The sequence below is a fragment of the Thermobia domestica genome, chromosome 17 (genome assembly GCF_964235325.1).
Source record: "Thermobia domestica chromosome 17, izTheDome1.hap1.1, whole genome shotgun sequence".
In the NCBI taxonomy this organism is placed as follows: Eukaryota; Metazoa; Arthropoda; class Insecta; order Zygentoma; family Lepismatidae; genus Thermobia; species Thermobia domestica.
Genome location: NC_137470.1, coordinates 105,890,469 through 105,962,557, shown reverse-complemented (window position 1 = coordinate 105,962,557; position 72,089 = coordinate 105,890,469).

The following is a 72,089-nucleotide window of genomic DNA, read 5'->3' as shown; positions in this document are numbered from 1 at the left end:
TCTTTCTGCGTTACACAGTATAAATTATTTATTTTCGTCTTTCGCTCATTTTAATAGATATTTCTTAGAAGGATATTTTCCCTCCTCTAGGAAAACAGTCCGTGTCTCCCCCATCTATAAATCCGGACCGAAAGATCACGTGTCACCCTAGAGGCCTATCTCGCTACTCTCAAACATATCCATCGTCTGCGAGGAATTATCAAAATCAGACTTTTCAAATAAACGTCTCCCTATATTAACACAGCCCAACATGATTTCGTGTCAAATAGCTCTTGCCTCACTAATCTCAGTAGCCTGCTTAATCACGTTGTAAATAGTTTTTCTAACAATGCGCAACTTGACGCCAAATATTTCAATTTATCTAATACCTTCGATTCCATTAACCATTCTTATCTAATTTACAAAATCTGCAATAGATTCGGTGTTATGGACCAGTCTCATTTTTGTTGAATACCTACTTACAAGGTCTTACGCAGAGAGTTATCTTGGTGGGAACGATTTCTAACCCTCTACCAGTATCTTCCGGAGTAACACAGGGAAGTGTACTTGGACCGCTCCTATTCATATTGTACATGGATGACCTGAGTAGTTGCTTCAACTCAAATTCCAGCAGAATCCTATTATTTGCAGATGACTGCAAATTTTCAGAGAATTGAACAGTATAGAAGATTCTGAGCTACTTCAAAACGACATATATAATTTTCCCTCCTGGTGTACCACTTGGCTCCTAAAAGTTAATCCCAATAAGAGTAAAATCATGACAATATCCCTAAAGAAAAATATTATAACACTTCATACAACATAAATGGTTAGCCGAATACGAGAGTCAATAGTCATAAGTATCTCGGAGTTACTTTTGACACAAAATTAACTTTCACAGAACATATAAATATTATCACTAAGCACTGGATACGTCTTCTTGGACTTCTGTACAGATTAACAGAAATACGGAACTCCCTTCTTTTACAGCTTTCTAGAAGACAATAATTTCTCCTAAATTGGAATATTGTTCACCTATCTGGACAATGGCAGCTCCTAGAAACCTATTCCGGCTAAACTCGGTGCTAAACTTCTTCCTTGTAGTAGTACGCTTTCGAGTACCTTACACACGTATGATGACAAAACATGAAATGTTACAAACACTAAATATTCAACTACCTAACACTCGTCATAAAATCAATGACCTCAAATATCTCTATAAACTCACACATGGTCAACTCAGGTCCGAAACGTTAGTCTCAGAACTGTATTTCCGAATTCCCTTCAAACACGTAACACATACCTTTTTCATGTAGTACGACTTAGACTTTTAATAGTTCAATGTTCTCTGTTCAACTGGCTTCCTAAAATATACAACGAAATGTCACATACACCCATAGATTTCTTATTATTATTATTATTATTATTATTATTATTATTATTATTATTATTATTATTATTATTATTATTATTGTGTTATGTTTCATCTATTAGATTTGTTAGATATTCCAGTGTAAACTGGCGTTCAGCTGTATCTGGAATTGTATTCGTAAATAAATAAAGAATAAATAAAAAAGACTATTTACATCATCCGATTGTGGAAGGCAATCCCAGTCCCCTTTAAAGAGTTCTGTGCACATCGTTTGGAAATCTGTTTTTCTAAGATTGAAACCGGATTCCTTAACTTTGCTCTTATGTTTCTGCAGGTATTTAAATGGGAAAGAGATGAGTGCAGCTGGGTGATATCTGTTGTCATTAGTAGATTTGAGAGTACTAAGTCTAGGGTTCAACCACTACTATTTGAATGTCATTATGGGACATTAGGTCATACAGTAATATGAAGTTATTTAAGTCTTTACATTATTCAGAGGGTTGACATTCTTCGGAGCACTGACACTTTCACCTTGAACTGCCTAAGCCTTACTTGGTAACGGGGGTTCAGATGCTGTAAGCTAGAATGTGGAGTCTCTTGTTCTGTTTTGATGTTGTCTGTTTCCATTTTCAACAGCACTTAAAGTGAATTTTTCCCCATCAATACACATTAACGAAACTACAAATGAGTATAACTACCGTGTTGCTTGCCTCGTTCATGATCGCTTGTAGTTTTTTGCGTTCACGTATCACTTTGTTAGAACAACCCTGTTCGATGTGAATGTTACTACCACAAAGTTTGCATCTGCTTTTAAGAACATCTTTCGTTCTGTCTCTTAAAAACGTACACACGATAGGTTTATTTTTGTTCGCAGTTATCCTCCCTACTCTATGAGCTCGCATTATTTCATCGTCCCTAAATTGAATTTACAATGTCCTGAATTACTCTACCCACTTTTTCTTCAGTTTCTGCCTACGTCTCTCTTTCACCCTTTTCAACGGAATACAACGCGATATTTAGCCTTCTATTCCTATTTTCGAGGTCGTCCAACAATTCTTCCAGAAAGTTAGTGTATTTTTATAGTTCATTTACGTTATTTCTGATGGTTTCGAATTTCTTGTCAATCAAATCAAGTCTATCTATAATTCATGTCAGGTTTCTGTCAATCCACACACTTCATTGACAACAGCTTCATTCAAACTTTTCAATCTGATTTTATTGCCTTGATTTCAGCAATATCCAATTTGTTTTAAACCAGTGGGGCACGGATAACTTTCAAAACCTCCTGTATCAAGCATTATAAGAATCACTAGTTCATATGAATAATATCGTTTATAGGTTTCATTTCGCGTAACAACTACTTCTACAGAAAATTCGCTTCTTGGTTTACTACAATTGAATAGACCCTCCAAACACTGAGCGAGACACCCATCTTTCGCCTTACGCTCTGCTGCACGTCTTTCGGCCACGAATACTAAGGACAGTGGGACAGTAATGAAATGTGTTAGATTCGTAGACTGCCGAAGTTGACACAACAAGATAGGGCACCAACTGTGCTACGATTAATAATAAAGTTTATCAGAGTTTAACAGTTGACAAGCACGGGTATGTAATTGCACTCATTCACAGTAGAGGAAATCCCATACTTGTACCTATGATAAGCACATGGCTACATTTGTAACGCCTGGAAAGGGTACATACCTACCGTCATTGGTCTGGAGAGCATTGATGCTACTTTTAGTTATCCAATGAATCACGATGCTGGCTTCATTACGATAATAGCTAGTCGGAAACCATAAACTTTCAGTGAAACTACTGGTTGAGATATGCACAATAGGATGTCAACATGTCGGTGGTGGCTTTAATGTGATTTAGGGAGTCTTCAGATGTTCACCCATGACCGGTTAGTGCGTGAAGAGGAAGCTATAATCGCTCCTAACTATCGACATGTCGTTGATGATGGCGTAAATCAATGTCTGTTAGCCATATGTGTAGCTGAGAATAGCATGTTTTACCAGCAAAATGCTTCTTCTCACAACGTAAAGTGTGCTGCAATGGTTCGAGGATCACAGCAGATAATTTTAATTGTTTCAATAGCCGCCAAACTTAACTGAACCTGACCGATTTGAACACCTTTAGGATGCAGTGAATTATCAGATACTAACTCATTGTTCCCTTCTATGGAATTTACAAGTAGACAGGGTGCAGACTTGTGAGCAATGACTAGCGTGAGCAGATAGGGTGCAGCGTGCCTCTAGTCAGTTTCTATCTATATATACTAATAAGAAGGTCCAGAAGTATGAAAACACTCTAAAAAGTGGTAAATGTTGCAGAATATAACCAAAAAATCAAAGTAGAAAGAGAAAATGCTCGAAGGCAAATGATTTAGGATCTCAAAAGGACGTCTGAAATCTAGAAATCTACACAATTGTCTTAAATATGAACCATAGCTATAATATGTTATTCTAATAGCACGTGACTGTTCATTTTCTCTACTGCTTACCATTACAAGGTTGTATCGTTGGAAGTGTCTTACTAACACATACAGGGCGTATTGTGATTATTGGTGATTTCTGAAGATCAACACATCATGGTGATTGCCAACATTTTTTCAGCTGTCATTCGAAAAGAACTCCCACTAGCAATGCTACTGTGTTCAACAAAGTACTGAAGAAATTCCAAGATACCAAATGAGCCTGATCAACGTAAAAATGTTAGAACCCATGCGGAGTCAGACAAGAGACAACTAACCTCAAAGCTGACGTTCCAATCAACATAACCAGACGAGGCATCAATTGTAGCACTATTGGAATGATTCAGTAAAAGTCCCAAGAGAAGCACTCGTTGTATGACTTGTGATACTGATACTAATCGCACCCTAATCTTGCACTTTATGTCAGTGAATAAGTGCCCCCTTATAAGCTGCAACCTTAAAATACCTTAAAGAAGATGATCCAAATCGTTCTATGGAATTTGTCAAATGGGACAAAACTACATATTCGTCTCTGACGTGTTCATTACTATTTAAGCAAACTTTTACATCTTGACCGAGGTTAACAAATACAACTTGCGTTACTGGCCAAATAGTAATGAGCAGTGATTTCAAGCATCCCCATATATTCTCGGAAAAATAATGATGTGGTATGGGTCATTCTTCATGGATGGATCCCATGCGGTGATGAATTATCGACGCGTGTTAGAAGACGACTTAGTAGTCGTGTGACATCATTTTCGAGTAGGTTTCCCTCACAAATAACATCCCTTACAATTTCTAATTTATTTGTAGTCACGAGAGAACTTTAAAAATATGTGACTAGTAACATGTTTTCGTAAGACTAAATAGTTCTCATACCATTGCATCCAAGGTCTTGCAACCCATGTGTAAATACTACTTAAAAAATAAAACGCAATCAGACAACGTTAAATCAACCATGGATACCTCTCCCCAAACCGGAAACTTGCCATCTATTCACAGTTGGCACAAAGGAAAGGCTAATTATTGTTTTCTATAACAAATTACTCTTTATTACTTAGGAGGCAGAACACAAGTATAATTCTTTGATACAATACATTATTAAATATTGTGTGTACCTCAAATGCCGTCATTTACAGGAGAAGAACAAGCTACAGCCACTCAGGAAGCAGAGAGGAAAGTAGACAAATAAGATAAATTACAGGTTATATATATATATATATATATATATATATATATATATATATATATATATATATATATATATATATATATATATGCAGTAAATAGCTTCAAAATATGCAGCGGTTGTACAAACCTTGAAATAAGGCATTACCGTGATTTGCTCTAGAAATTGTGTTGATATCACTATTCCAATTACTTCTGCAAAGTAGCTTTTGGCATAAGGGGTTTTCGTGATATACAACAGATACATCACAACCGCCATAGAGATGACTATCTCGATGGCCATGATCATTTTAAGTTGCAATTCTCCTAAAATTATTCTATAACAAGTCGTATTAACCTACGACAAAATAGCAAAATTGAATAATATTAAATTGTGTCCTAAGCGACGTCAAATTTGCAATGACATAATATAAAGGTAACCTGGAAAGTTTTATCGCTTTTTCACTCACCACCTCCGAACATCGATATGTCATCCAAGACGTACCTGGAAGATCAAAAATAGTCCCCAACAACATCGACGACCTTCTGTCAACGTTCTGGAAGGCAATGGATCCCATCGCGGTACAACTTTGTGGGCCGTGAAGCGAAGAAAGTATCAAGTGCATTTTGCAATTCTACTTTGGATTTGAACTGGCGTCCTCGAAGATGATTGTCGAAGGAATGGGAGATTTGATAATAGGACGGTGCAATGTCCGGGGAATATAGCGGAAGCAATAACAATTCCCATCTAAGACGCAGAGTTGTGTCCCGGATCGTCCTACCCACGTGGGGCTTAGCGTTGTAATGTAACAGAAGGACCACTTTGGGATTCAGAATTGCTGTCTCCAGAGTTTTGAGCTTTTTCTGAAGACGACACAACTGCTGACAGTACACAGTTGCATTGATACTTTTATCAGCTGGTAGCTGTTCCCGAAGCAGGATGCTACGTGTAGTTCACCAAACACACAGAAGGACCTTCTTCTGGTGCAATATTTTTTGCAGCTGTTTTGGAATCGTCTAGCCAATGATGACGGCGCCCTGAACGACGCCCTACAGGACCCACTTTCCATCACATGTCAACACCTTGTCCATAAATGGCCCTTTCCTTAGACGAGACAGCAAAGAAACACAGGAATCTGCCCGAGTTGCCTTCTGACCCGGGGTCAAACCATGTGGGAACCATCGACCCAAATTGTAGTGCTTCCCAAGTTGATGGAGGCACTGCCGAACGACTTCTCCACTCACACTCAATTGTAGTCCCAGTTACTGACTTACCTGGCCACTATTCGCCTCACTTACTTCCTAAAGATCTTCATTCTGTACATGTGTTTTTTCTTTCCGGCACGTGATGCATCTTCAAGTAATTCGTCACTATCCTTAAACTTGTTAAACCACCGCTGCACTGCCGCGTAGTCACGACACTCTCACCAAAGCCCTGACATATCTTCTACCAAGCGGCAGTGGGGTTTGACCCCAGTTTGAACTCGTACAGCATACACGCCCTTATGACGCTCTGTTGAGGTCCCATGTTCACTCTGCCCTTACGCAAGTTCACGTTGTAATTGAACTGCCATAACCAGGCAGTGTGTTGGAAATACCCACACAAACAACTGTCCTTAGTCTTACCAACACAAACAACTTCCTATCGCACTCAACTCACGGTGTGAGGGCCAATGGAACACAGACCTCCACAAAAACCGACAGAACTTTCTTGGTTACCTTTATATTATCCAATATGAGGATAATATACCTTGTAAATTTGAGTTGGTTAGGGAGTAAAAACATTTGTTGGATAGAGTTATCTTAGGTGGATAGGGTCCGTGGATAAACATATGTTGGATAGGATCCGTGTTTGTTAACAAACTAGTACCATCACAGCGGCATCTTTAAAGTTTGTCATCTTGGATTCAGATTCATAATTTTTAACAGGAAGGGAACAATGTGAAATCTTTTTTGGGGTAGATTTCCCCAACAGATAGACCTCTGGTGTTATTCACATCTCATCTTTAACCACTTAAGAGTTATTGCTTTCAAATATATATTTATTGACTTACAATCCTCTTTGCAAATGTCCACGCACCTTTGCTACATATTGTAATTTCTAAGTGTATTTAAAACTTTGAAGTATCTTGGAGTACCATTTTATAATACACGGAACTACGGTAAGATACGTTTTTATACTGATTCTGAGAACAAAGTTAATTATTACTCTGTGCATGAAATACAATCCAGTGCCTTTATTGTCAATGTTTCACATATTTACCACACACCACAGTCATTGTTTTATAATTTTGACTCTTACGTTGTTGTAATTTTATATCTTAATTAGCCTTCGGCACAGTCTACGGCCTCGTACCTCTTAAAGAGACAATCTACGCAATTTCAAGTTTCTTTTGTTATTTCAACTTTCTAAAAATAAGATTTTGTATACAAAGAAAATGCTCATTTAAATAAGATGGGAATTTCTTCATAACCCTTTTAACCCCTTAAAAACTTTAAAATATTTACTTTTGGCAATTTTCCTGTCGGTTAGTACCGGAAGGCTACAATCACGCCAAATTTCATTGTTGTGATCCTGCCTTAAATGTATGGGTATAGAAGGGGTATAGAAGGGGTATAGGTAACATGTTTGGGTATAGAAGGTGTTTCATATAAATAGCATTGTAAAGATTTTTCATTTCCCTAAGAAAATCACACTAAAGTTAAAAATTTTTAATTTTTGCTGATGCACTTAGGTAACGCTAAGAAACGAACAAGCATGCCGAATTTCAAGTTTTTATTTCAATTCCAAGTAACTAAAATATGAGATTATAGGTCCACAAAAGACCATTTAAATAACACGAGGAATTTCTTCATGGCCCCTTTCGAATCCCTAAAAATAAATAAATAAATTTTTGGCAAATTCCCTGTCGATTTTTAACGGAAACCTACAATCTTGTTAAATTTAATCATTGTAGACCTACATGATGTGCCCAATAATTTTGGAGCTCATGTAAATAACACGGTAAAGGATTTTCAGTTCCCCGTAAAATCAATCTAAAGTTGGAATCTTTTATTTTTAGTAACTTTGTTAAATAATCCTATAGAAAACATACAATCATATCGTATTTCAAGTTTTTATTCCAAACCAAGTACCTAAAACATGAGATTTTAGGTCCACGAAAATTCAATTTGAACAACATGGGGAATTTTTTCATCGCTCATTTAGATCACCTAAAAATTAAAAGTATTCACTTTTGCCAATTAAGTTCTGTATTAGTCCCGGAAACCTACAGTCGTTTCAAATTTGAACCTTCCATGTCATCCGGAAGTACCGCTTTATTTTATGCCATTCAGTTCATGTAGTTCTATATGTATTAGGTTATAATTTTATATTGTAATATCTGATAACTAAACATTTGTTATAATTTACAGTTTAACTAAAATTTATAATATTATTTTTTATATAATAAGTTTATATGTTTATTCATTTCTTATTTCCCTTTTTAATATAACACAATGCTTAACATTTCATTCAATTTAAAACACTTCCTGTCAAGATCTATAACAAATAAACATTCACAGGATGTTGCGAAATGAAAGGAAAACGCTCAGTGTTGAGGATTTGTTGATGAAACAGAGAACACCGAAGTAATGAAGTGTCGAGGACTGAAGAACTAAAGTGTCCAGGACCTAAATTTTACAGCTACCATTCCTGTAATTTCTTGGTAAAAAAGGGAAAAATACTAGGAAAGCACGGGTGGGAATTCTAATCGCGTTCTGGTAGGCCCGGGATCGAACCTAGTGGCGATTATACCGTGTGATATTTCTCCGAGGGCTTTTATGGTCATACTACGCGAATACCATGAAGGTACCTTGAAATCGTGGTCTGACGAGGTCCTTCGACGTATTTTCCGTACAAAATTGGGGCTTAAGCGAAAGATCGCATAGAGCAAGCAACAAAGTCGAAGTTAGAGGTAAGTTCTGTACAACTAATATGAAGCCCTAGCAAATCCTGGAGCATGTAATGTAGAACGCTTTGTTGGTTTTTCGAACACCACACCCATCAAACTGTGTTGGCGCTATTATGAATCCAGTAGTTAACGTATACATTATCTTTCTCAATACGGAATGTGTGTCGCTTCAGACATACTATGAATGTTATATCATACATAGAGGAGAAGAAACAATGAAGCACTCAAAACATGAAGCAAAGTCCCAGAGTGAGTAACCTGTCCAGAGAGATAAAGTGGTCCTTGTACTGGACAAGGTACCTTGAATTGAACTCAACTGCATTACAAGCTCGTGAAGCGACGTGAACTGCATTTTCACAGTGGTTTAGAGTGCTTGTATTATGTTGATGGTTTGATGATTTTATTGGGAAGTGTCGATTGGTCAATAGTACCGCTGTTGCCTTATGCAAATTTACAAACATTCCAAATGCTAATGGTTTTAGGGCAATGTCGGGAAAATTTTAGGGCTGTAGTGTATTGTGAATTTTATGGAAATACAATTTTCATAATACCATCTGTCTCCGCATCAGGAACAAAGTGATGCTGACTATAATTTGCAGTTTATGTTCTGCAACTTTGTATTTAACCAATTGCGAAAACATCCGAAATTTATAGTTGTTATTTTATAGACTGATGAAGCTACATTCTCCACTGATGCCTACGTGATTATCTACCATCACATTACTGGACATCAGAGAATATTTACTGTATACCAGAAGTCAATTGACAACGACGATAAAGTATTAATGTGTGCTATGGCATTATAGGAACTCAGTTTGTGTGGATTGGTTTTTTGATGGTCGTCTAACAGAGGCAATATTTCGTGATTTCTCGGGACACCATCTGCAACTGCTATTGGAAAACTTACCTCTCCATGTACGTCGGATGATGTGGTTTCAATTCGATGGTTCTCCAACTTATAATACTGCCGTCCATACGCAAGAGTTAAATGTATTTCCAACAACACTGGCTTGAGAGTGATTTCAATCCATCGTTTATTCCGATATATTCCGACTTTATTTGTATAATTTATTCTTTTTGGGGAGGAATTAAAGATGTTGTTTATACTAATATACCAACTACAATTCACAACATGAAACAAGGTACCGGCGGCACAGTGCGAGGGTTCTCTGGTTCGATCCCCGGCCAAGTAAGTTTATGGTGGGCAATATCGTGTTCGTAGGTTTTCTCGGGTAATTCCGCTTCCTCTCACTTTATCATTCCACCAGCTCTCCAATCATCTCCAGTTCTTCATTCTTTCTCCCTGAGCACAAAGGACATAATCGTGGGACGTTAAAATCAGATACGATAAATACGAAACAACGCATTAAAACCGCATTTCGGAACATCAACGGAGCCGAGCATGAAATTATTGCTCACAATTTGTACAGCGAATAAATCACTGTATTTCTCTTCGTGATCATCACTTTCAGCATTTGTAAAACCTAAGGTACATCGACTACATTGCGCAGATGGTACGATAATTCTTTGGCTATTAATTCATCTTCATGAAATTGCCTATAACAAATAAGCAGGTTCGTGCCTATATATGTTTTGCTCAATACTTTGGCAACAGTAGATTCGTTACTTTTATCGTTTCTTTTTTTTCGACCAATTGTTTCCTATTTCAGTTTTATAGCATTGTCAATTCCATCTCATCACTTTGGTTTTGCCCACCAACTATGCTTCTATAGCAGCCATACAGTCGGGCCCGCGGTGGCTCAGTGGTAGAGCGTTCACCTCTGGTGCTTGGGGTCCCGTGTTAAAACCCTGCCCTCACCTAGTGAACTTTGTGGTGGAAAATACGGTGTGCGTGGGTTTTCTTAGGGTTCTCTCGTTTCCTCCCACTTTCTTCATTCCTCCATTTCATTCATCTCTCTTCATCACCGTCTCCTTTAGCCTAGCCGGTATAACCGTGGAACGTAAAGCTCAAAAATTTCATTTCATTTCATTTTTTGCAGCCCTACAGTATCAACTATCAAGAACTATTGCCTATGAAAGTGCTTCAATATAGTTCTGTATGTATACTGAAATGAATTGTTGGATATAGTTATTTTGAACTAGGTTTTTATCTTCGTTGGCGCTTTGCTTCCTATATTTGACTATTGTGATGTATTATATAACGACCTATCCACTACTCTTTTGGCTAAATTGAAACATATGTACAACACATGCATTCGATTTATCTTTAATCTACGTCACTACGGACATATTACACCGGCATTGAATGGATTTGGCTGGCCAACGCTCCACCTTCGGAGGAAAAAGATTTTTGTAAAGGTGTTCAGCATTGTTGAAAAAAAATGCCCCATCATATTTATGAATAACTTCAAAAAATACGGTAGTTGCCCGTCACGGCCACCTCATTAAAACAGGTAATTCTTTGCTACTTCCTAAACATCGCACAGAGACATACGCCAAATTATTCGTGCCTACTTGTATTCGTCTCTGGAACAGTTTACTTCCCAGTGTGAGAAACTTAAGATCAAAATCATAATTTGCCTCAGAAACGAAAAACTTGCTAAAGCAGAACCTGCCTATTTAACATACCCATTCTCTGAATCTATATATATATATATATATATATATATATATATATATATATATTGCAATGGTCATATTTGTATAGAGTTGTATTCTATTAGTTATTCTTATATTGTGTTCTCAGTAAACATCTGAGAGAGAGAGTTTTCTATTTGTGTACATGCGTGTGTAATGTGAATAAATGTATCTTGTTTTTGTTTGTATCACATAGTTTTATTTTATTTTATTTTTTTTGTTAGTAGGTAGGTGTGAGAGAGAGCGTTATATTAACATAGCTCAGCTTCTATTGACATTGGGATTAAAGGGGTGCCATTGCGGATTTTTAGCATTACGTTTTCATTGAAAAGAGTATCGAAAAGGAGGTTAAACTGATTTCCAAAGAAAAACATATTCTCCCTGTGCGAGGAACGACCACTTTGTTTAGTTTCAAATAAATGATAAAAAGGAAACATAGATGCAGGTATCATGATTGGGACTATTCCCTCTTGTAATTTAATAGTGACATACTATTTTTTGCTGCATTAACGAAAGTTTACTTGCGTATCATATCAGCAGCTGCTCACATGCATTCCCCTTTAGGTTTATCTCAATAAACGGTAGATTATGTATCATCGTTTTGTTCGAGTGAAAGTGGCCGGGAAAGAAAAAAAAATAAAAGCAGAACACCTGAGATCACGGGAAAGTAATCTACATGCAAAAATTAATTTTATTAGTGTTATTGTTGTTACTACCAAATCATCTGTCGAAAGATCACTGGTTATTCTTTTACTTATAGCCATGAAGTAAATATGTAACTTAATCTTGCATCTTTAGCCTAATTTAGGATATAGTTAAATGATAACAAAAATTGTGATGGATTCCGGTAAAAAAAAAATAAATAAATATGAGCCATTGTCCACATATTTATAATAGAAGATATTTTCCTTGTTACCTGCATTCCTACCACCACAGCCTGGCGAGTTCTTAGGTTGCGGATCGAGGAGAAGGCAGTTATTGTACTTTCCACAAAGCTTGTCATCTCCTGATTTAAAGTAGATGTAAGTTACAAATTTTATTTGTGTTAAATTTAAATAAATATAAATTGATCTTACTTGAATACTACAGTGACACCATAGCACTGAAACAGATTGCATCAAGCTTAATTTGTTTATTTTTTTTTTTATAGGTGCAAGTTCTGGTCACGTGGGGATCATATGCTAATGCGTCTTTTGTCCATTATAGCAAACGACCGATTGCCATGTGTAATGTTTTGTGTAGATGTAAAATAGTATTTCCTCGACATTTGTACTCATTTATGTATCCGCTTTCACAATGTCTCTGTGACCATCTGCAGATAATGGGATAACAGATTTATACAACACATTCGTTCTATACAAAAAAAAAAAGATTGTTTCTAATAGATAATTGCAAACACATCACTTGCAGTTTTGTGAATATATTGTAAGACATCAATCAAATTAAAACTGAACATTAAATTTGCATTCTTCTTAAAACAAGTCAATTACACTAAATGAACAGCAACACAATTCATGCAGACGCAAATTACAAAATTAAAGAAATGGTTAGTCCTGCTTCAAGTCATTTGAGACGCATATTTTGAATAAAATTCTCAAGTTGGTGATACTGTGTCAAATAATTTCAGGGCACATCACTATTTTTTAAAATACTATTCAAAAGACAGAAGCGTCCAAGTTCGGAGCGCAAAGGTAAAAGAGATTAAAACAAAACTTAAAAATCGAAAAAAAAATCTGGAGATCGATTACGAAAATTCTTTCAATTCTCATGAAAAAAAAATGCCTTTTTCTCAAGATCGATTACCAAAACGCTTTCAATTATGTGGAAAGAGATGATATGCTAGAGCAAGTGAAAAAAGTACTGCCTGAACCATATTCATTCTTTTGTTAATGGAATGCTCAACCATCAATCTTATGTTTGGTGAATGAACGATTCTATCACAAGTTGACAGTCAACAAGGACGTTCAGCTGGTTCAATTCCTTTTAGTTTGACCATCCACTAAGACTAAATAGTTCGCACTTTATCGTCTGAACTAAGTATCTTCTACTTAGATGACGGTAGCTTAGGTGATTCTCCACGATTAGTTTACCAAGAAATGAAAATTTTAATAGAATAGTTATATATATATATATATATATATATATATATATATATATATATATATATATAAACTTGGTATTGAAGTTAACTGGTCTAAATGCGAACTTTTTTTCTTTTTTTTTTTTTTACATGATGATTTCAGTTGGAGTAGTAGTCCGAAGAGGGAAGTGATATACTTCCGAAACTGTAACATTTCTAGTTAACCCTTTCGGCCCTGGCGGTAACATATGTGTTCATCATATTCTAAGATTAATATAATTAATCTGGAGAATTCAAAATTGCTGGGTTTTCATGTCAGTATTCTTTGAACTTCTATAAATCTTTTTTTTTTTTTTTTTTTTTTTTTGCTATTTCTCTGGCGCTTTCATCATTTGTCAGATAGCTACGCGCATTTCTTGTAGAGTAGTTACTGGGGCTATCACAATGGGCGAAGCTCAGCCACGTACGCTGTTTTATTCTTGGCGAAGTAAACTATTTGCAACAAATCCTCTTTCTGCTTTAGTGGTGTGTTTTGAGTTTCTAAACTGTGTAAATCACAATGATGTGTTCGATTAATGCCATTTTGTATTTTATATCCGTATTTCAACCCTATTTCACGCAAATTTCACGTCCGTATAATTCTCAAAATATGACACTTGCATACAAAATGACGGTTTTATTTCATTTGTTAAGTCAAAAAGAATAAGACGAAATAAAAATAAAATCGGTGAGTACACAAAAAATCAGGGCTGAAAGGGTTAATTGATAATAAAGATTATAGACTGCCTTGTAAGAAAGTTGTATTTAGTTTGTGTTTAAGATGGACACAAGGCCTTTTTATCATAATATCCATGTCACTCGAGTGGCATTTTTACTGAAGAAACGAAATCCAAGTGAAATATTAGAATGACACCTGTGTGGCTTGAAAACGAGTAATAATTACTGAAAACGCGAACAACCGATTCAGAAAACGATATACTGTAGCTAATATGCTACAGGGGCAGCTCGATTCACAGGGACTTCATAAATTACTGGGAAACATTCACTCCAGTGTCCAAACTAAATACAACTTTCCTACAAGGCTGTCTATAATCTTTATTATAAATTAACTAGAAATGTTACAGTTTCGGAAATATATCACTTCCTTGTTCAAACTACTACTCCAACTGAAATCATAAATAACATTATGAGCTATCTTCAAAATCGAAAATACCTAAAGCGGCAACTGTGAAACCGTTTGTTGTCAATGGGGATGGTAAAAGTATAAGTGCATTTGTAGAAGATTTGATAGCATACACCGCAAGAATATCTCTATTTCGTTTCATCTCGGTATAGCTCACAGATACACCAACTTTGTTATAGATATTATGAGTTACTTACTTTTGCATTTTTCACAGCGTGAATGCCCGATCATAACTTGCAGGGGAATTTTCTTTTTCCCACTATGCAGCCGAGTATTTGGAAAATATACTTAATATTGTGGAACAGAAAAATCGTTATCACGTTCCCCATATACTTTGTCACATACTTCAACACACACGAGAGAAAATCTCAATGCTACAATGGCCTCATAGTGTCAAAACGATCAGTGATTTCTGGTCGTTTCTGTTCAGACCTTCTCTAATGATCACAATATCTACAACATAGAAAGGTTTCAGTTATATTCACGAAATCCAAAATACCATTACTTCCTGTTGTTTTCAGAAAAGTGGCCCTATGATGTTCAAACGGTCAGTGATTAGTTGTTGTGCCTGTTGAGAATTTCTCACAGGATGACAATATCTAGAGCATATCACGATTTCAAAGAATTCCACCGAAATACAATTCCCATAAGGATTGTGTGGAGTCCTTTTGAATGGATAACTTTAAGGACGCAGGATGATGAAAATATATGCTAAAAGTTAATTTTTAACGAAGCTTTCTATATAGTAAGCCTCGAAAAGCAGGGTTTAGAATGATAAATGATATGGAAAAAACTTAATAGTGGGTAAAGTATGTGTCAAGTTTTTAATCCTTTTTTTTAAAAAAAAACAGTTAAATTCCACAATTATAAGTTTGTATTTTCTACTTTTTTTGTCTCTGTAAACACATTCAAACTTAAAAGAAATACCAGACCCTCATTTCTCAATAATGCAAAAAAATTCAATACTTCAACTCCACGTTACTCCTACTTTTTTTTAACTTAGTTTGGATTTCTAATACCCAATAGTATATGTTTTGTTTCTTTTTCAATTGCATACAATGAGTAGAACTTCGAAGATGCACAGTAAATATGATTTTTGAGCATGATAGACACACTATGTGATCAAAAGTATCCGGACACCTGGCTGAAAATGACTTACAAGTTCGTGGCGGCCTCCATCGGTACTGCTGGAATTCAATGCTATTGGTCTACCCTTAACCTTGATGACAGCTTCCACTCCTGCAGGCATACTTTCAGTCAGGTGCTGGAAGGTTTCTTGGGGAATGCAGCCCATTCTTCACGGAGTGCTGAACTGAGGAGAGGTATCGATGTAAATCGGTGAGACCTGGCATGAAGTCGGCGTTCCAAGACATCCCAAAGGTGTTCTATAGGATTCAAGTCAGGACTCTGTGCAGGCCAGTCCATTAGATGGATGTTATGGTCGCGTAACCACTCCGCCACAGGCCGTGGAGTATGAACAGGTGCTCGATCATGTTGAAAGATGCAATCACCATCCCCGGATTGCTCTTCAACAGTGAGAAGCAAGAAGGTGCTTAAAACATTAATGTAGGCCTGCGCTGTGAGAGTGCCACGCAAAACAACAAGGGGTGCAAGCCCCCTCCAAGGGAGACACGACCACACCATAACAGAACCACCTCCGAATTTTACTGTCGGCAATACACACGCCGACAGATGATGTTCACCGGACATTCGCCATACCCACAATCGGATCGCTACATTGTGTACCGTGATTCGCCACTCCACATAACGTTTTCCACTGTTTAATCGTCCAATGTTTACGCTCCTTACACCAAGCGAGGCGTCGTTTGGCATTTACCTGCGTGATGTGTGGCTTATGAGCAGCCGCTCGACCATGAAATCCAAGTTTTCTTACGTCACGCCTAACTGTCGTAGTATTTGGAGTGGATCCTGATGCAGTTTGGAATTCCTGTGTGATGGTCTGGATAGATGACTGCCTATTACACGTTACGACCCTCTTCAACTGTCGGCGGTTTCTGTCAGTGAACAGACGAGGTCGGCCTGTACACTTTTGTACTGTACGTGTCCCTTCACGTTTCCACTTTACTACCACATCAGACACAGTGGACCTAGGAATGTTTAGGAGTGTGGAAATCTCGCGTACAGACTTCTGACACAAGCGACACCCAATTACCTGATCACGTTCGAAGTCAGTGAGTTCCGCGGAGCGCCCCATTCTAATTTCTCACGATGTCTAATGACTACTGAGGTCGCTGATAATGAGTACCTGGCAGTAGATGGCAGCACAATGAACCTAATATGAAAAACGTATGTGTTTGGGGTTGTCCGTATACTTTTGATCACATAGTGTAAATACCTTAGAGAAAAGATTCAACAGTAATTTATGTGAAAAATGCACGTGCTGAGACTATTGCTAATGGTCTCGCAACTGTGAATAAACTTCATTGTTTTCTCCTGCATTTGTCTCCATTTTTATAATAATCCTATCATTGTTTTAGATCTATCTATCTATCTATCTATCTATCTATATATATATATATATATATATATATTTAAAAACCCTGTCCTTTGTCGATTTTTTTTCTGCAGTTGGCCCGACGAACCTCACACAGGCCGATACCATTGGCATCAAGATCGATGAATATAGAAAAGAACAGTGTGCTTTGTTGAGTTGCACAGTATAGGAATATTGCTTGATAGCGAATAACGTTTTTCATATTTTTAGAAATTGTTGGGCACTTCGTTGAAATTCAAATTAAAAACATAAGCAACCCTTACCTGAAGTTGAAGAACTCGAAATTTCTCTACTCATGATATATTGCAATTAATTATCTAATGACTTATATAGCTTCAGTGTAAAAGCTTCAACCAGCAGTTTCTTTGTAATGTACTAATTCTGCTAGTAATATGCCCAAGCGGTACTAATGTTGGAAGAAACAAAAAGAAAGTCCTTCCTATAAGACGGGTTTGAATCAATGCAACGCTAAATTTGTATTTTAGTTTCCGATAAGAACTAAGCTTGCATAATACTTATAATTGACTGTAACAGCTTTGGATTTGCAAAATACTAGTACGGAATGAGGCCTTAGGAGAGTTTGCACTATTCATGTTTGCGTTGGAAAATTAGCAATTCTTGAAAGTCAAAATGAGAAATTCAATTTCATTATTTTATTTTGATGTTAATCGCCAGGGATTAACGTTGAGGTAAATGATAGAGAGGAAACTGAACTGCTAGAAATTAAAAGAGTAGCAAAACAGATCGTACAGCCTGAATTTCTTGTTTTTAGTAGCAGTGGTTCCCCCAAAATTCAGATACCAATTAAAATGTTGAGTTCGGGTCCTAACTTTAGTGATTCCAATTAAAAGCCCTTTTTATCCATCCTTTGAGAATTTAATTTATGCTGTTTTTATTGATTTCGAGTTTCCATAAAGCTCTTGAGTGCTATAGGAACGTTTATTTAACTCTACTGATGAGCTTATGAGTTGAACTTCATGTAGCTAACACATCAGATTGAATTTTCGTACTTGATATGAAATTTTTACTTTCACGTCTAACGTTTATGCTCTTCAGGATAAATGAGTGAAGAAAGTGAATGATTTTCTAATAATTGGTGCAATCATAACGCGGAAGGAAAAAGAAGAACCTCAAAAAGTCAATGGACAGAAAATTCTGCACCACAAACTCTAATGATCAGGAACCTCCAGTATGAAATGCGAGTCCTCTAACTCTGAACAACCATTTATGTTAGTTTTAGATGGATGAGTATACTTTAGGATAACGCATTCACGAATTCAAATAATCAGGTTTATTTTATATATTTTCCGTACATTAATATTTTTACGAGATACGACTGCTGTATTATTGCACTCTAAAACCATTCGAAAATAATTCTGATTGATTCAAAAAATTCAAGTCAAGTTCTCAATCAAATAATGGCCAATCAGTGAGCAATTTTTGAATATCTCATAATAAGTATTCGCTGGACGATAACACTATCCATCAATATCCTCAGCATTACAGAACATAATTATGTGATTTTCTTCTCTCAATTCTCTAAATTAGCCTGTTAGGAAGCAATGCATAATATTGAATTCTAAGGGTATGAAAACATTGTTAGCAAAAAAAAAAAAAAAAAAAAAAGAACTTGCATTATGATTTTGCTTTACAACCAAATGCAATACCGAGATCATAAAGATCAGGACTTGTTACCAGAGAATTATTCACCTTATTGTGTTTCTTTTGTGTTTTTTTAGTAAAATTTAAAATTGCAAGTGTGCTTTCTGGAAGCGAGCAGTCTTGGGAAGTAACGTAACGCAAGTAACGTGTTACTTTTTAAGTAACGTTTCCTAGTAACGCGTTACATTTTTTCCAGAATAACTGTAACGGTAACGCGTTACAAATTTTTAAGTAACGTACCTAGTTTGCGTTACTTTTTCGCGTTACATTTCGGATGAGTAACTACATTATATGTATATTTTTTTTTCGGAAACAAATGTTTCTTTCCTGTAAGTTAATTTCTCAGAATGGAACAATGGAGCATGAACGATGTCAGTGACCGACGATTCCTGCGCTGTTTGCCTTTTCACATTTTGTCTTATGACCTCTAGCAATGAAATTTGCATGTAAAACCTGTTATCACTTTTCATCTTAATATAAGGTAGAACGGGAAATCTCGATGTGCATTTTCCCGTTTCGCCTTACGAACTTTATGTTGGTAGGCTTGAAAATACATTCATAGATACAATTTGACTTTTTATTTATATAACAAAATATAGTCCCACTTGCTGTTTTTGGAAGATGAGGACAGAGTCAGGGAAATCACATGTACTGATTGCAAGTATCTGGAAGATTTTGTCTTAGATTTTGACAGCTGCAAATCAATACATTCAGTGAGTGAACTGCGAATGCAATTGTACTGGTAGTCTATTTTACTTAGATTATTGTTGTTTTTTTTATAAATATGGAAAACGAAAATATTTTATCGTTCGAACATTTGAAATAATACTTTTTCTTAAAAGCTGAAGATGATGGTGAACAGAATTTAAAAGTAAAGTGGTGCCCCGGCGGGAAATATTTATCAACAACTAGGGTGCCATAATTAACGACATTCAGTAAGGGGTTAATATGTATAAACTGTGTTCTGATGAGCAGGCCTACTTTATTGATGTAATGTTGATGGTATGTACTATTAGAGTTCTTTTAGATCAGTTTGCATATCCCTAAGTCCCGTTGATTATAGAGTTTGGAACAACTAGCTTTAAAAAGCATGTGTCGATTTTAGAGTTATTGGCAAGTTTTGTAGAGTTCTTTTAGATCAGTTTGAATATCCCTAAGTCCCGTTGATTATGGAGTTTGGAACAACTAGCTTTAAAAAGCATGTATCGATTTTAGAGTTATTGGCAAGTTTTGTCTCACCCCCAGTTCATGTGTTCTCATTTTGTCAGTTGTAGTGTAATATTTCTCTATATTCTGTATTTTTAATTTTACATGGCAACATTGTTATTATTATATAATTAGTTTAGCAGAATAATAATAAGCAACCGTTTTTTATAACGCATAGGGATGGGCACAAGTCAAGATAAAACTCAACTCGAATTCAAGTCGAGTTTTGAGTCGATTTCAAAGTAATATTCTCGAGTCGAGTTCTGAGCCGATTCACTGTTTTTGGCGTCGAGTTTCGAGTCGAGTAGAGTTTGATAAATGACTCGCTCGTTTTAACTCGTTTTGAAATCATGGCCTGATTACACTGGAAAGCGAAAGCCATGAGAAATGTAAGATAAGCAATAATATGGAATACTTTTAGTGTTGCTCACGAGAGGGGATACTGCTCGCATCTCGTCTAGTCTCGATAGTGAGACTACAAGAGATTGTTTTATAACAAACTTAGCTCGGCTCGGCTTAACTGAGCCGATGGCTCGAGCCGGCTCGCTTGGGGTGAACCATCGGCTTGAGCTGGCTTAGTTGGGATGAGTCATCTGCTCGGTTCGACTCAACTGAGTGAAAGGCTCTAGCCGACTCGGTTGAAAGAGCTGTTGGCTCAGCTCACTTCTCGGTTTGGGTCGATAGTTAATGAACTGTGAGCTGATCTGCTCGAGTCGTTGACAATTCTAAACCCGGACGGAGCAGTTTTGAAGATATTTGGACAGTGCCCTATAACTTTTAACAATGTTTGGCTCGAGCCCGAATACTCAACCTAGACCCTCAACCCAAATTCAGAAGCTCATGAACAATGTCCTTGACTTCTAGACTTAACGACTACCGAGGTTGGCAATCAACTACTTTTTTAGTATTCAGATACAAACCACCTATCTTTCATGTTTATAGACAGTGTTGTTATAATAATAATAATAATAATAATAATAATAATAATAATAATAATAATAATAATAATAATAATAATAATAATAATAATAATAATAATAGCTGTAGTAATAGTAGTACGGAAAACTGAAGTAATAAGATTTTTTTCACATATTCAAAGTTTCGGAACTAAAAGTAACGCCTTAGTAACGCGTTACTTTCGAAGTAAAGTAACAGTTACTTTTTTGAGGCAAGTAACGCGTTAATAATGCGTTACATTTTAAGAGAAAGTAAAGTAACTTCTAACGCGTTACATTTTTACAAGTAACTTACCCAACACTGGGAGCGAGGGCTACAGTCATAAGCCTTGAGGAAGCGCTAAATCTTAATTTAGGATGTATATAAAAGATGTTTCAGGATAAATATCTGAGGTTTTCTCATTATACATATGGCTCGAAACGAGAAGGCACTGTTGGCTTGTCTTTGGCCCTACCCACTATGGTTGCCGACTTTCTTCGTTTGCATCTATCTTCAGTGCTGAGTTACTGGCTATTCTTGACTCCTTAGACAATGCTATGTTCCATAATATTGCCTGTATTCTGAGCCTGTCTGACTGCAAAATTTCTTTTAACAACTTTAGTTGTTTACACTATACATCCTCTAGTTCAACGCATATTGTTAAAATGCCATTCCCTACTTGGTGGCGGCTCAGTTGTCCACTTTTGTTGGGTTCCGAACCAACCATGTAGGCATTCTTAGTAATGAGCAGGCGGATTCTGTGGCAAAAGATGCAGCTCTTCATGGTGTTGTACTCGTGACGCCTCTCTCTTGCACTGATCTTTACCTGGTGTTCACATCTCGTCTCCACCAACAATGGCATGGGATGGGATCTTGCACGTGCCAACAAATTGCACGCCATTAAATTATGCTTAAGCTTCTGGACCTCTAGTTCCCGATAGCAGCGTTGAGAAGAAATACTTTTAACTCGACTGCGTATTGGATACAGTCATTTGAAGCATGCAAATCTTTTACGTCGAGTTGAAGCTCCAGAATGTGTTTTTTGTGGAGACCTTTTGGATCTTCTTGTCAATTGCCCTGCTCTGGCTAAGAGTCAACAACGATACACGCTTCCTAAATAGCTGCACTTGCTTCTTGGCGATGACATACGTTTTATCTTTGGACTGCTGCTTTTTTACGAGACATTGATAATTTGCATGGAATTTAATTTTAGCTCGTGTGTAGATGTTTTCCATGTATTTTAACCAACTTACTTCTAGTTTTATTATTGTTGATATTGTCTTAATTTTGTTTTCGTGTTTAAGTTATGTCATCGCATGGGTGCAAAAAGACCTAGCTGTCAAAGCAACCACAAAATGCTCTACTCTTTTTTTCATTATTGCAATCATTGGAAAACAAACATTATTAGTTTAGTTTTTCAGTACCTAATGTGTAATAGGACATTGCTCAGTTTTTTCTACGTTGACATATGTTACTAAATCATAGAGGGTGTCTCAAAAGTCCCCTGACATAGGGTAACTCTGTTATTATCAGAGTTACGCAAAATGTAAGAGGGGAAACCGTCTCCAAATATGATATTTTCAATCTAAAGTGAAGGATTTTTTTTTTAAGTCGGACGAACCGTTTGGGCTATACAGTGTTTATTCGCCCAATTTTTAATGAAAATGCAACGTCGCCATTTATCTGAACCCACAACATAAGTGAATGAAGTTACTGTCTTATTTGCTAATGTGTCGATGACCAGCCCAAATTTCAAATATGTTCCTATTCACTTTATGTTGTGGGTCCAGGTAAATGGCAACGTTGCATTTTAATTTAACATTGGGCGCATAAAGAGTGTACAACCCAAACAGCTAATCCGATTTAAAAATATTGTTCACTTTAAATTTAATATATCATATTTGGAGACGGTTTCCCCTCTTACATTTTGTTGTAACTCTGGTAATAAGAGAGTTTCCCGGTGTCAGGTAACTTTTGAGACACCCTGTTTATCATACATTTTCCATCATCTCTAAGCATGTGAAACATCGCTAATGCTGCGATTTATAGACAGGAGTGATGCCAAATTTAGGAGAAGTCTGCATCAAATGAGCGCTTGTGTTCCAAAAATAACTTTTTTTTTATTTTCTGTAAAATAGCACCCTCGGTCTTGAGTTTAACGTCCCATGATTATGCATTAAAGCTAAGAGATGCGGTCATGGTGAGTTTGGATGATAATCGTGGAATGATTGAAGAGGAATGAAACGGGAGAATTGCGAGAAAACCTATAATGTGTTGGTTATTATTGAACCCGAGATCCCACGCACTAGAGGAGAACGCTCTAGCACTAAACCACGATAATCTTATACGTCTACATTTTTAGAATGTTTGTATCATTTTTCTCTTCTAAATAGGAGAAAATGGTAAATAACTCTGCGGTTGTTCTTTACAAATGTGCAGATACTGGTGTTTTGCGATTTGTTTTATTCTTTTGGAATTTATAATATGTATAATACCTACATTTAAAATTTCAGTTTTTGAAATATTCAAATGTTCTTGGTTTCTTAAGAAATAGCAAATAGAACTTTTGTTTTATTATAAATTAACAATATTTCTTCAAAATACACTACTAACGTTAAAACATTTTGATCCTACATTTTAGCAGTGTCAGACTACTTATTTGTTCTAAATTATGTAGTAGTTTGTTTATTTTTAGGTTTATTACTGAATTGTATTAAAATTATTATTCTCGTTTCACATGCATTGAACACTTTATAACCGTCACTCCTGAAACAGGGGTCAATGCAAATTATCTTTATTCCAATAATATTTTCAGAATTACATAGCGCGAAGGTTTGATTATTTCTTATCAGTGGTAATACGAAAGTATGTAATTAACTGTGCAGTGCTGAAATTCCTTTGTCAAATAAGATAGATAAATAAGAACATTAAACTAAGGAGTCCCCTTCAGAAATACGTATGGAATGTGTAAAATACAATTTTCATTCAATAATATGACGAGGGAAATAAACTTAGTCATGAGCTGACTCTATGGGAATGGAATTGAAAGAGTATCCCACGGCCATAAAAAAAATCAGAAGACAATATCATTCTGTTTATGTCATATGGATGCTTTCAGAAAATGTGGTGCATGCAGGAATGTCACAGCATTGCTTTGTCATAGTTAACAAATTATAATCGTTCAACTTTAATTCAAAATAAGCTATGTGACGCTTTGATTGTTTTCGTATATGTTGTGTATCCCATGAGTACGATCGAAGCTGATCACACACACACACACACACACGCACACACACACACATGCATATATATACACGCACGAGTATACACTTGTATTCTTTATATTCTATAAAATTTGTAGTTTAAACTGATAGATAAATAAAAACTTAAAACTGAATCTCATTAATTTAAAGTAACTACATGTAGTTAGGATTTTTCCACTGGGTTCAGTACCTGAAACTTTCACTTGTTTATTTGTATAAACATAAAGAATATTTAGTAGTAAGATAGTGAAATCGGCCCTTGATCCAAATTGGGTCGCTATTGACCCAAAAGGTTACCCTTGACCTAAAACTATCTAAAAAAAAAATGAATCCCTATCCCCTCCCCTTATCGAATTATCGTATTATACGTGTTCAAAATTGAATATATTTTATTTTGGTGGGGCTAGTCGAAATTTTTTTGAAAGTTTCACAGATTGTAGATACTGTCTAGATGCACTTTTTTTTTTTTGCAAAACCATCGATTTTTTTTTGCGTGTTGAAAATTTCAGAAAATGTAGAAAAAAAATTTGGGGGGACACGTCGCTGATTTTTTGGTTAAGAAAGTTGTTATACCCTTAGGGACAACATATATTTTTTTCGGGGCTTGAAGGTGAGGGCAATATTGTCAAAAAGAAATAAAACTGAAAGCAAACATGTTTTTCGCACAGTTTTTCCACCATTTTAGGGCCTCAAGATGAGCGCCCCTTCAAACAATCCCTTGCCAGAGTTAGCAATTTTCATTTCTCTTGCGTCCCATCCGCTTCTGTCGTTCTTCGGCTGCTTCGATTGTGTCCATTTCGGAATAGAAACACCAAATATATCTCCGTAACAGTGCTTCTACTTCAACCGATTCTTGCACAACGAAGTTACACACATCTCGCGTCGGTTATTCAGTTTGCTTGTTTCACTGGCTGCACACAGTAGCGCTCTCTACCACGATCTGTGTGTAACTTCATTGTGTAAGAGTCACCTAAAGTGGAAGCACTGTAACGAAGATATATTTGGCGTTTCTGTTTCGAAATGGACACAATTGAAGCAGCAGAACAAGAAGAGAAACGGAAGGGCCGCAAGAAAACTGAAAATTGTGAACTTTGTCAAAGGATTGTTTGAAGGAGTCCTCACCTTGAGGGCCCTAAAATTGTTGGAAAACTGTGTGAAAAACACGTTTGTTTTCAGTTTTATTTATTTTTGATAATGTTGTCATCACTTTCAGGCCCCGAAAAAATATACGTTGTACCTAAGGGTATAACAATTATTTTAACCAAAAAATCAGTGACATGTCTCCCCCCATTTTTTTCCTACAATTTATTTTTAATTTTCAATACGCAAAAAAATAAAGAAAATACACATCGATGGTTTTGAAAAAATCCATATTTACATGTAGATAGTATCTACAATCTGCGAACCTTTCAAAATTTTTCGACCATCTCCACCAAAATTTAAAAATATTAAATTTTGAGCATGTATGATACGATAATTCGGTAAGGAGAGGGGGTAGGGGCCAAAAAATTTGCTGAGGTAGTTTTAAGTCAAGGGTAACCTTTTGGGGCAATTGCCACCCAATTTGGATCAAGGGCCGATTTCACTATCTTAGTAGGAATAACTCTTTCAATTAAACAGTTATTAATGCAAGGTGGATTTAAGCTGCCCCCAAAAAATCTCACTCCCTTTCCCAGTAATAGTTTTATGGTTATGAAACTGGCTCAGTGCTTTAGTACGTATTGGTAAATTGCATATACAAACGTTTTGTCTATGTTGGGTTTAACACTGTATAGCCTTTTAGATTTTACGAGTTTGGTTGACATAACATAGTCTTCCTACAATTTTATAGTTATCTTAGTTTTCTACTGTGTAATTCCTATGTCACTCAAATTGTCCTATATGGCTTAGATAACTCCGATATATCGCGCAGTTTGGATAACGCTTGTTTATAATAGTTCAAAATGTTATAATGCCTGATGTGTATATATACTAGTCTTAGTTTAGCTGGGGACATCATCCCCAGACCCACATATTTACTCGACCTACGGTCTCACATCTCATATTTCAGTCTTTGCTTCCATTCTTGGCACGGAGAGAATATATTTATGTTATTATTATTTGACCCCTTTCTCCTTTTAGAATACACATTTCCATCAAGGCGAAATTACAAAACACCAGGTAGGATGAAGTGCTAACTGTGTTCAAAAATTCATTTCAAATGCTTTCCCTCTTTTCCCTTGATGATAAGACTGGCAACCTCAAAGTCTTTTTTATATATTGAGAAAAATTAAAAATTGCCAGCTTTCTCTCATTATAAGCGTAATTTCTTATAACACTGTGATATATGTCCACTTGTCTTGATTAAGGAGTTTATGTACCAAGTTTCATTTCCTTAACATGTTTCCAATTGTAAAGAATATCGAGATCCGGCTATCTTATTATAACGATTGGAAACTCCAACCATTTTCTTCCCGCCATTGTTCTTCCCACCTACGGTAAACTTCAAAAGACACTGAAACAGAACTTTAACTATTTTAAATTAGAAGTGTAAGATGTAAGACCAAATTTTCATGCGCTTAATCGTAAGAAATCTCGAAATACGACCATATTATAAGAATTGAACCATTCATAACATTTCTCCTGCTTTTCTCTTCCTTCTACAGGAAATGCGTCTTTGATTGGGGAGTACGTACACCACATTTTATAGGTCTAACCTTCAGAGATTCGGAGATATGGGAAATTTATGGTAATAATTGCCAGCCCCATTTTTCCGAATTTTCAGAAACTCGTTCCAAAATGAGTATCTTACGTCACAAATCCAATGCACTGTCGAAAGTTCAATTCTCCATCTTAAGCAGTTTGTCTTGGACGTTGATCAGCCGGTCAGCCACTCGTTCACTAGGGATTTTTTCTTTACATGTAGATAAGATCCTTGCCTTCACCATGCAAATAATTATGCGTGTAGTCTTACGTAGTATTGTTGCGGTATTGAATTTATAAAAATAATAATATATGTAAACTAATTATCATTATCTATTACCGTTTGTTCTATGGCGATCATGTTCGAACAGGAAAATGCAGATTATTTCTAATTCCTTTCTGAATGTAGGAATCTATTTTTTAACGTTAATTAATATTAAAATAATCAAGGTCTTTTATGCTCTGTGAAAGTTAAAACGAGAACCGTAAGTGGCCTCTTTTAGTTGAAACGTTAAGATGCAATCCGAAATGGAATCAATCCATAAGAGTATTGAATAATAAGTTACTTGCGCTGGGAGAATAGGTTAGTGCAAATTATTTAACCCTTTTCCACCTCCTTAAAGTACGCATTTTATAGATAAGAACTTGTTATATGTTATATTTTGCATATATTTGAGCCGTACCTACTTAGGATTATACCCTTTAATGAAAGTGACACGATAAAAATCAGTTTTAGGTAGGTACTATCTAATTAAAGTAAACTTAAATCGGTTACCCGTTTTCCCAACCCACAACACTAGGAATTAACCTCTAATCCTGGTTATTTTTTAAATTTTTATATTCATTTCTTCTCACCTCCAGGACCGATGGAGCAGAGCTGGGACTTAAACAACATCGTATGTGTAATTATTAATCTTGGCAACCCCGAAATCTACGATTTTGACATCACTATCGCTTATTTTAATTGACAAATGTATGTATCAAGTTTCATCTTTCTAGATTGAGAGTATAGTGAATACTCAATTTTTTGCAAAAATATAGAATCCTTCCTTTATAATATGATTTGAATGAAAGCAATGTGAAGGACAAAATCCTAAGCTAGGAAAAGGAAAATTCAGTTGCCAGATATCAAGAAAATCGTTCCAGCGATCTAGAAAGAGCTGAAAGACAAATATGATTATTTGTTTATACAAGGTGTCATAAAAGTAAGGGCGAAAAATTAAACTACAGCTTCCTTGCATTAAAACAAGAAAAAAGTTTATATGGCATATAGTCCGGAAGTGGACAGGGGCGGAGCTAGACAGTTTTGAATGTGGGGGAAAAGGAACTTCACTCTTACCAGCAGAATAACGATAGGCGCTAGTAAGGTGGTTCTTAGATGCATATAATTCATATCGGCTTAGCATGATAAACGCATGTTGTATAACTGCTCCAGAGATTCTCCACACGCCATTTAGGATTCGCCGAATGTATGTACGGCAGGAGTAATGAAACGGTGCACTAAAAATGAAAGCCGTACAGAGAGAAGTTGTTATATATGACACGATTGCATGCACATGTGCCAGTTAAAGCAAATACCACTGAGCATGGTTGCATAATCGCAAGGAATAATGGAAAATGGTATACCAGATAGAAACTTGAAGAGAGAGGGTATAAGTAAGCACAAGTATAGCTAGTCGTATAATGTAATGAAAACACAGCCAGAACACACGACAACGTACTAAATTTGAAACGTAGTATTTTACACAGAGACATACTACTAGGTCATACGTGCTAGCAATGAACGTACCTACGGTACATGTGCAAAGTGCTGTCCTCCCACATCTATGCAACGCACTAATCGTGAGTTTCGCATGCATTCCATCACTGCCGGTGTGTTGCGTAATTGTTCACACGCATCTTCAATGTGGTTTTGTAAGTTGACAACTTGCTTTCCGTAAGTGTAAAGTTCTTTTCCCCGCACATATGAACCTGTCTAGTTCCGCCCGTATCTACTTCCGGACTATATGTCATATAAACTTTTTTTTGTTGTTTTGGTGCCAGGAATCTGTGGTTTCATTTTTATTTTTGGGATACCCTGTATAAGGACTAGCTGGAATGGCCATACTTTGCACAGTAAGAATAGGTTTGTGTAAGTATTTGAAGCATTTCCTCTCCTTAAAATACGCATGAGGAATCAGTTAGGTTTTAATCTACATCGCTAGATTCATAATTCATTTCATGGATTTTATGCTAATATCGAACATTTTCTTATTATCCCCTTCTAGCTCATGCCAATTTTGCTGAACATTCTCTTCAACGATGTCCGAATCGTTACTAGTAACCTCATCAACCTATAAAACTGTGGATTGAAATTGACATCGGTTGATTTTGATTATTATTCCACGTCACCCTTACGCTTCCTTGTCGGACCGAAAATGTACTAGAACCTACTTTAGCCAAGGTCCACTACAACCGAAAACTCTTCGGTTATTAGTTTCCAAAGAATTGTCCTAACTGAGACTTGGCTACTTTAACTTTAATTCGGGAAGCAAAATATATTTGTGTTTATTTTTGTTCATTTTTTAGTCAGATATTTTTCTTGATCTCTCTCTCTCTCTCTCTCTCTGTCTCTCTGCCTCTCCACTCGTAACTCATTTTATAAAGACAACTATCAAGTTAGGAGACTTCTCTATCAGTGGAAGAGTATTGGAGGTGTTGCAGGCGATGTTGTGGTGAAGCCACCGTCGTCAGTTCAAATCCACTCTAGTGTACACTACTATTTTTGAATTTAATTTGTTCTTATACGGTGAATGATAAATTCTATTTAGTGAAATTTCTCCATCCTAAGATGCAATAATCATACATATATTAACCTAGAGAATGGAGATAGATCTTATTGAAATATTATCAGGAACAGTAATCCATTTTCATATTTGATTCTCATTTACTTAGAATATAGCAAGGGATAGTGAATGGTATATCAATGTAGCAGTTAGCTACATTGGCATATTTTAAACAAACTAGAGCAGGTGTATAATCGCCTTACCTATTTCTCAAATCAGCCAACATCACTGCAAAGTTGGTTGTCTAACGCTGAAAGATGTGAAAATCGAAGTGTGAATGCACTTCTCTTAGCGTGTATACATTCGGTTTGACATGGGATAAATGCCTATGGGTTTTATATATGTAATTGTATCACCATATTTCCATTTAATAGGGAGCGTTAAAATGATACGCTTCATGTGTGTTTGCGGCAAAATTTGTTGAATATTGAGCTGCTCTGAAGAATGTACAGGATTGGCGATTCTTGACTAGGAATTAATGTTACCCATAAAGTATTGCTATTATAGTAAGGAGTAGCAAGCCACGCCGTTTTAACATAATCATCCCTCTCATCACCATCACATTTCTTAGCCTAACTGCATAATCGTGGGACATAAAACTTCATAAAAGTTGCTGCTACATATTTCAAATAGTTTAATAGATATCATTCTGCACTGACCGTTAGTAAATTTTATAAACCCATTTTAATGAAATTTGGCCTATACCTTCTTTTATCTTCCAGAAATAACACTGTTGTTTGGGGTTGTAATCCATAAAGAATAATACGAAAAACGGAAGTAAGCCCTTTGTTGTAATTTTGAACATGTACATGTAAGATTTTTTTTTCAACATTAGGCACTCACTAGGTAAGGTCGCCACATGTTACTCTGACTTCATATTGATGCTATGCTCAATCGACTCTTTTTATAAATGAAACAATTACGCAAACGGAGAAATTCTCGATCGGAAGCTTGTTCGAATTACGGGCATTCGAAGTTCAAACTTGAACAGATTTTGCAAAAGGTTTGAAGTAACTATCTTTTGAGACACATGCTTCACTTTTGGTATCTGGGAGTTTTCTTAGCTTCCCAAAACAATGGTGAGGACAAAACTTATGCATTTTGCAAGATAAGGACATTTATTTTGTAGGAGTTGAAGAGTAATGGCGTTCTACAACTTGCAAATTGCCTTCTGTTTGGCACACTGATAAAATTATTTGACACCCCTATTCAACTGTATTGTCATTCAAATGGCACTTTCCTATGTGACCACCTTCAAATTCAACAATGACATTTGTCTCCGAAACGCTTGGCTGCGAAACTGGCGTGAATGAGACTCCGAACTCAGTCGGCCTCAGTGAAATGCAGTATTTCAATATCTCATCGCTACCATTTTTTAAAAATAATTTTCAACGGATTTTAACGGCGATTGTTAGAAATAGTGACAAAACTTCAGGGAGCTTTTTTTTTTTTTTACGATAATCGACCAAATGTAGCCAAAAACAAAAATCGGCTATCGACAGTGTATTCAAACATCGATTTTCTCCAGATTAAAAGCCACCTTTTCCACACATTTCGGCTATATATATATATATATATATATATATATATATATATATATATATATATATATATATATATATATATATATATTAATTTTTTAGGTCTATTTTGTCGCTGAATATCTTCATATATTCCCTGGAGTTTGACCAATATCTTTCCATAATCGAAATTTCAAATCGTTGAAACTATATATATATATATATATATATATATATATATATATATATATATATATATATATATATATATATATATATATATATATATAAAAGCGAAACAAGGTCTTCTACAATACATAAGCATAGCCCGACACGGTTCAGAGTACTGCTCAGGGTAGTTCCGTAGCTTGCCGCTCTGGCGCAGCGCGATTAGTTTGAAGCACCAATTCCGCGCGATTGACTTTAAATGAAATGCCGGTGGTATAAATTGACACTTGTATTCACTGTCAGTGAAAGCCTGTGGTGGATAATTTATTTGGATTAACTCCATTTTAACAATAAACTGATTTTGATTTTCCATATATGATAGTGTCTTGTGCGCCCCAGTGCTGCAATTTTTTGTTGGACAGCTGATCCGGTCAAAACAACACATTAATTATCACAAGATTAATTATGAATACCGTGACGTTCGTCTTTGAATTTCGCACGCCTGGAAAAGCGTTTCGGAGACAAATGTCATTGTTCAGTTTGAAGGTGGCCACGCAGGAAAGTGATATTTGAATGATAATACAGTCGAATAAGAGTAGCAAATACCTTTTATTAGTTTATCAACACTGTGTGACAAACAGGAGGCACTCCTTCGCAATTATTGCCCTTATTGTGCACTCTGCTTATCTTTTTACCTCACCGTTGTTTTGGGTGCCTAAGAACCCTCCCCCCGATACCAAAAATGACACATCTATCTCAAACAGTGGAAACTTCAAAGTAATCGCAAAATCTGTTCAATTTTGAGCTTTGAACGCTTGTAATTCGAACACACTTCTGATGGAGGATTTCTCCTTTTGCGTAATTGTTTCATATGTAAAAACGAGTAGATTGAGCATAGTATCGATATGAACTCAGAGCAACACCTCTCGACCTACCCTAGTCAGTGGTAAATCTCTCACCTCTACTGAGAGTGCTCATTGGTTTGATACAGATTATGTCAAGTGAACTTTGTGGTTAACAAGCTCCGTGTGATTAGGTTTTCTTGGGTCTGTCTCTTTCCTCATACTTTCTTCACCGCACCGTTTTATTCATTATAATCACTACCTTTTTATTTGGTCTCCCAGCATAATCATAGATTACTAAATTAGGAATTGAATTTCATTTCATTTTTACAACATAAACATGATTAGATTATTGCGAAACGTACAGTATGGCTTCATTATAGAAGTTTCGTAAAGTTCGTTCAGTTTTGATACAATATTGTGAAAATCTTCCTTGATTTATTCATGTAACCTTAGTGATTGAGAGTAAAACAAGCCAAAACTACACGGCTAATTTTGCTCCCTATTGCGGAAATGACTCTCTACACATCCAGGACTAAAAATATCAACCACAATGTATTTTGTAAACGCACACACATATATATTTCTATATTTATATCTATTTATCTATCTATCTATCTATCTATCTATATATATATATATATATATATATATATATATATACAGTGGCGTATTTACGATTTTGTTTCGGGAGGGGCTTTGCTAACTTTCGGGGGGGGGCTTTGCCTGAAAATGTCAAAATTCTACAAGATATTTCATATACTTTACTATAGTAAGTAAGATTTCGGGGGGGGGCTTAAGCCCGGAAGCCCCCCCCTAAATACGCCACTGTGTATATATATATATATATATATATATATATATATATATATATATATATATATATCACTTTGGAAATAGCATGTGCCGTATCCAAATATCCATGTTTCAAAATCCTGCCGTACCTCGGCAAAAATTCTTATATAGACTACTTCAAGTCATATGTCCGTAGCCAAACTCCTTCTGTAAAAATTGTTGTGTGAGTATCTTAGGATTCTGGAACATGTATTTTTGGATAGGGTACATATTAGTTTCTAAGGAAGTCTTGATCCGACTTCGATAGGTCCCGTAGTTTTGGGACTATAGACTTTTAACGTTCATTTTTTCACGTGTTCGGCAGCCTATAACTCCGAAAGGAAGCATTTGTGCACCCAGGTTGATCTATAATTTTAGTCTTATCTTGGTGTTAGGATTCATCTCCCAAACGTTGTCGGTGTTGTTTTGAAACACCTTGTATATATACAGCCGTGCTTGTCAAAAGTTCCAGAACGGCTAAATATCTTTGTTAGAATGCGTTTTCCTGAAAATTTGAAAGATACAAAAGTTGGAGGATATCAACAGACCTATCGAAAACTCGTGCCAGTCAAAAAGTGTGCGGCCCCGTGTGGGCTCCACGGGGCCCAACTCTAATTTTTCAAAAAGAGAGACCCCATTTTTATTCCAAATTCGGTATCTATGGAACAAAGTAATCATAATAGGTTATGCTCGAAGCTGAACATATTTCCAAATTCTCTAAGAATAATGAATAATCACGATGGCGGCAGCAAATACTAGATCAGAATTGCATTGAGTTCTACGATATGAAACAGATTTCACACTCTGCACACGTATAAAACTGACAACTATATCCATACGACAACTCTGCGATGTTCCTTCATGTGAATGAACGCTCGTAATACTAACACTTGTGCGGAACTTTACTGACGTGAGAATTCATCTTTAACAGTGTATAGGCGCCCTACAAATCTCAAGTTTGCTTTATTAAATGCTAGTCGCTAGTAATCATACTAGATTCAGGTGCTAGAAAAGTATTATAGTACATACTGTACTTTTATGTAGAGCTTCACACATACAAAGTGAATATGGGGCATTGGCATCTGGGGTTGTCAGAAATGAATTCGACGTCCCAAAATGCTGAAATGTCTAACAACTGCAGAATGAGTTGTTATGCAAGCCTAAGTGGGAGGTAATTCTGAGGGTATCAACAACATTGGTCCTGTAAACTGCACCTCATATCATTTTCTCTGTGTCTACGTGCAGCCTTTTATGTACTGTACAAGATGTCACTACAGAGACAGGGATCCCAAGGTTCGTTAATCCCTTAGTATTTTTCGACTCCAAACCCTCTCTGTTGCAAATGTGTTGCTTGAATTTGAGAAAACGTACTATTTAATTAAGTGTTCAAATTGATGTCCTTCTGCGACCTGACAATGACCCAGACGTGAATAAAACTCATCCATAAATGTAGCTAACATATCTGATGTAATTTAGCTCAAAATATTTATTATTTCCTTCAGTTGCTCAATATTATCAGATTTCAGTTTATACGCTTTGCCTTTTAGATATCACCAGTGCAAAACGTTAAGCAGTGATAGATTAGGAGACCTAGGAGCAATTTTATAGACGTACTGTATCACCATTTTATGATATGACCTTACTCTATCACAATAACGTCTCATCATCAGAATAGTAACTCTTTCGGCTAAATTAATTGTGTCTAACAGAATGCAATTGAAGAAACTATTCAGGGGTGAAGACACCAATAATTGCGTAAATACACACTAGAATACTTTTAAACCTTTATTCTAAATCTCTGTCTATCTTCACTCTATTCTCTTTACCAGTCATGCACTACAATTACACTAATCTTTTTTAATACATCAAGAGCTCCTCCGTGGCTAAGCGGTTAGCATACGCGCCTTTGACGCGGGAGACCCGGGTTCGATTCCCGGCGGGAGCTCATGCGGTTCGGATTCCACGTTAATCAGTAGGTCCGCGTCTCATATAGCCTCGCTGCTGAAAGGGACGCTAAACTGAAATTCATTCATTCATTCATTTAATACATCAATTTTGCAGAACATATTTATGACTTATAACACACATCCACCTTGTTGGTACAGGAGCACCTACTTACAAAATAACACTTCAGTTCCCTGGTGCACATAGGGTCTAAACATTTTCATTTTCTTACCAGTCCAACAGTCCTGTTGATTTTCCTGCAACTTTTGAAACTTTCAAGTTTTCAGAAAAATGCATACTAACCGAGATTAGCCGTTCCGGAACTTTTCACAGTACTCACCCCAATAGTGTTTCCGGCGCTGTAGGGCCTGGTACTCACATCTTACAGCTTTGACCAGTACATATTCTCATTTAGTTTGCTCCATAGATACCGAATTTGAAAAAAAAAATGGGAATTCACATTTGAAAAATCACAGATGGGCCCCGTGGGGCCCACAGAGGGTCGCACACATTTTGAAAGGCATAGGTTTCCGATAGTTCTATTGATATGCTGCAACTTTTGTATCTTTCAAATTTTCAGAAAAAAAAACGCATTCTAACCAAAGATATTTAGCCGTTCCGGAACTTTTAACAAGCTATATATATATATATATACAGAGTGTTTCAGATAAAACGTCCAGTGCTTATAAATCCGAAACGGCTGAGAATAAAAAGATGAAACAAAAACTGAGATAGGAAAATGGCAAAGGGCACATCACATGGTGTTGTTGTGGTGACCCCCAGGGCCCTCCTTCTAGGGGGCCCAGGGGCCAACTTCAAATTTTCAAATAGGAACACGTATTGAATCATCCTCATTCAATAGTACCTGAAAAACGAAACAACTTTTGTAGGGAACAATTTTCGGTTTGGGCCACCGTTTTTAAATGCCCGCAAAAAGTGTGTCCTATATCAGATAAAACGTCCAGTGCTTATAAATCCGAAATGGCTGAGAATAAAAAGATGAAACAAAAACTGAGATAGGAAAGTGTCATAGGGCACATCACATGGTGTTGTTGTGGAGACCCCCAGGGCCCTATTTCAAGGGGGCCCAGGGGTCAACTTCAAATTTTCAAATGGGAACACGTATTGAGTCATACCTCATTCAATAGTACTTAAAAAACGAAACAACTTTTGTAGGAAACAATTTTTGATTTGGGCCACCGTTTTCATAATGGCTGCAAAAAGTGGGTCCTGTAACAGATAAAACGTCCAGTGCTTATAGGCCTAAATCAGAAACGGCTGAGAATAGAGAGATGAAACACAAATGAGATAGACATAATGATAACGCATATCAAGTAGTGTTGTTGTGGTGACCCTCAGGAAACTCCGTGAAGGGGGCCCAGGTGCCAACTTCAAACTGATACAGGACTTCTTGCGGCCATTTTGAAAACGGTGGTCAAATCGAAAATTGTTTCCTACAAAAGTTGTTTCGTATTTCAAGGACTATTGAATGAGGTATGATTCAATACATGCTCCCATTTGAAAATTTGAAGTTGGCCCCTGGGCCCCCTTGAAGGAGAGCCCTGTGGGTCACCACGACAAGACCATGTGATGCGTCCTATGACATTTTCCTATCTCAGTTTTTGTTTCATCTTTTTATTCTCAGCCATTTCGGATTTATAAGCACTGGACGTTTTATCTGATATAGGACACTTTTTGCGGCCATTTAAAAACGGTGGCCAAAATCGAAAATTGTTTCCTACAAAAGTTGTTTCGTTTTTCAAGTACTATTGAATGAGGTATGATTCAATACATGTTCCTATTTGAAAATTTGAAGTTGGCCCCTGGGCCCCCTAGAAGGAGGGCCCTGGGGGTCACCACGACAAGACCATGTGATGCGCCCTATGACATTTTCCTATCTCAGTTTTTGTTTCATCTTTTTATTCTCAGCCGTTTCGGATTTATAAGCACTGGACGTTTTATCTGAAACATCCTGTATATATATATATATATATATATATATATATATATATATATTCATCCTCACGGCATTGTCAAGGCTCTATATTTGTATTTTACATTTATTATTGCAACCGGGTGTTACTGACTTCCGTATACGGTAGCCCGATCATCACCCTTGTTCTTCGCGTGCACAGTCATTCGAAGAACTGAAAACGTACTCTGTACACAAACAGTTTATGGTTGTGAACTCGGAAAGCCTGGTACTTCTGCTTGTCAAGGTCAAAAAGTGGGAGAAAAAAGGATGTGTAGAATGTAAAGAGGGTGCAACAGTGACTGATGCTTGTAAGGGAACATATTCATTTGTAGTTCGTGCACATTCCGCCTGTAGCGCTACTGTGGCACGACGTATATTGTAACTGTATAACTCTTGTACACCGCTAGTAGGTCTATTCGCGTTAGTGACGACCGAAACTATGTTGTCAGCTCTGACTGCGATAAGGCACTGCCGTGCTGCTTTTCCTTCTCTTTTTTTCACCTTTTCCATTTGTGAGACGCCAAACATGTTGTTTTTGCTTGTTGCACGCGCTGAACGTGTTTCGGCGAGCGAAGTATTTAGGAAGTTGACTACATATTCTTGTTTGCGATAGTTTTAAATTGGTTAACTGTTGAAAAATATACGAAAATAAAGCTGTACTTGTTAAGGTATATTAGTCAAGGACGTAGCTACTGACAGTGTTGATTACAGATTTTCTCGAGGAAGAATTTAATTACAGTAGAGGTGAAAAGGAGACGTCCATTTAGACAGCCCCCCTTATCAGACTCAATCGGAAATGGTCTCAATCGTTTGTACACAAATGTGCAGGCGAAATTTTCGTTTGTACACAATTAGGGGCGGCGTCAGAACGAAAACAAAGTGGGGGCTGTCTAAATGGTAGTCCCCCAACAACATGTCCTATTCAAGCACAAATTGTCGCAATCATTTGTACATCGTTTCTACAGAAAGGTGAAGGCGAAATTTTCGTTTGTACACAATTAGGGGCGCCGTCAGAAGGAAAACAAATTGGGGGCTGTCTAAATGGTAGCCCCCCACCAACAAGTCCTATTCAAGCACAAATTGTCGCAATCATTTGTACATCGTTTCTACAGAAATGTGAAGGCGAAAGTTTCGTTTGTACACAATTAGGGGCGCCGTCAGAACGAAACCAAAGTGGGGGCTGTCCAAATGGTAGCCCCCACTCACCATGTCCACTTCAATCACAAATTGTCGCAATCGTTTTGTACATCGTTTGTACAGAAATGTGCAGGCGAAATTTTTGTTTTACACAATTAGGGGCGCCGCCAGAACGAAAAAAAAGTCGGGGATGCCTAAGTGGTAGCCCCTCCCACCATGTCCAGTTGAATCACAAATTGTCGCAATCGTGTGTACTTCGTTTGTACAGAAATGTGCAGGCGAAATTTTCGTTTGTACACAATTAGGGGCGCCGCCAGAACAGAAAAAAATGGGGGCTGTTTAAGTGGTAGCCTCCCACCATGTCCAACTGAATCACAAATTGTCGCAATTGTTTGTACTTCGTTTGTGCAGAAATGTGCAGGCGAAATGTATGTTCGCACGCAATTAGGGGCGCCGCCAGAACGAAAAAAATTGGGGGCTGTCTAAGTGGTAGCCCCCGACCATTTCCTATTCAATCACAAATTGTCGCAATCGTTTGTAGTTCGTTTGTACAGAAAAGTGCACCCGAAATTTTCGTTTGTACATAATTAAGGGCGCCGCCAGAACAGAAAAAAATGGGGGCTGTCTAAGTGGTAGCCCCCCCCCACCATGTCCAATTCAATCACAAGTTGTCACATTCGTTTGTGCATCGTTTGTACAGAAATGTGCAGGCGAAATGTTTGTTTGAACAAACTTAGGGGCGCCGCCAGAACGAAAACAAAGTGGGGAGCTGTCTGAGTGGTAGCTCCCCCCACGATGTCCAATTGAATCACAAGGTATCGCAATCGTTTGTACATTGTTTGTACAGAAATGTGCAGGCCAAATTTTCGTTTGTACACTATTAGGGGCGCCGCCAGAACGAAAACAATGTGAGGGCTGTCTCAATGGTAGCCCCTCCCATTTCCAATTCAATCACAAATTGTCACAATCGTTTCTATATCGTTTGTACAGAAATGTGCAGGCTAAATTATTGTTTGTACATAATTAAGGGCGCCGCCAGAACGAAAACAAAGTGGGGGCTGTTTAAGTGATATCCCCCCACCATGTCCAATTCAATCACAAATTGTCGCAATCGTTTGTACATCGTTTGTACAGAAATGTGCATGCAAAATTTTCGTTTGTACATAATTAGGGGCGCCGCCAGGGCGAAAACAAAGTGGGGGGCTTTCTAAGTGATAGCCCAATCACCATGTTCAATTCAATCACAAATTGTCGCAATCGTTTGTACATCGTTTGTACAGAAATATGCAGGCAAAATTTTCGTTTGTACACAATTAGGGGCGACCTCAGAACGAAAACAAAGGGGAGGGCTGTCTAAATGGTAGCCCTCCCACCATGTGCAATTGAATCACAAATTGTCGCATTCGTTTGAATATAGTTATAAAGAAATGTGCAGGCGAGATTTTCGTTTGTACACAATTAGGGGCGCCGCCAGAACGAAAACAAAGTGGGGGGTTGTCTAAATGTTAGCCCTCCCACCATGTTAGCCCTCAATTCAACCACAAACTGTCTCACTTGTTTGTACGCCTTTGTACATAATAAATGTGCAGCTGAAATTTTCGTTTGCACATAAATGTGGCCCCGCCAAAACGATAACAAACTATGGGCTCTCTAATTGATAAGCCTCCCACCATGTCGAATTCAACCACAAACTGTCGCACTTGTTTGTTACGGTTTTGTACAGAAATTTGCAGGCGAAATTTTCGTTTGTACACAATTGCGGGCGCGCCAAAACGATAACAAAGTATAGGCTACCTAATTGGTAGCACCCCCTACGTCCGATTCAAAAGAAAATCATCTCAATTGTTTGCACATCGTTTGAGCAGTAATGCGCAGGCGAAATTTTTTTTCTAAGCTATCAGATGCTTGGACAGAACGAAAAAAGGGGAGTTGTCTAAGTGCTAGCCCCACCATGTTCGATTGAACCACAAATTGTCGCGATCGTTTATACATCGTTTGTGCAGAAATGTGCAGGTAAAATTTTCGTTTGTATTAAATAATATACGGATGTGAGTATTATTAATATCTGCGATCAACATTAACCGGTTTGAATAACGGTTGATGAGTTTGAAAATGGTTCCTATTGCACTAGTTGAAAAAAAACTTTTTTTTTCTCTGGCACACGGAAGAAAATGCCTGATTCTAATAGAACTTTTCACGTAGAATTCGAAATCAGTTTTTCTCCATCACCCTCAGTTTTCCCGTGACAGAGGTGTTTTCGGAAAATTTCCCCTCAAATTTCTGTTCTTTTTCTTTTTTTCTTTTTTTAAACCATTTTCATACTTGTAGCTTGGGTACCTTAGGTATATAAACGCACAAATTATATTGTATGTTAGCCTGATTTATACTTAGTAAGCCCTCTAAGTTTCATAAGAATAGCATTATTCTATCTAGAGAAATAAACATATTTATATAAAAAATATGCTATGTGTACTGTTCATTTTACAATATTCATTAGTGCAGATAAAATCACATATAACTTCCACGAAAATTACAATATAAGCACGGTTTATATCTTATTGGATTTGAAATAAAACATTTTCAATGATGTATACACCGTGTCACCATTTTATATCTACTTAATAAATAATACAAAAGAAGTGAGTGGTATCTTCTTAAAAAATGTGCACTTACTTACCTCAACTAATATGTTTTAGTTGTCGACTTTCTTCTGTGTTTGGTTTCTGGAACATCTCTTTTAAGTGTCCAACAGTAATCAGCTAGCATTTTTGAACTACACTGTCACTGGTACCTCTTCTCCATGGAGGAAATGTCCTGATGAAAATGTTCCCCATACTCATCACTAACAGCACCAAGCTTTTCAGGAAAGAAATGCAGGTGGGAGTCTAGAAAGTGAACTTTAAGGGACATGTTGCAACCCATTTCATTGAATGATTGCCGGAAATCACTCACAATTTCACGGTAATTTGGGGCTTTCTTGTTTCGTAAAAAATTCTCTGTTAAACATTTAAATGGACCAAGCTGCTTTCTCAACCAGAGTTAAGAGATCCTCAAATTTTTGGTCACGAATCAAACATCTTATTTGGGGGTCTACAAAAATCCCTAGCGTCACTAACCCGAGGAATTTTTTCCTTGAGGTAACAAGATCCTGCATTACTTTTGTCCATTGTCCTAACAAAGTTTTTGAAGAGCCCCAACTTTATGTGAAGAGAAGGTAGAATTATCTAATCAGGGCTCACCAGTGAGGAATAAACAGCATTCTTCTGTCCAGGAGTTAATACATGCGTTGGCCATTCCTTCTTGATGTAATGTTCCGCTTTGTTCCTGCTGTCCCATTCGCAGAGGAAACAACAATATTTCGTATAACCAAGCTGCAAACCCATTAACAAAGAAATGACTTGTAAATCACAGCAAACGGTCCACTTGTATTTCTCATACTGAATTTTTTCTAACACTATTTCGATGTTTTCATAGGTTTCCTTCATATTAGTTGCATAAGCCAAAGGCACTGAAGGAAATTTGTTGCTATTGTGTAAAAGGACAGCCTTAAAACTAGTTTTCAAAAAGTCAATAAGCAATCTCCACTCTTTACTTATATGTGCATGTCCAAGTCTATCCATCACAGCACAGACATTATTACAATACACTAAATCATTTTCTTGAGAATAGTAGTTTTGAAACTCTGTATGAAGGTTTCGAAAAATACACACTTTAGTGTCACGATGGAGCAGATTCCAGCCTTAAGTTTAGAATCAAGAAGTTCTGTCTGTGTATTGGAGAGTTTTAAATCCCGTATGAGGTCATTTAGTTCACCCGGAGTTATCAGATGGGAATCCAATGTAGATGTGCTTCCTACATAAGTAGGATCATCATCTTCATTTGGAACTTCAATAGTTGCCTCAAGTACGTAATCCTCATTTACCGTAAGATGAGAAGGAGGTACCGGTACAGGTAATTCTGCACTGTGTGGAACTGGCCTAATTACTGATGCAAATTAGGGTACTGTACTGTGTGGTTAGATTTACTGCTTATTTCTTTTATCTGTGTCATACAAAAGTAGCAGTCTGAAGAATGATCTTTTGGTTCCCTCCAGATCATCGGTACTGCGAAGTTCATGTTTCGTCCACCATTTGCCCACCCAGTCAGACGTTTCACGCAAGTACAACAAATGTAGTGAGGAACCCAGTTCTTATCCTGGTCTCCTACACAGCAACCAAAATATAACTAATAACACTTCCTCACAAGTGGAGTAAAACATCGACGTTGTGATTTAAATATCAGCTCCCCACATACATAACAGAAATTGTCCGGTTTATTTACACACTTCCTCGACATCTTGTATCCTGTAAGGTATCACACACATACATACATACATACACACACACACACACACACACACACACACACACACACACACACACACACACACACACACACACACACACAGGAATCTACACTCCATCAAATTCCCACAAAATCCCTCTAGACATTCCCTCATACAAAAATGGTGACATGGTGTACACATCATTGAAAACGTTTTATTGGAAGTCCAATGAGGTATAAACCGTGGTATATTGTAATTTTCGTGGAAATTATATGTGTTGAAGACCGACCCGACCCCACCCGTGACCCAAATTGACTGACCCGACCCGACATCCCGACCCGAGCTGACCCGATTGGCCCGACCCAAAGTGACCCGAGTGAACCAACCCGAGGTGACTTAACCCGACAACCGACCCGAGTGACTTGACCTTACAATCTAACCAGTTTGAGAGAGCTAGAACTTTACAAAACTGCCACCAGAAAAAAAATGCTGACCAATTCTTATGCATAAACCATTGTTTTGGCTTTTTTTACTTGTAGTATAATTATCCTCCTCCTCCTCCTCAGTGTTCTCCCATTACTAAACAGGCCAGTTTCCGTGAACTAGGTAAGAAGCTTCCATTTTTGCGATTTCCCGCTAATATCTGCCTCGCAACCCAACATAAAGTACCACCCTCCTTATTACAATCTATCAATTCCAACCTTCTTACACACTCTCGCTCTCCTGATATCACCCCCTTTACTACATCCCTCAGAATGCAATCCCTTAGCAAGATCAAAACTTGTGATCCGTCCATTTTTCGCTTCCTTATGTCGTCTAATATTGCTCTCGTCTCTTGCATTTTTTCAGCATTTCCTAATTCGTTTTCCTCTCTACCCTGCTAACCTTCTTTATTTTACTCCACATCCAAATTTCCAAGGTTAAAATTTAGGCAATCAAGTTCGAAAGTCAAAATAAAATTTGACTGAGTTCTGAAGACAAGTTCTGAAGGCTAAAAGAATAAAAGTTCTGAAGACAACATTATTTTCTAGTAAGGAATGTATATAGAACTTCTTTTAATATTTTTTGCTGTGTAACAAACAACAATTTCATCACGTTAACATTCCGATTTTTCTATTTAAAAACAGTGTTGCTGTCTAATAGAATCATAAGGAACTAATTGCACTGAAATATCATTCTGTAGGGAATTACCTTTTATTTTTTCTTGAATAAATTATCTAGAAGATATTTGCAACGTTATATAAAATTAGCAGGTATTTTGTTGCGGAGAAAGTCAAATCACTACCCCAGCAATAATAATAATAATAATAATAATAATAATAATAATAATAATAATAATAATAATAATAATAATAATAATAATAATAATAATCTGAAGGTGACCAAGAAAGTTCTGTCTCTTTGTGGAGGTCTGTGTTCAATTGGCCCTCACACCGTGAGTTGAATGCGAATGGATATAAGGTGAAGGTCAGTTGTTGGACGAGACGAGACGAGACAGAATTTTCATGAAAGGGTACGAGATGAGACAGAGCTCTTTCAATAGAAACATATGCACTTTTCCAGACGAGACTACCTTCACGACACATTTTCGAAACGAGAATGCCCCAAAAAAGGTCTCGTGAGCAACACTAGTAAGTATATCCAACATACTACTTGGTTGTGGCTGTTCACATACACCGTGAACGTGCGTAAGGACTGAGTGAACATGGGGCCTTCACAGAGCGTCATAAGGGCTTGTTTGCTGTACGAGTTCAAATTGCTGCACCGCGGGGCGGAAGATATGACAGGCCTTTGGTGAGGGTGTCGTGACTACGCGGAGAGTGCAGTGGTATGACGGTTTAAGGACGGTGACGAAACACTCGAAGACGCACCACGTGCCGGAAGACAAACAGATGTTCAAAATAAAGATCTTCAGGCAGCAATTTAGGCGAAGACAGACATGTGAGGAACTGGTACTACCTTTCAGTGTAAGTGGAGAAACCATTCGGCACCACCACCATCAACTTGGGAAGCACTGCAAGTTGGGTTGATAGGTCCTACATGATTTGACTTGGAGCCAGAAAGCAACGCGAGCAGACACCTGTGTTTCTTTGGTGTCTCGTCTGAGGAAGGAGCAATTTCTGGACAGGGTGTTGACATGTGATGGGAAGTGGGTCCTGTACGAAGCTCCACGGCGCCGTCATTGTTGGTTAGCATCCCATGAACCGGTTCGAAAACAGCCCAAGCCAGCACTACGCCAGAATAAGGTTCTCCTGTGCATTTTGTGGACTGCTCGAGGCATCGTCCATCGGGAACTGCTACCAGCTGGTCAGATCATCAATGCAACTGTGTACTGTCACTGTGTACTGTCTGGATCCAGCAGTTCTGAATCGCAAAGGGGTCCTCTTGTTACAAGGCAACGCTAAGCCCCACGTGGCTAAAATGACCCAGTACATCATTCTACGCCTTGGATGGAAAACACTATTGGATCCGCCATACTCCACGGACATTGTACCGTCCGATTATCACCTGTTCCATTCCTTGGACAATCACCTTAGAGAACGCCAATTCAAACAGCTAGAAGAGGTTCAATATGCACTTGATACCTTCTTCACTTCACGTCCCACCAAGTTCGACTGCGATGGAATCCATGGCCTTCCAGAACGTTTTCAGAAGCTCGTCGAGGCTGATGGAGACGATTTTTGATATTCCAGGTACGTCTTAGGTTACATACCAATGTTCGAAGGTGTTGGTGAAATCTTACTTACTATAGTAAAGTATATGAAATATCTTGCAGAATTTTCATATTTTCAGGCAAAGCACCCCCGGAAGTTAGCAAAGCCCCTCCCGAAACAAAATCGTAAATACGCCACTGTCCATACTTAATCAACAGTGCTAAAAATTATTATAGAAGCTAGAAGCTGTTATACAATATAAACGCAATCAGTGAACATACAATATTTAGGCAAAAATTATATTTTCAATATTATTACGCATACCACCTTTACATGCTCTACATGTCTATAAAGAAAAATATCCAGATTTATGAAGTTGTTTCAAAATTTCAATAGGCTGATTTATTTTTGTTAACCTAAAATGCGAACTAAAAGAAAGCAATTTGCATAATTGTTTTTCTGAAGCAGAAAAAAAATGTGTTTTCGGGGCTGGTCTGCAACGTCACAAGAATTTGTTGCCACCTCGGGGTATACATTCTTACTTTTAGTGATAAGAGTTATACTTAGGAGGATTTAAACATTGCATGTTATATCCGGGAAAGCAGCGATTGCAATAATAATAAAGATTAGAATGAAATTGTTCCTATAGTATTGTCGGAATTGAAAGCAAAAGGAATAAGTCGATTTTATTATCTTTTCAGAAATTTTGATATGTAATTAATAATAATAATAAAGAAAAAAACAGGACAAGAAGGAAAATTTCTGCACACCGGGACAAATTTTAAGAAACCGGGGCGTATGGTAGCCTTACATACTTATTTGCATGCGGAGTGTCAGTACGGAGCCACTACGTAGCAGAGTTGAAACAAAACCTCGTAAATAGGTTGCCAACTCAGGAAAACAAAATTACCGGCAAACCCTCAAAATTCTCTGTACAAATGAGAAACTGAAGACTGTATTGATAGTTATTGTATTTACCAGCAATTGTCACTTGTTTAAAATTATCGAAACAGATGAACAATACTGGATATTAATCTTTATGTAACAATAGTTGATTCATAAAATGAAATTTATTCTATAAACTTCACTTCAAACAAAGGAAATTGCTTTAAAAAGTCATTTTCTACTCTCAATAAATGAATAAAATTCTTTTACAATAAAATATAAGTGTTATCAAATTTGTTATGTTAAATAAATAAAAAACTGCCATACGTTAAAAAATATCGATAATGTATAATACAACGGAAATTTGTGTTTGTAAAGGCACTGTTGAAAAATTTCGATGTTCAATGTTATATTCTGGATTGCAGATTCCAAAATACCGGTCAGAAGGGGTCTAATAAGAAGTTTGTACCGGTCACCGGCCTTAATCAAAATTACAGCAAATACCGGCCAGTTAGCAACTCTACTCGTAAATCAGAATGCTGAATGCACCAAAATACTTCACCATGCATTCTATAGTTTCTGCAAAATGAGTTTAAAGAAGATGATCAAATAAAACAAAATACTGTGTTATAATTTTCCCTTTAACAGTCTACTTTGTGAATTTGTTATATCTTCCACTTATCAATTTCCTGTACGAGATGAGAATAACGGTTTCTGCGCAAGATAGAAAGAAAAAAATACATTTTTCTCATAAGGATTCAGTTCACGTAAGAAATAATGAATAAGTTTAATAATAAGAGCCGAGGAGTGAAAAACTAACTCAGCAATAATGATTGTAAGTATAAATATAAATATAAAAAAAACAAAAAAAAAACATTTAATTCCATCATCGTTAGGATAAGATCAATATAGTGAATCACACGATAGTGTGAACAAACCAAACCACACAATAGTGTGAACAAAGTCCTGTTAGAAAAATACTCCATAAATGTGACACATTTTTTTAATGCTTCTACCATTTATACAATCCCTCACATTGTTTTCGTTCTGGCGGCGCCCCTAATAGAGTACAAACGAAAATTTCGCCTGCACATTTCTGTGCAAATGATGTACAAGCGATTGATATAATTTGTGATTGAATTGGATATGGTGGGGGCTACCATTTAGACAGCCCCACTTTGTTTTCGTTCTGGCGGCGCCATTAATTGCGTACAAACGAAAATTACGCATGCATATTTCTGTACAAACGATGTACAAACGATTACGAAATTTGTGATTCAATTGGACATGTTGGTGGGAAGCTACCACTTAGAGAGCCCCCAGTTTGTTTACGTTCTGGCGGCGCCCCTAAATGTGTACAAACGAAAATTTTGCCTGAACATTTCTGTAAAAACGACGTACAAACGATTGCGACAATTTGTGATTGAATTGGACATGGTCGGGGGCTACCACTTAGACAGCCCCACTTAGTTTTCGTTCTGGCGGCGCCCCTAATTGTGTACAAACAAACATTTCGCCTGCTCGTTTCTGTACAAACGAAGTGCAAACGATTCCGACAATTTGTGATTCAATTGGACATGGTGGGGAGGTATTACTTAGAAAGCACCCTACTTTGTTTTCGTTCTGGCGGCGTCCCTAATTGTGTACAAACAAACATTTCGCCTGTCCGTTTCTGTACAAACGATTGCGATAATTTGTGATGGAATTGGACATGGTGGGGGGTACCACTTAGACAGCCCCCTTTTTTCTGTTCTGGCGGCGCCCCTAATTGTGTACAAACGAAACTTTTGCCTGCACATTTCTGTACACACGAAGTAGAAACGATTGCGATAATTTGTGATAGAATAGAACATGTTGGTGGGGGGCTACCAGTTAGACAGTCCCCCACTTTGTTTTCGTTCTAGCGGCGCCCCTAATTGTGTACGAACAAAAATTTCGCCTGCACGTTTCTGTACAAACGAAGTACAAACGATTGCTATAATTTGTGATTGAATAGGACATGTTGGTGGGGGGCTACCAGCTAGACAGCCCCCAATTTGTTTTCGTTCTGGCGTCGCCCCTAATAGTGTACATACGAAAATTTGGCCTGCACATTTCTGTACAAACAATGTACAAACGATTGCGATACTTTGTGATTCAATTGGACATCGTGGGGGGAGCTACCACTCAGACAGCTCCCCACTTTGCTTTCGTTCTGGCGGCGCCCCTAAGTTTGTTCAAACAAACATTTCGCCTGCACATTTCTGTACAAACGATGCACAAACGAATGCGACAACTTGTGATTGAATTGGACATGGTGGGGGGGGGGCTACCACTTAGACAGCCCCCATTTTTTTTCTGTTCTGGCGGCGCCCTTAATTATGTTCAAACGAAAATTTCGGGTGCACATTTCTGTACAAAAGAAGTACAAACACTTGCGGCAATTTGTGATTCAATTGGATATGGTGGGGGGCTACCACTTAGACAGCCCCCATTTTTTTCTGTTCTGGCGGCGCCCCTAATTGTGTACAAACGAAAATTTCGCCTGCACATTTCTGTACAAACGAAGTACAAACGATTGCGATAATTAGTGATTGAATAGAACATGTTGGTGGGGGGGCTACCAGTTAAACAGCCCCTTTTTTCGTGCTGGCGGCGCCCCTAATAGTGTACAAACGAAAATTTGGCCTGTACATTTCTGTACAAACAATGTACAAACGATTGCGGCAATTTGTGATTTAATTGGACATGGTAGGGGCTACCATTTAGGGGAACTCCCTCGAGAGGAATCACTCTACTTATTTATTGCAAAAAGCAGAATTTAAAAATTCGCATTCGTCCAAAGTTATCGTGTGAAATAACAGCCGTTTGTATGTACGTACTAATATTGATAAGTTCCACTACGCGATCCCAATTAATAGTTCATATACCCGCGCCACACACACACACACTAGCAATTGTACACACGAAAGTATACCTAGTAGTATCCACACGCTTACGCCGGAAACTAGAAACAAACACACACACACACACACACAGGGAGAGAGAGAGAGAAAGAGAATATCTTGTTGTACCTTTATACTGAATGCACCATTACAAAATCAGTTAAAAAAGAAAAAAGAAAAAAGTTGTAAATGAAACTTTCAAAGATTGGTAGCACTGCTGCGTGTCACACATGAGATTGTTCCATAATGATTGATTCGTAATGTGATGTATATGGGTTTCTTAATGGTAGTATAACAAAATGCCTTCAAATTGACCACTAAATAAAAAGTGAAATTTATTTCTCAAATTTTGTAAAATCGAAGTCGGTGGGCATTATGTGAACAGTCTACAATAACAATATATGCAAATAAATATTAATATACTTCACGTTTTCCAGTGGGTGCAAGAAAGCTTCGAATAGTATTTGTTGCCAGAAGCATTAGCTGATGTAAATATATATATATATATATATATATATATATATATATATATATACAATTTTAGCAGAATGTCTGTTGAGATTTTAATGCAGTCCACTCCTTGAGTTGAAGTCAGTCAAGTATAAAAACTCACATTACACTCGTACATGATTTTTATTAAATGTGCTATGATAGCTTGTTTAATAATAATAATAATAATAATAATAATAATAATAATAATAATAATAATAATAATAATAATAATAATAATTTTAATAATAATAATAATAATAATTTTGATTAATATGTAATAGTATTGTTTCAAGATTTCTAATTGTCCGGAAAGCTTGTAGTTGAAACGTCAATAACGTGAAATACATTTTCTCCAAATCTCTATTTTTAACGATAATTTACTTTAAAAATACAGGTTAATACAAGAGAGTGTGTGCGTGATTTGTAGCTGAAGTTATTGAGAAGTTGAGAGAGGATTGCTTGCTTCAACAATAAATATAACCACTAGTGAGTAATTAGTAGTTAGACATATGTGTATTAGGAATACTTATTCATTATCAAGCACAGTCCCCAGTATTACGATAATGAAATTCAGTTCCGGGTGTCTTATTTCCAAAGGAAGAAAGAAAATCTACAGTATTTGTGTAACAGAAATAGTCGTCGCCTACAATCTCGAACTTTTGCTATTGCTCAGAGAACGATTTCATTCTGTAACGAAATGAATTCGTTGTCTACAATAGTAAGAAGTATTCAACCGGACGTTGCACAGCCCAATCATCAAAGAAGATCTCTTCCCAAAAAATGATCCAAATGGAACACGTGGCAGTCAGTGGGAGATACACTATAGCAATATGGTGGGTGAAGAGGAATTTCATTCTGTAACTCATAACGATCTTCTACTCTGCACGATGTATAGGCGAGCTGCGTCATGCAACATGATATCACCATCTCTGCTAATTGCTGAATGCTTGCAGACAAATTTAGAGAGCACTTCTTGGAGTTCATGACTTTTATGATTTGCACTGATTTTGCTTTATCTCTCCTGAGAAAGACAATGTGGTTCACTCCCATCATACACTATCATACAATAACAACATCTTCCTTAGATGAAGAGTCGGTTTAGGAAACCGTTGATTGCAATCTAAATACTTTCTCAATGCACCGCAGGCTTCCAGAATTTAACACCTAATATAAATTTATTTACTTATCTATTTCTTAAAGCATTTAAGGAAAAAATGGATATTCTTGAAGTACATTTAAAGATTTAATTGAATTTACTATGGAAGCATGCAAGCAAAGTTACAGTAAAATATGTAAGTGTTACACCTGTAACTAAAAATAAATAACGATAAAGCACCAGTATGTAAAGCAAAATTTCGAAAAGAGAAAATCTCAAATTCTACAAACAATTACGGTATAGAAATGTTACTTACTTTTATTTTTACTAACGTGAAGGTCAGAATTACCGTCGATTTTCAAGTAGGCTATGTTAAAGGCAGAGAACACTCAAAAGGGTCAATCAATTAGGATCCCTTTATATTTGTGGAACTGTATGCTTATTTTGGCGTTCCTTGTACACTCATGTTCAAAATGATTGTAGCATATCTATAACTGTCTTCTTGTAAGAATATAATTTGATAATGATTTTGCAGAGTACTTTTAATACTGATATTATGTGTATAGTCGGGAAATGTATATTTGTGGTAAATTTCATATTAAAAGAATTATAAATATGAAAATTAGAATGAGTAAACCAAACTGTTACTAAATGCACAAGAATGTTTTATTTTCGTTTTATTGTTCTTAGTTGCTGCTCTTTTGACATGAAATTTGCTACATACATGTCTTTGCTGATTATTAGAGTCCGGATTTTTATGTAATATCAATCCCCTAAATATGTACATAAATATGTAACAGAAATCGCTTTAAAATGTAAGAAATATGTATTATATAAGAATATGTAATATTACATATGTTACATATTTATGAAAACGTAATATTAACACGAGTATGTGTATGCAATATTTAAACGAATTATGAAAATGAAAAGGAAAATCTACTACACTTTATCCTGCTTAATGCAAGTCCCCCGATGAAATGAAATGATTGAATAGCTGAGACAGCCATACATCACTGACATGACTGATTGCAGGATAATAAAAATTAGACGCGAATGAAGGAAGATATAACCGGCTAGAGAGAAACAGGAAAGCCCCGAGAAAAGCAATGCATACGGCATTTGTGGTGTAATATGGTCTCCCTTTCAAAAGTAGAACCTTTTACACTAAATGCGCATCCGTCACCATGGCCCAACCTTGAAATGAATTATGCGCAATATACAAATTTAAATACTAAAAGTAAGTTAAGACGAAATGTATTGTTTTTTATATATTTATTTCATGCAGGGAAAAGCAGTCCTTGAACTAAGATTGAAGAATATTTCCACTAACACTAATAAATATTTCCACTAAATTTGAAATAAAGTACTTACAAAAGATGTGCCTGCATTTTAACTGTGTGTTGTTGCACAATGGGTTACAATGTACATTTCCAAATGATCAGAAGTAAAATTTTGTCCGCGATCGGATAAAATATTCTTGTATGCAGAGAATGATCTCTCCACATCACATGAGGTAACAGGAGCGTATTTCAACAGGGGAATATAGTTGGGGGAAATATCTTCCGGGGGGTCTTGTTTCACCACTGAGAATCTCACACACTGCCAATAGGCTGTCGTAACCCTGGTTTCTTTCCAGCACTGCATTTACTTTGTTTCGAACTTTTTCTCCTAGATCTCCACACACACCTTGCAGCAGTCTCTTTGCATCCTCTATGATTTCAATGGATTCCGTAAGAGACCGCCCAACAGTCTCTAGCTTTTTAATGCTTGTACGTAGCCAACCAAAATTGCTGTCTATGTATACGATATCACACGCTACTTTTGAGTCATTAAACAGTTTCTGATTAATACCTACTGACACAGCAGACTCCGATGGAAATGAATAAACAACAGGCTTAATTTTTTGAAAATGTTCATTGTAGAAATGTACTGCCTGTATCCAAGTGCTTCATCGCATTAGCACAGGCTCCGGAGGAAGTGGCACGTCTGGCAGTTGAACTCTGTAAACTTGAACACGTTGTGGTGCCTTAACAAACGTTTTTCTTTTTTTGTGAAAGAAACTAGTTGATTTACTTCGCAAAAGGTGTCACTTACCTCTTCAGCAACACGCTGAAGAGCATGAGCCATACAGGTGAAATGAATTAAGTGAGGATAAAAAAACTGTAACTGCTCTACCTGCTTTTAACATGTACGCTGCACTGTCTATATAGAGAACAAGGGCTTTTTCTTCCTGAACTCCTCCCGGCCACAACACTTTAAGACCGTCATTTACAAAGCGAGCAATCGTGGAATGATTCGTGCGTTCCAGCAATTTACTCGCAATAAGATAGGATTTAGATGGAGCATCTTCACTTAAGTTCCAATCACAAAATTTGCTACATAACGTCCCAAAACGTCTGTTGTTTCGTTCACAGAAATCCATGTATATATGAACTACCTATTTCTGCCCTAATGGTGTCTATAGCTTCCGTATAACGAACTTCGAGATAACACTTTCAAAGAGTGGATTCGTCAGGAATTCGACGCCCGCAGTACTTCTCCAGAAAAGCACGGTATTTTGGCACTTGAACTTTGTTCCAAGGAATGTTTGCTACTATCATTGCTTGGCACAAGTCTGAAAAACTCACTCACTAAAGTATATTGATGCATTTGTGTCAAGAGTACTTGTTTTTTTGCAGTTCGCAAATTTTTATTTTTTGCATGGAGTGCACATCGTACATGTTGTTCTAACTGAGATTTCATTGAACATCCAATTTCTTTTTTTTTATCACACACTTTGTACAACACTACTTTACCGTTAGTAGTAAACGCATCATCGATAGTTACCCACGACCGCAATTTCGCGGATAAAGATGAGGCAACCGAAACCATTTCTAACTTCGACGGTCAATACAGAACTCGTGCGTTTTGCAACTGCAATACTAGGGTACTGTCCTCCTGTCATTCAGTTGAACAAGCGAAGTTCTTTGAAAGCTTAGGTTACCTGCTATGATATTGCCATTGTCGCTAGCTTCTTGGAACGAACTCTTGCAGTAAATTCCTGGAAGCACACTAGCATACAGTCTTAACTTGAATTTCAGGATTTGTTTTCATCTTTTTTCCCGTCCGACCTCCGATAACAATCAAATAGACTTCATTTTAGGAATTTCCTGGCCAGTCGCCTGTCAAGCACGTGATCTATCTTCCTCCAGAGTTGAGAATAAAGGGCGCTGCTAATGTACCCCGGAGGGATAATTTTTACTTGTTGCTTCTTATATTTCTTTTGTTATCGAAACATGGTTTGACAAATAAAAAAAAAATATAGAGATATTTCTCTTTCGGTAAAGAAACGAAAAGACAGACATGACAAAATTGAATCTAGATGCAAGCCTTGCACATTTGGAGAGTTTACTTTTTTTATTTTAAATTAAAATTTCAGTAAACGCAAAATTTTAAGACAATTTTATGTAAAAAAAAAAAATATGTACAAACAATAGAAATATGTAATATTGGTCAAAATATGTAAACATATGTAATATGAAACTTGGGTTTAAGCACCCTACAGGTGTGAATCACAAACATTTAAGGATTTGACGAACCTACATATGAAGAAAAAAATATGTAATTACATACAAATCCGGACATTACTAATTATACAATACTAACATTATAAGAAATACGAGACGAATTTGTTATCAAATTATATTCCTAGAACAATATATTTTATAGACATGCGACAATAATTCTGGACATGAGTGTACATGCGTGGTTAACAAACTCATCCTTTGCATGGAATCTCGGGGTTCACTTTCAAATTACATTCTTTGTATTTGAATATGTTTGTGATCGATTGTTTTTTTGCAGAGTCGATCAAGAAATTAAAATTTATTAAACTATATTGTGCAATGTTAGAAACATAAATTGTTTTTCACTTCTTGTTTTTTTTTTTGTTTTTTTTTTTAATGTTGAGTAAAAATTTAAAACTAAGTTGAATAATTATGTATGTAAAATACAACATACTGAACTTATGATTACACAACTTATTGCTTTCCTTTTCTTTTAAAGTTTTCAATTCAATCATAATTCAAACAATGCTTTCAAAGTGAAGAAAAAATACACGAGAGGCTATTATATCCGGAATGGACTTGCGGCGTGGAGACGAAAAGCCAATTATCTCTTTGATGGACAACGTTCCCTCCCTGTTACAAAATTCTGGGCCCGCCACTGTGTGTGTGCCATATATATTAGTGCTAATAAAATAATTAAAGCATTCAAATTATTAGTGAACTATATGTACTGAATGAAGAAGAACAAATGTGGACAAGTTTAGAAGGTTTTCGTGTTTGTAGTGAGGTACGGTTTCATTATGCCTTTATTAATAAAAATAAACAATCTTATCAATTTATTTGCACGTACTTTATATTACAAGTTTTCCACAACGTTATTAAATTAAAACGAAGGAGATAACGATTATATTTGTCGCTTTATTATATTACAATATACATAGCAGTGTAATTATATTATTGTGTTTAGTACATTGTAATTTACAAAGGAACATGTTTCTTGTAGTCGTAAAGCAGCGCACCGCACGACAACAATGAGAACTATTTGCATACAGTATACTACATGTGCAATGCTACAAATAAAAATGAGAACTCGTGGAAGTTCTGTCCGTCTGGCGCTGTAGTGAATGTTGCATTCTTGAACCAAGTTGTTTTAGTCTCATTTGTGGTAGGCAACCTTAAAACCTTCAATGGTTGGAGGGTTGCATATAAACAAGTAACTAAACTCTTGTTCTTTCCAGGGATGCGGCACAAATCCTAAACGGCACAAATCCTAAACGGCACAAGACATAAACAGCATAATACATAAACGGCACAAGATCTAAAGATAATTTTGCTGCAGAAGTCCTAAACGGCTCAAGTCCTAAATGGCATAAGACCTATACGGTAAAAGACCTAAAAATCATTTAGCGGTACAAATTCGAATAGACTCAGAAATCTCTTGTGGCGCTAACACCGCGTCCGTGTCAAGAATACTGTCAATCTGCTAGTCAAAGTTTTGATATGCTTTTTCATATTACAGAACCAAATTCTAGCTTAGTTCTTGCAAGTAATGTGTATAAGTTCATACTCTCTCGTTCGAAAATTAAAAAAAAGTAAAGAAATAAAACCTCTTGTGTTTTCTTGCTCTTTTGTATGACAATATTTGTATGGTGACAAAATTTCAATTTCATGTCAAATGTGATTTCCAGAACTTTCATAATGTCGGTTGTATATATACAGGGTGCGGGAAAAGTCCCGGAATGGTCCGATATCTCGCAAAGTATAAAGATCAGAAAACAAAAACAACACGTGTTAAATAGTTTCGAAAAAGCTATCCAATGATACCAAACGCAACTCCCTATCCCCACCCGCTTCGAAAGTACGAGGGTAACTTTAAAATATTAAATGGGAACTCTTATTTCTTATTGCACATTTGGATTCTCCAGAAAAAGTGACAGTGATTTGACTGGCGCTTATTGCATATTCAGATTCTCCGTGAAAAAATACGTAACTTTCGTATTGAACATTTTTTTCATTGCATGATAGATGGCGCTGTAGTCGATAAAATTTTAAATTAGGTAAACACTGATAGGGATTAGCACAAGTTGAGCTACGAGTTCTGAGCAGAGTTACTGTTTATGAGCTCGAGTTTCGAGTCTAGTCGAATTTGCTAAATGGGTTGCTCATGCGGCTCGTTTTAAGTCATTTTGAAATCATGGCCTGATTAGACTGCAAAGCGGAAGTCATGAGAAATGTAAGCACTAATGTGGAATTCTTTTTGTGTTGATTACGAGAGGGGACACTGGTCGCCTCTAGTCTCGTCTCGATAACAACATGATAAGGGATTCTTTTATAACGACCTTTGTTCGACTCGGCTCAACTGAGTCGATGTCTCGAGCCAGCTCACTTGAGGTGAGCCACCGTCTCGGTTGGGATGAGCCATTTCCTCCGTTCGGTTCAATTGAGCCAAGAGCTCGATTGATTGATTGATTTTTGAGTTTTACGTCCCGTTCAGCAGCGAGGCTATATGAGACGTGGACCTACTGATTAACGTGGAATCCGAACCACATGAGCTCCCGCTAGGAATCGAACCCGGGTCTCCCGCGCCAAAGGCGCGCATGCTAACCGCTTAGCCACGAAGGAGCTCAGCCAAGAGCTCGAGCAGGCTCGGTTGGGTAAACTGTTGACTTGGCTTATTTTTCGGTTTGGCTCGTTCGTGAATGAGGTTTGATCCGAGCTGCTCGAGCCGTTGATAGGCCTAATCCTGGGCTGAGCAGTTTTGAACATGTTTAGCCGGCGCCTTATAACTTTTTAGTTTTTGGCTCGAGCCGGAATATTTCCTCCTCTGGAACTCAAACCCAGAAACTTCTGAACGATGTCCTTGCCTCCTAAGCTTCACGACTAAAGAGATCGACAGACAGCTAGTTTCTAGTATTGGTATACAAACCACCTAGGATTTTGGATATTAGATTTCTGAGCTTTCGGTAGCTTAGGTAATTTAGCCCTTCACGATTTGAAGGATGACGTCCCTCTACGAACACACAATCCGGGGAAAGGGAAGGAAGGAAGCGGCCTGGGACCTATATGGTAGGTACCAACCCGGCATTTTCCTAGTGTGAATGAGGAAAACCCAAGAAAAGCTCATTCAGGGTGGCTGGCCTGAAAAAGCATGTTACTCTTTTTCGACCGAGTGACCCCACCGGGAATCGAACCCGGGACCGCTCGCACCGAAGGCAAGACTACGCTAAGCGGGGCCACTACAAACCGCCTATCTTTCATATTTATACATTGTGTTGTAATAATAATAATATGAAGTAGTATCATTGATAATAATTATATTGTCTACGTAGGATACTTGAAGAGAGACTTGAAACTATACACAGAATTTGGCTCGTTTTGGGTCGACTCGACTCGAAACTCGACCCGAATTCGAGTCGAATTGGAGGGAATTTTTCGAGTCGAGTTCTCGAGTCGAGCTCAAAGATGTCTGTTTCGTGTCAAGCTAAGAGATGTCTATTTCTAGTCGAGTCGAGTTTCACATAGAACTCACTCGAACTTGCTCGTGCCCATCCCTAAGCACCGTTGACAAGTGCTAAGAAAATGTTCGAAATGGTTACTATTTTCTGCGATACAGTCTTTATCATTCAAATTACCATCTATGAAACAAGGACTGCGATTATGCGTCGCAATCCATTGTCAAACTCTCGCTGTATATGTAACACTTGCAATGTGTATTGCAGAAAACGGGCACCATTTCGAACATTTGTTTCAGTAAACAATGGAGATGTGTGAGAAGCAAGGAGACTCTCCTAAAACAAACACCACGATGGTGAGAGGCAAGAGGACTCGCCTTGAAACAAACACCACGATGGTGAGGGTCTATGATATTTAGGCGCGAGACCGTTTGGACGCAAAATCTTTTATAGAAATAAATTTACCTATCTACATATACTGCATTTCATAACTATTTAGGCATTAAAATATGAAAATAAGCACTGGAAATTTCGAAAAACTTCTTCAATAATTTTGAAAAAAAAAAAAAGAAAAATAACATCTTGAACACAAGAAAGTTCCTGCACGTCATGCACCACTTACCTCTACCAGTGAAAAAAAAAAAGAAAGGAATTGCAGCAGACTTTCGACTATCCGGATCGCTAGTGTCCGATCTCCGTACTATGCGGTTTAGTTTTGGAAGAATATTTCTTTTTAATAAATTAAGACATCTGTAATAAGGACATGCAATGCGTGTAAAACAAAACATTTCTTTCTTAGTGTTCAGTTATTTTAAAGATGTAACTTAAAATGTGTATAATACTGCACATAATTTTCATTTTTGAATTTTCTTTTTTTTTATAATAAATTATTAAAACGCATGGTACAAAACATAGAAAATGTTTATTAAGTATTGGTCTGTACCAAGCGGTCAGGAAAATGAATAAGAGCTGTTTTTAGAATAAAAATGGCGTTTTTAATGCTATGGGTGGGAGATTCAGGAAGTGGGTATTTATTGAATGAATTTTTGTTATTCCATCTTACCATTAGGCCGAATAGTTGAGACTCAATTTCATAAAGAAATAGGTATTAACTCTACATTTAAATAGGAGGAGTGGTCCAAATAAACTTTACTGTACGCAGCCTGTGACACCCCAAAATAAACTATATCTAACATCAAGGAACGATATTGGTCGACTTGGCGGTTTATTGATGCACTTTGGAGGACAGGGAAAAAAGCAGGACTTAGTGTACGAGGCCACGCTTCGAGAAGAAGACTCTTCCAAGGAAAGAACAAAATCTATTCGGGCAGATGAAAGAATTCGCACTGTTGGACAGAATTTTGAAACTGTTGATATTGTAGAATACTTGCTGGGTTTGGAACATAATTCTGTCATGTAATGATAGTGTCATGGGAATTGTAACGTGTTTATTTTCTTTCTGCATTATACAAAAATTTACTAGAACTAAACTATGCCTAAGCATGTAATGCAACTGAGGCTTTCAGTGACTGTTTACCATGGGGCATACTATAATGTAACGAAAACTTAGGTTCTAAAGATTTTTAAAGAAAATTGGGGTAGATTTCATCTTTCTGAATTTCTTAAGTTGTGAAGTTACATTTTTATGACAGGGTATTTGTGATATTAGTGTCTATTTTCAAGACTTTTACTGCGAAAACATCCGGGTTCTCGTTATGAAATACATTATAACCCATATAAGAAGATCAACCTATTTAGATATACAGTTTTGCTCCCACACATCTCGCGCCGAAACGGCCTTGCGCCAAAACGGCCGCGCCCAATCGTCTGCTCCCAAACGGTAGCACCTAAACGTCCTGCTCCGGATGGTGAGAGGCAAGGGGGACACACATTAAAAAATCATCCCGAAGGGAACAAATTATTACTACATCCACGTGGTTGTTCCTGGGAAACGCTAAAACTAGATTATAATACATTGATAAAAAAAAAAAAACCATGAATGTTTCAAACTACTGTCCGTTTCTGTGATACCTGTGACAGAAATTACACCAACAATGTGGACAAAGTAATGTAAGTTCTGGAGAATCAACTGTTTTTACTATAAAACACCGGTTTCTCATTACAGATTTTAGAATAATTGCCTTTCTAACCTCCTGAGAGGTAGTAGGGGCATCAAATATGGTGTTATTTGATAGCATTTAAGAAGATAAAAAAGTGTTATTTTTTTCTAATCTGATGTATATTTCTTGAATATTTTTCAAATGTTTGTAAGTCATTTTGGTTTTGCCGGCTGCTTGTAACACATCTTGATTTTGCCGATTACAGTACCATCTATCACGCAACGAAAAGAAATGTTCTATACAAAAGTTACGTATTTTTTTCACGGAGAATCAGAATATGCAATAAAAAATGGGGGTTCCAATTTAATATTTCAAAGTTGCTCCAGTATCACCCTTGGGGGAAGGGGAAGAGTGTCAACTTTGCTATCATTGGATGTTCCCCATCGATGCGAACAACTTTTCTCAGAACTTTCCTAAAATCAAATTTGTAGTTTTCGATATATTTTAAAAACAGTTTTAAATGCCTCACCTGGTATATCTATCTATCTATCTATCTATCTATCTATCTATCTATCTATCTATATATATATATATATATATATATATATATATATATATATAGTTCGCGCGGAAAGTATTGACGCTACGCAAGTGAAAGCTAAAACCACAAATAAAAAGACTTCGAACACATTACAAAATAAAAGTTAGAATACTTATGACATAGTCAGTATTTTGTTGGACTTTCTTTCGTCTTCTTGCATACTTTCAGTAGCTCTCGAACAGTGTTGGGTAAGTTACATGTAAAAATGTAACGCGTTACAAGCTACTTTACTTTCTCTTAAAATGTAACGCGTCAGTAACGCGTTACTTGCCTCAAAAAAGTAACTGTTACTTTACTTCGAAAGTAACGCGTTACTAACGCGTTACTTTTAGGTCCGAAACTTTGAATATGTGGAAAAAATCTTATTACTTCACTTTTCCGTACTGCTATTACTACCGCTATTATTATTATTATTATTATTATTATTATTATTATTATTATTATTATTATTATTATTATTATTATTATTATTATATTATTATTATTATTATTATTATTATTATTATTATTATTATTATTATTATTATTATTATTATTATTATTATTATTATTATTATTATTATTATTATTATAACAAGAGCACTGTGTATAAACATGAAAGATAGGCGGTTTATATATGAATACTAAAAAAGTAGTTGATTGCCAACCTCGGTAGTCGTGAAGTCTAGGATTAAACTACAGTGTTCACGAGCTTCTGAATTTGGGTTGAGGGTCTAGGTTGAGTATTCGGGCTCGAGCCAAACGCTGTTAAAAGTTATAGGGCACTGGCCAAAGATCTTCAAAACTGCTCGGCCCCGGTTTAGAATTGTCAACTACTCGAGCAGATCGGCTCACAGCTCATTCACTATCGACTCAAACCGAGAAGTGAGCTCAGCCAGCAACTCACCCAACCGAGTCGGCTAGAGCCCTTCGCTCAGTTGAGTCGAACCGAGCAGATAGATGGCTTATCCCAACCAAGCCAACCCGAGCCGATGGTTCACCCCAAGCGAGCCTGCTCGAGCCATCGGCTTAGTTAAGCCGAACCGAGCTAAGCTTGTTATAAAAAATCTCTTGTAGTCTCGCTATCGAGACGAGACGAGATGCGAGCAGTGTCCCTTCTCGTGAGCAACACTAAAAGTATTCCATATTATTGCTTAGCTTACGTTTCTCATGGTTTTCGCTTTCCAGTGTAATCAGGCCATGATTTCAAGACGATTTAAAACGAGCGAGGCATTTATCAAACTCTACTCGACGCCAAAAACAGTGAATCGGTTCGGAACTAGACTTTAGAATATTACTTTTGACTCGACTCGAAACTCGACCTGGATTTGAGTCGAGTTTTATCTTGACTCGTGCCCATCCCTATGCGTTAGAAAAAATGGTTGCTTATTATTATTCTGCTAAAGTAATTATAGCTATAATAATAACAATGTTGCTATGTAAAATTAAAAATGCAGAATATAGAGAAACATTACACTACAACTGTCGAAATGAGAACACATGAACTGGGGGTGAATCAAAATTGTCAATAACTCTAAAATCGAAACATGCTTTTTAAAACTAGTTGTTCCAAACTCTATAATCAACGGGACTTTAGGATATGCAAACTGATCTAAAAGAACCCTAATATTACATACCATCAACATTACATCAATAAAGTATTCCTGCTCATCAGAACACCGTTTATTCATATTAAACCCTTACTGAATGTCGTTGATTATGGCACCCTAATTGTTGATAAACATTTCCGTCCGGGGCACCACTTTACTTTTAAATTCTGTTCAGCAGTGGCGTACTTACGATTTCGTTTCGGTGGGTTACATAGGATCGACACTGCGTAGCATCAACACTGCGTACGATCCAAACTGCATAGAAACGAAACTGACAAATAAAATAGTGACAAATATAATTAAATAATCATACAGAGGTGTACCCAGGAAGTTTTTCTTGGGGGACTATGACTTATTCAGGAGGACCAAAAAAGCTAAATCTGGTCTCAGCAGGGAGAAAGGAGAAACCTCCCCCCAAAAGCCACTACTTCTAATCAAGTTGGCAAATTCCTTCTTCAGAAGATTGCCATTAAGTTCAATTGACTTAGCTTAACATTTTCTTAGTTACCTAGTTGTTGTGAATTGTCACTTCTTTTATAGACTTTGCAGGTGGCACAATCGAAGGTTCATGTAATTAGTTCAAGTTTTAGCTAGTTTGGGCTTCGCCCCAAATTTACTAACTTCCAAGGTTGTTTTGTTTAAAACAAAATATTTAAAACAAATGATTAAAACTTTTTGTTAAACAATTGATTTTGTTCAAAATAAACTTTGTTTATGTTTTAAACATTTTGTTTTAAACACGTGTATTTTGAAGACTTGTCTTAAACATATGTTTATTTGCATTTTATTTTATGTTTGTAAAAAAAAAAAAAAATCTTCCAGGGCAAGAGAACTGTCCAAAAGTGCTCCCCAATCAGAAGACTATTTTCTTCCCATGTGAATGGTTTGATTTATCATGGCTACAGCAGGTCAATGTGGTGATCTACAATTTATTTTGTCTCTTTTCCTCCTTATTTTTAACGTATATTGTATTGTTTAAATGCTTCTCAGTTAACTTGCGAGAAAGTGTCGGAGTCGAAGGTTGGACTACTTATAGAACTGATATTAAAAAATAAATAAAATAATTATCACGGAAACAAATTGTTGCGTTGTATTCATTGCGACGTTGAGGTTCTGAAATTAAAATATCGCAAGCATTCGTTTATACAGTACATGTTAGTTCTGTCTCCGTACAACATGGAATCGTTTAACATGGGTTATACGGGAAGAAAAGAAGGACATGATTTGGTACAAATTTATTAGAGTAACTCAAACTCAATCAGGTAAGTAAATGATCAAACGAGTTTGTTGCAAAACGTGTAAGGAAGAAATGTGTGGTTTAGTTCCAAGAACGAAAATCATTATCAAAAATGCAATGCTTGGTAAAAAATGGAAACCCAAACAAATGGTAAAAATGTTGATCCGAAAATTGCTTCTGATGAATCTAACGTCAGTGGTATGGCTGAGATGCAACTGGAAACTTCAGGTAACAATTAATTTTGTATCAACAATATCTTTTTCATTATATTATGAAAATTTTATTTCGTACCTCTTCCCCACCATAGTTCTAAATTGTCTTTAAAACTTTACAACTTGGCATAGCTTGTATGAAGAGACCAGGTGAGAAACGCAAGGTATGGCAGTCGATCGTGTAACTAACCAAGTGTGATACTTATTATAACGTTAGTGCTGAACGTCAAGGTCTGGGACAATTTGATCTCAATGTGTTTGTTTGTATGTATGTACCACGCTACAGGGTGCAATATTCAGTCTTTTAACATTAATTTTTGAGGATAGAGACACGAGGCGTCGGAATTTGCTGTATAGATTTTGACTGCGATCCCACGTAAAATTTCAAAATTAGTGGGTCGGATCCCACTTTAAACAAAAAGCCCTGTCTCATATAGCCTTGCTACTGATGCAAGTTGTAATCAATCAAATTAAACAAACTAATTTTATATGTTTCGAACAAACTTGGGTTGCAGGATAAATTTGGCTTCAACTCAACATTTAGAGCACAAGGGATCCAAGTTCATTTTCAGAAAGGTTCACTTTTGCTCAGCAAACGTAATATCTTTGTAGCATAGGGTATGAGATAAATGAAACAAAAACCACGGGAAAGCGTGTGGACTAGAGTTTCATAGGACAACCGTTAGACAAGGGCGTTGACGGAATGGGGAGGAGGGCTAATTTCCCCTTCCCCCTCCTTGCTCATACATGTAAGATATTAACATTATACTTGTATTGTGTATGTTGCAGCGTTGGAATGATTAACAAGTCAAGCTCCGAATGGCATAGTCAATGATGCATAATTACGTTACATAAATGCAGAATGTGTCCAAAAGAATACATCGACGTAAAATGTAATATTTTCACAACCACGAATCCGAGATGAAAGAAAGGAAAACTACCTGAAAAAAAGGAATCTAGAATTTTGTATGATTGCCGCTAGATAGGGGCGTTTGGTTAGAAGTCATCCGTCTTCTACCCTGAATTTCAGATTTTTGGGGCAGTAATGCAGATTTAGAAACATTTTGCTTAGCAAAGTCCAACATTTAAAAATTGAAGTTCTTGCACCGAATACATACGGATTTTGATCATTGGCCGTAAGGAGCTATAGGCCTATATTGCTTTCTTGTATATTTTTTTACCCAAGGATTTCAAAAGTGGCTCTACTTTCGAGTTTCGGGCCTGCTTAAAATTCAGGAAATTGGACCTAATCAACTTCCCAGTTTTAATCCTCTGCATGTTCTTCGCATTTATTCGGTGTAATTACCTCAAGCTTATTCTGTTGGACTTTGCTTATCAAAAGATTTCTAAAACTGTCTTACTGTCCCCAAAATCTGAAATGCAGGTTGCGGATGAGGGTGGTTGCCCTCCTGTTCCACTGACGCCCCTACTAGCGGCTGTCATATGAAACTATCCCACGCCTTTTCGCATGGTTTTAGTTACATTTGTTTTGGATTCTTGACTGCGAAGTATTATTTTTTGAAATAGAATTCATTTGCTGAGGAAAACTGAAGTTTATTGAAAATGGATTTGGATCTATTGTGCTCTGAGCGCCCCAAATATTACCTTTCGTCAATAAATTTTTGATTCAAAAAACAACCAATTACATAGACTTGCAGAAAATATAAAGTTAGCACAATATGAAGTGTGCTTCAAAGATTACTTTTCGAAAACGTAGCCCTATTATTATAAAATAATTTTATTAGCGCCAGTGTTATGAAATAGTAATCAAATTTTGCAACAAAAATCTCACCCGCCTCCACGAAACGCTAGCTTAGCCCCTAAGGGCATAACTACAAAACTTTTAGAAGCGGTAACTCGAAATGATTTGCTTTATGGTTAAAATAACCGCACAACAGCATTTCTGGTAAAATTCTAGCCCTCATGTAACATGACACCATTTGTATTTGAAATTTCGAATACTAAGCACAGATGTTCGCCATGATGCTTGATAGCACCATCTGATGTATCAGATCACTTCCAAGTTTCATCATTCTCTCTCAACCCGTTCTCAACGCACAAGGGTGGTGAGGACTTTTGTTTTGCCATGTATATTGACAGATTGTGTGAAACCTCTATAGTTGGTAAATTTTAAAATCTACCTTAAAAGCTTACTATATCCAAGAAAATACTTATGAGAGTCACTGGCAAAAGGGTGTAATAAAAGGGGTCGTTATATGAAATAAGTTGAGAATTACTAATCTATACTGAAATATTATGTACTCAACACTGTGTAGTCTTAAAGAGAATAAAATAAATGAAAAGATCGGTTGCAAGAGCAAAAAGTCTTAATAAATACGTGATTACACGATTTTGAAATATGTTTAAAATCATATTTTAAACTGTTCAAAATGTTTAAAACATGTATTTTTTCGTGTGTGTTTTAAAACATCTTTAAAACATTTTAAACACTTTTTTCATGTTTTAAACACGCGTTTTGTTCTTTTTTTTTTTAAAAAAAACTGCATTTTTTCCAACCCTGCTAACTTCTGAGCAAGTTGGAAAATTAGAATGCGTTGTTGCCAATATTTACTTAAAAGACTTCCGTTACTTTCAATTGACATTTGGATTAGCATTTTCTTACTTACCCAGTTGCTGTGATTTTCAATTTCTTTATGAACTTGGCAATTGGCAAAATTGAATGTTTATATAATCAGTTTAGTTTTAAGTAGGTGGGAATTTGTCGCCAGATACAAAATTTCTCATCCTACGGCCTCGCGCCTCATAAACCTACTAACATACCAAAATTCCTAGTTTTTATTCCGATTTCAATTACGGTACCTAAAATATGAGATTTTGTACATCCAAAAAGTCTATTTAAATTACACAGTTTTTTGTCTCTTTAAAGCTGCTAAAAATGGAAAATATTCACTTTTGGAAATTTTCTATATAGTCCCAGGAGGCTAAAAACTTTGCCAAATTTAATCGTTGTAGTTCTACTGGAAGTGCCTATACTGTAAAAAAAAAAATCGTTGTATTATTTCAACGACATGCCTATGTGTTAACACGATTGTGTTAAAATATAACGCAAACAAGTGGTCAGAACAACTCACTCTCCGTTTGGAGTTGCGTGTCAAATGCCGCTAGTTGAAATGACACACTGCCTGTGTGTTAAAATAACACAAGTGTAGATCTTCAGTGTGTTTTCTACGTGATTGCCAAATATGTTGGGCATCTAATTATAAAGGCTTATGAACTGAAGCTACAGGCAAACACAGCATAAAGAAATACTTAAACAAATCCAAGTGTACGCAAAATTTCAAAATACAAACCGCGCGATGTGTTTTCAATTGTTTTACAAAATGTTTCTGAAGAAACTCTAACAGCACAAGATGTGCTAGGCATGTGCCATTTAGGTGTTCTAAATTCATCTCCCACATTTGATGCATTTATTGCTTCTTTTTCTAAGCGGTTGTGTACTAGAAGCAACAAACGCATCAACTTTATTAGATGGCAACTGGGGCCGATCATTTGAAAGTGAATATGGAAGAACTATAAAATAAAGTAAATAGACAGTCGTCATTTTGTTATAAAATTAGGTCTACATGGCGAGCAGATTTTATCCCGAACGGTTATCGTCGAATATACGCGGGTTAAAGGAGCACTCTGATTAGCCAAATTCAAAAGACCTCAAGAATTTATCCCTCTACAAGCGACGGTTTCTTCATCGCATCCGAGGCCAAGTCGGAAGAGCAGCGGCTAGTAATTGAAAGGTTGGTGGTTCCTGCCCCTCCCTTCTAAAATTTTTCGGTGGTTTGGTGAATTCAGAAGAGGCCGGACATAGCTTAAAGATGAAGAGAGAGCTGGACGTCCGGCAACAGCTGTGTCAGATGAAAACATTGCCGATGTGAAACAAATGATTCGAGAAAATCCTCGAACAACTTTCAAGGATATTGAATCTACAGTGAACGTTGGATCGCCAGCAGTAACAAAAATTCTTCATGATCATCTTCGGCTCAGGAAGGTTTCATCTCGTTTGGTGCCTCACACTTTGACTGAACAGCAGAAACGCATGCGTGTGGAATGGTGTGAAGAAATGCTTGCAAGATTTGATGGAGGCAATTCTCGACACGTCTCTGATATTGTTACTGGTGATGAGACTTGGATCTATCAATTTCACCCTGAAAATATACGCCAGTTTACAGTTTGGATCTTTCCAGACGAAAATCCACCCACGAAAGTGAAACGACCGTGATGGTCGCAAGAAGATGGTCGCAACTTTCTTCTCCAAATTTGGCCATGTTGCAACTGTTCCACCTGAAGAACAAAGGACTGTTACTGGTCAGTGGCACACCACTGTTTGCCTAACAAAAGTGTCCCAGAAGCTTCGGGAACGGCGTCCAAGAACTGGATTGCGTGGGATCCTGCTTCATTATGACAACGCGTCCGCACACACGGCCAACATCACAATTCAGTTTTTAGAATCTACGGAGGTCAAACTTATGACTGATCCGCCGTATAGCTTTGACCTGCCCTCGTGTGATTTTTTTATGTTCCCCAGGATCAAAAATCGCATGTGTGGGAAGAGATTTTGCAGCCCTGAAGAAGCTGTAGTGGCTTACGAGAATGAACTTTCAAAACTTGAAGAAAAATACTAGCAACACTGCTTCCAAGAGTGGTTTTCGAGGATGCAAAAGTGTATACAGTGTAATGGTGAATACTTTGAGAAAATGTAAGTGTTAAATTGATTTTAAGTATATAAGTTATCTCACATCTCAAAACTTTCGTAGTGACCCTCATATATTAGGATGGACCGAAAAAAAAAGTATTTTTTTTTATTTGTTTGAAACGCTATACTGCGGAAAACTTGCCCCTATGGTAGATAAATAAAATGCAAAAGAAATATGTCTTATTTTTACGTCTGGCGGTAGCGTAACGACCCTAAACCTTGAAAAAAATATACGATTTTCGTAACTTTTCCAATACATGGAGAAAATTCAGATAACTTCTATAACAAGTTCCTATAGTCATATTTCAATAGAGAAAATTATAGAAAAAAATAAATGTATAAGGAATACATTTTACAATTTATTAGCAGCGTATTACACTTATAAAAACACTTAAAAAAGACAAATTTCCATTGAAATAGACATTTTTCCTGATTGTGTAATACTTAAGTTTGTAATGAAATACAGTCTTTTACTTGTCTTTAGTTTCTTTCGTTAGTTTGAAAAATGATTTGCTTGAAAACTTGGCATTAAATATCTTATAAAACCATCCCTGGAATTGAAACCGACAACTTTTTGTGACGCCTCAGTTACCAGCTTCACGCATCGTTCTAATGCTTTGGTGTGACACGGGAATTTATCAAAGTTCCACTCAGCCGCTGTTTCACCTGATTGGACCTTAGACCAAATCTCGTGATCGGTAAATTTCTGCAGCAAAGGCTGAGGTGAAAGTGTAACAGTGTTCCAGTGAACCATTTCGGTGTAGTCTCTAGCTAGGAAATTGATCTTAGGTAGTTGAAAACTCCTTATTGACTTCCTCTTAGAAGTTAAGTTTCTAGCCTTTGTAATTCTTCTGAACCCTAAGTCTGTTATCCCTTACGTGATCCGGGGGTTTTGGGGTATTTTTTTAGACTTTCAGTCAAGCAACTACTGCAACGTCTCTATTTATCCTAGGATCATGGCTCATACCTAATTCTCTTTAAAATGAAGCTGGCTTTCAAATGGTACCACTTGCATGCCCATATCATATACCAGAAGAGGGAAAATTGATGCGAAAGGGAAAATTTCGGAGGGAGAATTTTTTCACACTTTGGGCCCCTCTGGAGCGGCCCTGTGTGAACGTAGAGATCTCAGAAAAATCTGATAAATAGTACTTGGTAGACTAAATGTGTGTGCCAAATTTCAAGTTTCTATCTTGAATACTAAGGGCAGGAGAAATTTTATCAACAATCCCCACAATGCCCCAAATTACCACAAAAGACCATGATCTCAGGTAAAAAAAAATCCTGAGACATCCCTAATTACCCTAGGGTCATATTTCGCCCATCATTCTCTTCAGAATAGAACTGCCTTTCAGACGGTATGAGGCATGTGTCTCCATCATGTATTTAAGGCGGGAAAATCCCGAAGAAAGGGATTTTCTGGTAAAATATCCCTTTTTTCAACTCTTTGCCCTTCTGGATCCCCCCTGTTTTGACGCAGAAATCTGAAAAAAAAATCTGGTAGATACTACTCGGTAGACTGAATGTTTGTGCAAAATTTCAATCTTCTACGTGCAAAAATAAACCCGCCAAAAAATAATAAACATAGAAATATAAGAGAAAATATATATATTTAAAAATTATGACGTCATCTCCTCCTATGTCTGGACGCAGGAAGGTGTGAAACCATACGTAAGGTCTTCTACAATGCCCCAGGACTTGAAAAACAAAACAAAAATTGGCAACGTCTTGAGCGGTCATTCACCTACCTTTTCCTGAATAAGGAAAAAAGTGACAATAAGCCTATACCAGATTCAGTTGGTAAGTGCTACTCTGCAACAGGCTCGCAACCAGAGGGGGGCTAAAGAGGGACTGCCCCCCCTAAATTTTTCATGTCCCCTCCAGACCTCAATACAAAATGCACAATTTAGATATTTGTAAGAGAATTTTTAATGACTTAGCCCCTCCTAACATATTCATGGACCCCAAAGCTATGTGGCTGGTCTCGAGCCTGCTCTGCAAGTGGTGTATCAACGGACGGACGTTAGAAGGGTGTAGGCAAAATGTTTTTAGAAATGAAGAGATCGATCGAAGTAAGAATTATATATTTTTTAGACTGAGTCTAGTGTTATACAGGAACGCATTTGGCGCTAGCTTAATTTTTGTAAAGTATACTTTTATTTACGTAAATTCATTGAGCGGAACAGAGCTCATAGCGAGTCACTTTTTTAAACTAAAATTTACTTTTTTTCAAGTTGCTCACTAAAAGTTACTTTTTTAAAAAAAAATTGTCACTAAAAGTTACTTTTTTGAGAGGTAAAGTGACTTTTTCGTGTGATTTATGTTTCGCATTGGCAGTTTTCTAAGAAAAATATAAAAACAAATGGAAAAAGGCAGAAACTTGTTACTCATTACTCTTCTGAAAGCTTCAGTACTTGCTGCCACATGTGAAACAGTCAGCTTTATTCTCACTTCAGCTTCTATTCTTTCTAAAGCACAGTGGACGGTTGGTGAATGCTTAAGCTCTCAAAGTGAGGTTGAGAGCCCTTCTGTGTCTACTCTTCCTTCTATCATAATAATCTTTTAGTTTTCTCTCGTAATAGTTAATGCCCCGTTCAACGTTGTGTGTGTTTGTGTGGTTCATCATGTTCGTCTTTTGCTATGCTTCTTGTATGTTCTTCTTAAGAGTAGGTGATGAATTCGAATATTTCACGTTTTTGAGAACTCTTAATGCGAAGTTAAATATAATGTCTGGGATGAACGAATTCGGAAGTAGGCCAGAACTGGTTTCACTTACTCAGAAGCTTTTTACATCTGCTAAGTCTGCTTACCGTAACTACAAAGCATACTTTGAAAACCTAAGAAAGGAGGAAGCTCAAAAAGAAGAAGTAAAGAAGAAACAAAAGAACAAACAAAGAGAGAAGTGTTGGAGAAATTGACAAAGGAAAAAGAGACATGATGAGATTTTGGTCACTTTTTCGTTTGCTTTTGGCCATTTTTGGTCACTTTTCAACTATTTACAAGAGATCAGACCACTATGAGCCCTGGGATTATTAAAATTAGGGTATATTAAAGAAGACAAAACAGAAAGATACAACATATTTGTAAATTGAAAAACTGAATTTCTGGAAAATAACTAAATCAATGAATAATTGCTTATGAAAGATATTCAGAGCCAATAACGTAGCTAGGAAGGGGCAGGAACGGAGATTAAGAGATCAAATAATATTACAACAATTAACGATAATAGCAAGGTTAGAATTTTAAAATAATGAAATTGGAACTATGTACAGTATTAATTACTAAATGAATGTGATTTCAGCATGGGATGAGGGGATTTTTTCCCAATTAATATTTTGAAAAACAAAATCACCCACTAAAACTTGCTGGGGTGAATAAATTGAAATAATAGCAGAATTTTGCAAAATAATTAGACTACAATAATTTGTATGTAATCAATTCACATGTAACTACTGGGTAAAATAGTGGAGGTTAATTCCTAATACAGTGAAACCTCTATTAAGGGGCATCTCTCAATAGTGGACATCTTCGTAAGAGGACAAACTTTCTTATTCTTTCATGCCATAAATATGTGTGGTGTGGTGTTATAAAAAAAGAGAGAACTCTTCCTTTTAAGGACACCTCTCATTTATGGACAAATAATCGGTTCCATCGGTGTCCGTTTTGAGAGGTTTCACTGTATTACTTAGTTTAATAATAATAATAATAAATGCTCAAATGTGTGAACTTACTTTATTGAACCTACCACTGAAAAGAGCTGATATTATTATTATTATTATTATTATTATTATTATTATTATTATTTTTTTATTATTATTATTATTATTATTATTATTATTATTATTAGTAGTAGTAGTAGTAGTAGTAGTAGTAGTAGTTGTTGTTGTTGTTGTTGTTGTATTGCAATAGTTGCGTATCAAAATATACTGTTTTCTTGTTTGACTTTGTTTAAAAGTTATATCACTATTCTGAGAGCACACCCCCCTTTTATTT